The sequence below is a fragment of the Nicotiana tabacum genome, chromosome 10 (genome assembly GCF_000715075.1).
Source record: "Nicotiana tabacum cultivar K326 chromosome 10, ASM71507v2, whole genome shotgun sequence".
Taxonomy (NCBI): domain Eukaryota; kingdom Viridiplantae; phylum Streptophyta; class Magnoliopsida; order Solanales; family Solanaceae; genus Nicotiana; species Nicotiana tabacum.
In genome coordinates, this window is record NC_134089.1 from 53,215,622 (window position 1) to 53,287,710 (window position 72,089).

At 38.3% G+C, this 72,089-nt stretch overlaps 3 protein-coding genes and 1 long non-coding RNA gene across 7 annotated transcripts in view; 3 read left to right on the forward strand and 1 right to left on the reverse strand.

The window, feature by feature from the left end:
- The window catches only part of LOC107820574 (uncharacterized), a 10,363-nt gene extending 715 nt beyond the window's left edge, over positions 1 to 9,648 (forward strand). For 2 of the 4 annotated variants that reach the window (XM_075222852.1, XM_075222854.1), the window contains exons 2-17: positions 610 to 866; positions 2,588 to 2,632; positions 2,780 to 2,842; positions 2,967 to 3,029; positions 3,170 to 3,232; positions 3,592 to 3,654; positions 3,794 to 3,856; positions 4,052 to 4,114; positions 4,320 to 4,382; positions 4,582 to 4,644; positions 4,908 to 4,991; positions 5,169 to 5,231; positions 6,506 to 6,565; positions 7,220 to 7,360; positions 8,710 to 8,805; positions 8,903 to 9,648. In XM_075222852.1, coding sequence (XP_075078953.1) covers positions 660 to 866; positions 2,588 to 2,632; positions 2,780 to 2,842; positions 2,967 to 3,029; positions 3,170 to 3,232; positions 3,592 to 3,654; positions 3,794 to 3,856; positions 4,052 to 4,114; positions 4,320 to 4,382; positions 4,582 to 4,644; positions 4,908 to 4,991; positions 5,169 to 5,231; positions 6,506 to 6,565; positions 7,220 to 7,360; positions 8,710 to 8,805; positions 8,903 to 9,436 — 1,734 coding nt within the window. In that variant the 5' untranslated portion in view covers positions 610 to 659 and the 3' untranslated portion in view covers positions 9,437 to 9,648. Of the gene's footprint in view, positions 517 to 609; positions 867 to 2,587; positions 2,633 to 2,779; positions 2,843 to 2,966; positions 3,030 to 3,169; positions 3,233 to 3,591; positions 3,655 to 3,793; positions 3,857 to 4,051; positions 4,115 to 4,319; positions 4,383 to 4,581; positions 4,645 to 4,907; positions 4,992 to 5,168; positions 5,232 to 6,505; positions 6,566 to 7,219; positions 7,361 to 8,709; positions 8,806 to 8,902 lie in introns of all 4 variants that reach the window. The other 2 variants (XM_075222853.1, XM_016646875.2) reach the window with 2 other exon arrangements.
- Positions 9,649 to 9,873: 225 nt separating this feature from the next.
- Positions 9,874 to 13,901, reverse strand: LOC107820573 (putative inactive receptor kinase At5g58300). The gene is made up of 3 exons (XM_075222851.1): positions 12,981 to 13,901; positions 11,147 to 12,556; positions 9,874 to 10,776 (listed from the first exon to the last, which is right to left on the reverse strand). The coding sequence occupies exons 2-3, from the start codon at positions 12,465 to 12,467 to the stop codon at positions 10,151 to 10,153; spliced, it is 1,947 nt and encodes a 648-aa protein (XP_075078952.1). The 5' UTR covers positions 12,468 to 12,556; positions 12,981 to 13,901; the 3' UTR covers positions 9,874 to 10,150.
- Positions 13,902 to 23,839: 9,938 nt separating this feature from the next.
- LOC107820572 (uncharacterized) lies at positions 23,840 to 25,882 on the forward strand. Its single transcript, XR_001655949.2, has 2 exons — positions 23,840 to 24,309; positions 25,650 to 25,882. It is a non-coding gene; the product is annotated as an uncharacterized LOC107820572 (long non-coding RNA).
- A 30,794-nt stretch (positions 25,883 to 56,676) lies between these two features.
- Positions 56,677 to 57,114, forward strand: LOC142165123 (uncharacterized). Its single transcript, XM_075223746.1, has one exon. The coding sequence runs from the start codon at positions 56,677 to 56,679 to the stop codon at positions 57,112 to 57,114; it is 438 nt and encodes a 145-aa protein (XP_075079847.1).
- The last annotated feature ends 14,975 nt before the right edge of the window (positions 57,115 to 72,089 follow it).

Here is a 72,089-nt window from a genome sequence, read left to right on the forward strand (position 1 = left end):
GTTCTAATTTGTTCTTTACTAATTGATTCTGGAATGTGCAAGTTTCTTCTTTTTGTATCGTTGTTTTTTAACATTTTAAGCCGTGAAGATGCAATGTTCTCCATATTTTTCTGGTGAATTTTATGGTTCATATGGAGGAAATTACGTTTCTGATCTAATTTTTGTGGTTTCTATTAATTTTTTTCTGAAGCTCCGGGTTGATTCTGGACAGTGCTTCACAAGTGTTACAAGGGATAGACTTTATATGCATCTTTTCATTTTACCATGTCGAATTCAAGTTTATTCGTATTCTAAATGTTGCAATTAATATTTTTAGATGTCTTCACGCAAAGTTCTTTTTTATGTGTTTATCGAGGAAATTACATGTTATATTATGGTCGATTTGAAACATGACTTGATTTGAATTGGAGGTTCCAAAGATGCCTTAGCAGCTCTAGTTGTATACTTTATTGATTGATTCTGGGCAATGCTTCACAAGTTCTAACAAGGAAGAGACTTTAAATGCATGTTTATTTTGTATGTCTAATCGGAAGTGTGGTACATGATTAGCTCTCTTCGAGTCTAATTGGAATTGTGGTACATGATTAAATCTCTTTATGGTTTATGTAGGTTGTCGGTTCCGTTTGTATTTGAGTTTTGATTGTTGAACCCCCGCACAAATGGAAGAAGAGAAGAAGAAGAGGAAGAACAAGAAAAAGAAGAATAAACAGACCAAAGGGATTGAAAATAATGCCGTTGGTGCAGAAGAATCAGCTTCCTCCAATCAGAATCATGCTGCTGAAATACGTTGCGCTGAAGCACATACTGATGATACTTCAGGAGCAGATGAGACTCCTAGTAGACATGTTACTAATGGTGCCAAAGTCGTAAGTTTGACTTCTGCAACAAATCATTCGGGTTTATAGGTTTATTTGTTTTCCAAATCTGAGCGGAGTCACGTTTCTAGAACCATATATATGTAGTTTCCATGCCACTTTCTGATGTATTTTTTTTTTTTGGTGAAAAAAAAAAGGAATTCTTTTGTATTTCATGCGTTCATATTTTAACATCATTGGGTGCTCCAAAAATACAGCCAAAAAAAAAAGATTGTCCAATTGATAACTGTCCTTGTGTTAAAAGCTCCAAACTTGTCTCCATGAATTAATCATCAAACGTTGCTTATTAGCTTCTTGCTTCCAGCTAAACTCAGTTTAGAAATTGAACTGCTGCACAACAAAGGTTGTGTTGGTTGTGAAGAAAAAGTGGGAAATAAAACTTTGTGTGTGTGTGTGTGTGAGAGAGAGAGAGAGAGAGAGAGAGAGAGAGACATTGTCCAATTCGTAAAGAATATCTTTTTTGCATCATCATCACCTTATATGGTTGAGATTAAATAAGGGCAGAAAATTGTTGATCTAAAGCCCAAAATGGTGCCTTTCACTTCGTCAGAATCCAACTTAGCTTATAGCCTTATACTCATCTCTAAACCCCATACTAGGTTTCCTTATATTCAAAGTTATGCTAAAATTGCTGCATCATTATTGAGAAAGAATAATAAGAACTTACGTAGTTTTCCTTATGCTTGATCGCTGAGAGAATCGGTATAAAAACTTGAAAGCCCTGTTATTTTATTTTTATTTTTTGATAACCGTAGTGACCAGGCCAGCTTGCGAAAGCCCCGTTAGAGAGCAACATTTTCCTTCTTTCTTTCTTTCTTTAGTTTCCTTTATGGACAAAAATGGAGGTGCAACATTAAATGCCTTTTGTAGAGTGCTTTCTTTTAAACTGTGTAAGCGGGTTTTAATGAAATTTTAACCATAGGTAACAGATTCTTTACATTTCAAAGTTCTATGGAAAGCTGGAAGATCTGGAAATGGAGAGGAGTCCTTGCCCCAGTGAAGGTGAAGTTAATAGGAGAAATTCATGAAGGAAAGGGTGCAAGGAAGAAGAAAATAAGGAGAGAGAAAATGAAAAGAGTGATATTGGAACGTCTTGTGGGAATCAGGAAACGGAAATAAATAAGAGAAGAAAAGAAGAAAAATAAAAGCATAAGGTTTAGAACTAATCCTGCTTGGTGGAGTTTGATAGGAAGTAGAAGTAATTAAAAAATATGTTGAATGCCTTTTTACCTTTCTATTTTAAAGCCATCAAAAATGGTAACTAAACAGGTTCCCTGCTAACTTTTAAGGAGGCAGATGGATTATATGTGCAGAAAAAGTAATTCATGGGGTTAGTAGCAAAAGAGGCTATGATCTAAGGGGCTATAAAACAACAACAAACCCAATTTAATCCCATAAGTGGGGTCGGGGGAGGGTAGTGTATATGTAGACCTTACCCCTACCCTATAAAGGTAGAGAGGCTGTTTCCGATAAAGGTAGAGAGGCTGTTTCCAATTGACCCTCGGCTCAAGGAACTGGGGGGGGGGGGGGCTACAAAGCACTTCACAATTTCCATTTGCTGGCTGCTATCATTGGAGTCCACTTCTGGCTTTTGCTTGCTTGCTTACTTGTTTATTGTTCCTTTGTATTGTTCATTTTTTGTTACTTCCTAAAAGTATTGGGTCTTTGATACTTTCTGATATGTTCTCTTTTTGGTACTCTTGCTGGTACAGTCATCTTTAGCAGAAAATGAGAAACACGGTAGGATGGATACAGAGGTGAGTTAAGGCCTCCTTTTTGGGCAGTGTTTTGAACTGCTTTTAGTTATGGGCTCATTATTTGACGATAATTGTATTCCTATCTCTCTCTATCTTTATATTTATTTAACTCATGACAAGTAATTGTTTTCTCTATTTTATGGACAGCCCACTTCTCAAGAGAAAATTAAACAATTACAGAAAGACAAGGATGCACATATGCAAAAAGAGGTACAAGCTGTAAAATCTCTTACTTGCGTAGTCTTTACCTGAGTTTACATTCATATAAAATCGCCATATATATTTCCTATCTACATTATAATTGAAGCATCTAATGCTTACAGCTGTTTTACAGGTTATTTCTGAGGAGAAACTTAAACAATTAGCAAAGGAAAAAGATGCCAATTTACTGAAGGAGGTAACAAAAACTCTACGTACAAATTTTGCATCATAGAACCTATAACTTTCTAATTCATTTTTAGGCCAAATTTTGGTGCTTAATCAGTTTTAAGATATTCTTTCCTCCTTCTAACATTATGGATTTGCCTTGATCTGCAGTCTAACCTTGAAGAGAGGATTAAACAACTACAAACTGAAAATAAAAATCATATGCATAAAGAGGTATTTTTGAACTGCCCCTGTCCCAAAATGGGCACCCCTTTCCATTCCAGAGGAAAACAATTGATTTTGGACTAAAATTTAAGTGTATCTTTTCGTGACTCAAATATTGGTACAACTGTGTAGTACTTTTTATGTGTTGTTCGAATTATGCATTTACATTTTCAAAATTGAATTATGCTAGTCCACTTAAATTTTGAATACTGGTCAATTGACCCTTGATGAGCGAAAAAGGACCAGGGGAAGAGGAAGTATCATGCAACAAATTGTACAGAGGTTGCAAATCATTGCTGTGTTGCTAATAATCCCTTTTCCCATTTATTCTATCTACTTTGAGTTTTATGCTCTTCTGCAATCTGCAGGCTAGCTTTGAGGAGAAAATCATGCAATCTCAAAAAGAAATTAGCAGTCTCAAGAGGCAAGAGGTAATGGGGAAACATGCATAGATGCATATTGCACTGAAAATAGTTATGCTTTCTGGAATGTATTATCCACCTAAAAGGTCTTTCTTTGTTTGGTCATTGATCCTTCTAGAGCAATCAGTGACTTTTTGGGCTTTTGCAGGCCGGCCAAGAAGAAAAGTTAAGACAACTGCAAATGGAGAAAGATGTCTACCTGCAGAAAGAGGTTCTGAAACTTCTAACATATTCATCTTCTACTTCTGTGGAGGTGTTCAAAGATATATGCACTTAGGTTTAGGGTGACGCTAAAATATTATCTTTTATTATCATTAGGGCTCCTTGATCGTTGCCTTTTTACTCATTAAAGAGTCTTTAAAGTTTCGGTCTACTTGACAAGAAGTTTGCTCTCTGTAATTTTCAGGCCGAGTTCGAGATGAAGAATTCTCAATTACAAAGTGAAAAGAATTCCTGGCTTCAAAAGGAGGTGATAGCTCCATATTACAACGAACATGTCCTTGTTTATTAGAATCAAGTTGTTTTTTTTCCTCTCTCTAAGAATATATATTCATTTTACCTTTACTGGATATAAGAATTGGATTATCATATCCTATTCTCCACTTCTGCCCCCAATTTTGAGGTTTTCTTTTGAGGCATGCAGTAAGTTTCAGTCTATACCTTGTTCGTTGCAGTCAGGCTTTGAGGAAAGAATTTGTCAGTTGGTGAATGAAGTGGAGAAGTTGAATTCAAAGAGGGTAATGATTCCTGAACTTAGTATTATTAGATCTTTATGTGCTTCTGTTGTTTCACTTGATTGTGGGGGTCTTTTCATCCTATTGACTTTTGTGCAAAACTTTTTAACTTTATGTATTGAGGAAATTTAGTTATATTTTCTCCTTGATAATTTGATTGGTTCCAAAAATTTCACGAGAATAACTTTAGCACAAATATCAGGAGAGCTTGGAGGAAAAAGTAGAAGAGATGGAGAAGGAAATAGAAAACAGAGTCCAGAAGGAGGTAATCTCTCTTCTATCTAGTAATTTTGACAGGGATTTGTTCCTAATATCCACTGTGCTGATACTTTCAGTTTTTGTTTTTCTCTTGGTTTTTTCTTCTCTTGGTTTTTGGTTCCATTTGGGGCAAAAAATAACTAAAAGTTGCAAGTTTGGTATTTTGGATTGATTATTGCAGTAAAGGAGATAGAGGATGAAGTTAGGTATTGATTAAAACAGAATCCTTGAGATGGGATAGATTTTAGCCTAATACCATCTTTCTTGCAGGTTCACTTGGAGGAAAAAAACAGTCAATTGGTGGATGAAGTGGAAAATTTGAATTCGATGAGGGTAAAGAATTTAAAAGTCACTGTTAGTAAATTCCTATGCACTTCTATTGTTTCACTTGATAGTGGATGTTTTTCATGCTTTTGACTTCTGTCTCATACCTGTTTACTTTCATGGTGTTTAGCAATATATTTATGTTCTCCTTGATAATTTCCTGGGTTACAAAAACTTTTCGAGAATGACTTATAGCATGAATATCAGGTGAGCTTGGAAGGAAAAGTAAAAGAGATAGAGAAGGAAAGAGAGAACTGGTTCCAAAAGGAGGTAATCTCTTATATCTTAATGCTTTTGTTTTGAGTGGACTTTGTTGCTAGTGTCCGCTGTTCAGAGACCTATATTTATCATTTCAGTTGGGGCCAAGTAATAACTAGCATTTAACAAGTTAGGTATTTCGGGTTGCATTGAATGCAATTATGTTACACAGCTCCATTAAGTTGCTATAAAAATTCTGTGAGTAGCGATATGATATGCTTATTTGATGAGGAGAAAAATGAATATGATTCAAGATGCTTGGCAATTGAGAAGAAACATATTCATAAAAGTATTTGGCTTTAATTAAATGCTCATAGATATAATTATTTAGCAAAAACAAAGTGGACACTGAAGAAATTGTTAAAGAAAAGTGAATAACAATTTGAGTCAGATGGTTTTGGAAATACTTGGTGACAGATAAATGTGGTTTCTACTAAGAAGAATAATAAGTTCTCTTGTTCACGAAGCTGTCTGCTCTGTAGAGGGAATAAAAGACAAAAAATAACATGGAAAGAAGGAATCATGGTAAATCATACTTAGCAAGTGCAATGCACGATGTTCATTCATTTGGGTCTTCCTGTATGATGCCAAAAACTTCTGTATTTTGTCCTAACAGATTTCAAAAAGTCATTTTTGCTACTCAACATGTACTTTTCTTGTTTTCTTCCATCAAGTGGCATTTTCTACTTAATCGTAATTAGTCATGTTCTGTACATATGAACCGAAATGTCAGTAGGAAGTGCTACTAAGATGAAACAGTGAGATATAAAAGCTTTATGGCAGATAATGGCAGTACATTTTTCTGTGGAAAACCTACTGTACTAATCTTTCTGGATACAGGGTTTTCTTTAACAAGACTGTGTAATAAGGTGGTGCATGCGAGTCAATGTGCACTTAGCCAATTGCACATCAATGAGTTAAAGAACAACTATTAATGTCATTTAGTTTACTGGAACGCAGAGCAGCTGCTCAGTTTTTTCTGGGCACGCATATAGAGCTTAGTTGGCTTTAGCACTTCCAGTGGAGTAGAAAATGAGAAAGGAAAATAGTTGACTGGTCTGAGCTACATGGATAAATCTGTTTGATTTTCCTTCGCTAAGCTACTTGTGAATCAATTGTTGCATTCTCCTCCCAATGCAGTAGCCTTTTTTCAAGAATTTACTTATGAACATAAAGAAGAAAAATAACAGGGGACATAACCTAATTGTTAGTTTTATCTTTTAAGTGCTAGTTATTGTGAAATGCTTCAGTAAGTTCAAAGCATACTCTCTTGTTTTTTTTTGCAGAAGTCATTTCGAGAAATAATTTCCAGCCTGAGTGGTGATAATGCCCTTTTAGAGGCACAGGTATGCAGTTCCAGCGACCAGAATATGTGATGATTTTCTTGACTGGATTTCTTTTCCCATCAAACTGTTATAAACCTGCAGATTTGGGTTTAGCATCAATCATACAATGGGTTCTTTGTAAAATAGGGCAACCCAGTGCACAAAGCATCCCTATTCACGCAAGGTCCGGGGAACCACCGCACCAAGGGGATGTGTTGTAGACAGCATACCCTAATGCAAGCATTAGTGGCTGCTTCCCCAGTTCGAACCTGTGATCTATAGGTCACATGAGACAACTTAACCGTTGCTCCAAGGCTCCCCTTCACAATGGATACTTTGTCCATATTGGAATTTTGATTTGAATAGTTTTGGCGTTCCAAATTCCAATGATGGGATGCAACTTTATTGATTGATATGAATTGTGATATTACTTTTCCTGAATTATTAACCTGTGTGTTTTCTTAGACCATATGTATTCTCCTTATACATAAAAGTAATTGGGAGTTGTAGTTGAGCATCTAAAATTTTGATCTAAGCTTTGCTTTTCCAGACGGTATATCCTGAATTTTGTAATGTTGTCCTTATTATGGTTGTTGATGTGTGACATGGTGGAGCGAAATTGATAATCATTGCCTATTATTTCCTAACATGGAAATTAAAATCAAAGCCTGGCAGGTGAAGGAGTTCGAAGGGTTGAGGACCACTATTGTACAAGAAAATCAGGTACTCAAAGAAAATGTACAAATTCTGCAGACACAAGTCTATAACCTTGAGAAGAGTGCTGCAATACCTTATTCACCAACTGGGAGCAAAATGGTTAGTTGTTAATAATCTCTTTCATATAAACCTGGTCCTATTATTTGTTTCCTTTCATTTGTGGTGTACTGCTGGAAGGTGCCAGACCCATAGCACCATTCCTTCTTATTCTTCTTCTGCTCCTCCTCTCTAAAAGCACATTTCATGTTCAACATTCCCTGTGCTCTTTTTGGTGCTTCATGGATCTCCTGTTATATCATATATGTCCTCCATGTATCACTAGAGTTGCACAGAGGTGCCTGCACACTATATTGCTGCATAAGCTAAGATACTTATAATTTTGTGGACATGTTCGGTACTAACCATGGATTGGGCTTTTTTCGTAAAGTTTTTGTAAAAACGAAGAATTTAATTCGATTTTCTCTCCTATTTACTACGGCGACGAAGAATCAGATTATCACTATATTTATTCCTTTTTCTATTTCTTCTTCCAAGTGCTGAACTGCAGGATAACCCCTAGGGGTTGTGGGTTTTTTTCTACCAATTTGGGCTCTCTCCCTTCACCACCCCCATGGGGATGGTCTACAGGGTTTATAACTGCTCCTCTTACTACATGATGCTTACCTGCATATATAACTTGACGTTTCATGGTTGGGTCGATAGTTCACTAAGATAAAGTACGTAGCTAGAGGAATTTTCCTAGATGTCACTCCTATATTTTAAGATTTGAGAGAGTGCATAAATCAGGGAACTCTTCCCTTCAGATTTGCAGAAATCTTAGCCCATGCAGGGATAGAAACTTCATATCAGATTTTTAGAATCTTGATCCTACATGAGTAATATGGAAGTCAAACATGACCGATTTTTACACTGTCCACTTGGATGCCAATTGGTTTGTGGGGAAGACATTAGGACCAATGGGAAAAATCCCTCTTGAGACTATTCAAGGAGTGATAGGAAATAACACTGTTGATTTGGCTGGCCAACCTCATACGGCGTCATGACTCATAAGGAAGATTGAGATTAACATGTTGAATTTTTAAATATTTATTAGTAAAGATCATGATTGAATAAACAATAAACATGAGAATGTAGTTAACTTGACAAGTATTAAGTGACCTACTTGACCATTTTCTATTTGATGATAACTATTAGCATATCCATCATAAACCATTTTTAATGGCACTTAATGTATTTAAGTGATCTTCTCTTTTCATGAAACACATTCAGTATGTACATGCATTCTAATCACATAACATTTCAGTTTGAAAGTTAGGGATGTAACCAAAACAAATTTATATTATGGGTAATGGACAATATATATTAACTATCAATATATCTATGTACTTACAACACATTGTTTCACATCAACATGCTAACATAACCTATTTTGCTTTGTCTTGATGTAGAATACTCTTGAAAATGGGGATCTGAATTCTGAATTAGTAGTTACCCGGGCATTGGTGGACAAATTAGTCAGTGAGAATGCAGAGCTTGTGGAGAAGGTATTAGTAATGAAATTCCGCTTATTATTCTCTTACCTGAAGAGTCTTAGATTATGATATAGTCGTCTGGATTGGTAACCATTATTTTCTTATATAGGTGAACAAGTTAAATGTGGAGCTCGAACAAAGAGGTCCAGCAATGGAGGTATCTTCATCTTTAGGCTCCGATGCAGTTAGCAGGAGCTTTGGGGCAGCTCATGTTGCCAATGAATCAGCCATTGCGTTAGATATGAGGCCTGGAGCCGTTCAGGAGCATGAAGTGGATCATGATACAGAGCCAAAATCTAAACTCAATGAAGCAGTGCTGCAGTCAGGTGAAAGGCTGCAATCTGTAGAAGACGCCATCGACAAAGCTGAGAGGAGAAATCACGAGCATGTGGCTAAGATAGATGGCAGTGTTGTTGTAAATTCATCAGAAATCGAGTCTGATGAAATAGTACAAATCCCATTAGACGAGAATGAAGTTCAGTCAGTAGATTTAGAGGCTGCAAAAGTGAATCAGCATGATGAAGAGGTTCCGCTCACCAATGCACCGTTAATTGGTGCTCCATTCCGTTTGATATCCTTTGTTGCTAGATATGTGAGTGGTGCTGATTTGGTTGATAAGAACTCAGCAACCTCAAACCGATAACCTGTAGCTGTAAGTTTTTACACAGTGAAAAGGAGAAGATGACACCAAGATTAAACATGGTCATGTCTCTGAGCTGAATGAAATTCTTATTATAGTCTTAGGCTGGATACTGCCCCTTTTTCTACCAAGTTTATCCATAGGGCTTATAGTTATAAAAGATTGAAATCTTGATTTTGACCGTTTTAAACACATAGCTGAAAGTTTGAAGGAAATGTGGAACCAAATCTATGCTAGAGAGATGAGAGTTGCAGTTGGCTAATTTAGCCAGATGGATTTTGTATCCATTTATACTTCATTTGGATGTGTTGCACTATCCCTTTAAGCTTCTACTGCATGGGTGGCTTACATCATTAGTGTTAAAATTTGGGTAAAACTGGGGGAATTCCATAAAAGCAAGCATGCCTTTGTGAAATTGGATTCGTATTGCCAATGAAGTAAACAAACAGGCTATAAGTTGAATTGTGAAAAGTATTACAGATTGCCTTAATAGCCCATTGGCTCCTTTCCACTGTTCAAATCATCAAATCAAATGGTAAAATAAGTTTTGGGGTAAACTAAACCTAGACATAAAAGTGAGATTGAATTATTCGTTGATTTTACAGAATCAGTCAGATATGGAGAAATGATGTCTAAAAAGTCGGAATTATACTTGAAAGAAAAAGATAAAATTTGCACTTTTGGTAATAGAATGTAGTATGACAAATGCATGAGTAATCATGGTGTTGGACTAGTTGGGCTCCTAGACTTGTTATCTTCAGATGATGGCCTGTTTCCAGAATCTGATTGCTGAATATCCTCAATCATCTGGACAACTTGGTTCATGTCAGGTCTTGTTTCTGGCACTTTTGCTACACAGGTCATTGCAATCTGCAGCATCTGCACCATCTCGTCTTCGATATTTTGAAACTTGATGAGCTCAGCATCAAACACCTCAGCTGTCCACTCCTCCCTGACAACAGACTGCACCCATCTCGGTAAATCTACCACCTCATCATGACCAGGTGGCTGCACTGGTGCTTTGCCAGTAAGGAGTTCAAGAAGCAGAACGCCAAAGCTGTAAACATCGGATTTCTGAGTACATTTCCTTGTCTCGATCACCTCGGGTGCTCTATATCCTGCACTCCTAGATGGGATTGTAGGAGAGCCCATTAGAGGAGTAAGACCAACATCTGAGATGCATCCACTATTGTCATGGGTGAGAAGTACATTGGATGACCTGATATTGCCATGAATTAATTTCCCACCGGTAACAGAATGGATATGGGCAATGCCACTTGCAGCTCCATGCGCAATCCTTAACCTGGATTCCCAGTCCAGTGTTCTTCCCAACTCTCTGTTGCCTATAATCATAAACAAGGAACAATGAGACGAAAACACTCTCTTGTATAAATAGTTAGATTGATAATTAGGATTAGCGTTCGACAACTTGCAAGTTGCACCTTGCTTCAAAATTTTTGTAGAGCTGTGAATGCATGAAAGCATTATCACATGTCCTATTCTTTGTAACTACAAACTCTTCATGACAAATTGTGCTCATTTCAGGAGAGTTTCTTTACATGGAATCTCTGAATGCTTTTAGAAGGAAATTTGAATAGAGGCTTTTCTGATTTCATGAAAGTTTTAGCTCAGTTGATTTCTGGTCCTAAATACCCGAATGGGTATGACAGCTTAAAGAGTGGGAGGATAAAAGGGAAAGAGAAGGAACTTTACCATGCATTCGAGTGGATAAACTGCCCGCTGGTACATGATCATAGATAAGAAGTTTCTCATCCTTTGAAAAGTAATAAGCACGAAGAGCAACAACATTTCCATGCTGAGCAACGGTGCCAATTATCTCCATCTGTTGTTCAAACTCTCTTTTGCCAACAACAACTTCCTTCAGCCGTTTCACAACGACAGTTGTTCCCTCCTCCAAGATGGCCTTGTAGGTTGTTCCATAACTCCCTTTACCCAAAACCTCAGCTGAGGCTCTCAACAAATCTTCAAGATCGAAATTGAAGGAACAGCCCCCAAAGAAAACCAATTTGTTCTTTTCAGCAGCTTGTACTCCACTACTGAAGTCCTCTGGTTGCTTCGGACTTCCTCCTCCATTAAAGTCTTTTCTTTCCTGAACACCTCTCGTAGTATAATATCGCTTCATACAACACAAGAAAATCAACACAGCTAGACCGAGAATCCCTCCAATACCCCCTGCAACAATGCCAATGATAATCCCTGTGCTTAAGCTCCTCTTGCCTTTTAGCTTTTCAGGAATTGTTGGAGAGGATGGCAGGACACTTGGGGAACGAGATAGTGGAATTGGACTCAAAGGTGGAAGTGAAGGGAATGGAGAGGGTGAAGGTGCAAAAGAAGGGCATCGAGTCAAGGGTGGTCCACATAATAGAGAATTTCCTTGAAATGAAGAAACAGGAAACTTTGCAAGGGATCGTGGAATTGAACCATTGAGTTGGTTGTTGCTCATATTCAATTGCCTAAGCCTTGGCAGGTTTACATTAGGAATGGATCCTGTGAGCGAGTTGTTTTGTAGGTTTAAACCAGTAAGACTTGTCAAATTTTGAACTGTTGTTGGAATTTCTCCTGAGAAGGAGTTGAAAGAGAGATCAACGAAGTTGAGCTGTGGAGATAGAGAGGAAGGAATCTCACCAGAAAGTTGGTTTTGTTGGAGAAATATGAAACGGAGGGAAGGAAGAGAGGTGATGTCTGAAGGAAGATTTCCCTTGAGCCCATTGGAATGAAGGCTGAGGGTTGTTAGTGCATCCAGTCTTCCTATGGTATTGTCTGGAATAGGACCATAGAGTCCAATAGCAGGAAGCCGAAGTGCAACAACACGAGTTCCATCTGAGTTGCAACTGACGCCATGCCACGTGCAAATGGAAGAGTTAGTGTTCCATGTGAACTTTCTAAGATGAGGTACTGCAGAAGCAAAGTCAAGTAGCGCTTGTCTATCTGAGCTTAGGTCAGCAATAACTTTCGGGGAGAGGAGCAAAAATGGAAACAGGGAAAGAGCAAGCAGAGCTAGTAGCTTCATCATTTTAATAATTTGGAATGAATATGATTTCCAATTTGCTCCCTCCCAAGTCAACTCAAGTCTCCATATTGAGTATCATCCATTTGCATCACCTAGCAACGATAGTACCACCGTGAAACAAAGTTAGAAGGAAATTAAATACACGCACACAATACTGTTGCAGTATGAAATGAGCAGCCAATTCTCATGGTCAATCAAGCAAATCAGTAGGGTAAAGGATCTATACTAGTTTCAAAATCTGAATTTCCAACAACTAGTATGAATCCTCACTTGTCCACTCATATCATCATCATAAGCCTATTGTTGATGTATATTCACTTAAATTCACAGTAACGGTTAAGGCCTCCTTTAGAAACAAACATCTTAAAAAGTTAATGGCCTCCCTAATGCACTAAATCGAGGAGATAAGGCGATATTATTATAAGAATAAGATCCCACTTTCTGTTTATGTTAAGTGGAAACATTAATACAGCAAATGCAAAGGAAAGGAGAAAGATAAAGCAAGAGCGAGTATACCTCAATTCTTGAAAAATGGCAAAATCCCATAGGAAATCTGAAGCTGGGGAATTAAGTGCAGTGAATAAAATGGGGGAGCTTAATAACGGTTGAGAATCTTGTGCTTTACAATTCCCCTCTACTCCAACGGCATTTTGTTGAAAGAAAAAGAGTATTATTCTCTCAAGCAAGAAAGAGCCAAACTGTGTTTCTTTGAAAAGAAAAGTCTTTTCAGCTGGTAGGAAAATTAAGAAAAGAAAAGCCTTTTGAGCTTGTTCGTGAAGCAAACGGAATCTCTTTCACAGATCTCGATATTTTCCAACTACTTCTTCCTTTCTTGTTTATCTTGAAATGTACTACTCATTTTCATCCATTTTGTAACTCCAGGGATATTATTATAAGAATAAGATCCCACTTTCTGTTTATGTTAAGTGGAAACATTAATACAGCAAATGCAAAGGAAAGGAGAAAGATAAAGCAAGAGCGAGTATACCTCAATTCTTGAAAAATGGCAAAATCCCATAGGAAATCTGAAGCTGGGGAATTAAGTGCAGTGAATAAAATGGGGGAGCTTAATAACGGTTGAGAATCTTGTGCTTTACAATTCCCCTCTACTCCAACGGCATTTTGTTGAAAGAAAAAGAGTATTATTCTCTCAAGCAAGAAAGAGCCAAACTGTGTTTCTTTGAAAAGAAAAGTCTTTTCAGCTGGTAGGAAAATTAAGAAAAGAAAAGCCTTTTGAGCTTGTTCGTGAAGCAAACGGAATCTCTTTCACAGATCTCGATATTTTCCAACTACTTCTTCCTTTCTTGTTTATCTTGAAATGTACTACTCATTTTCATCCATTTTGTAACTCCAGGGATATTATTATAAGAATAAGATCCCACTTTCTGTTTATGTTAAGTGGAAACATTTTCACTGGAACTTGGTTTTGGTTGCAATATATATTTCATATTAGTGTAATAATTTAAAGAAACAAAAAGGAAAGGAGGTGCTCTTTTTGACCTTAATTTAATATTTGGTCGTTCAATTACATTCACCTAAAATTTCGGCCATTAAAGTTCATAAGACATCACTAAGATGGAGAGGGTCACTAAACATGGTCTAATTTTTCATTCATTGATATTAGTCGTTTTTACGTGACTCAAACTTCTAATTTAGAGAGAAGGGGGGGATTATGCAAATAATATGAAGACCCAAAATCGTATTAATTACTAATGTAGTAGTTAGTCCTCCAATTTTTTTGTATTCTTTGAAGAGAAAGAAAATTAAATACATATTGCAAGTGAAGCAGGCCAAATTAAGGGCAATGGCTAATGTAGAGGAGTGAGTAGTTGAATCATTTATTATTTCTGAAAATTGGTGGGGCCTAGAGCAGGGCCCCACTACTCATAAGGACAAAAGCTTAAGCCGTTGACCATGCAAAGAGTAGTTCAGATTTTCCCAAAAAACAACAATGTTAATGTAGTCTGCTTTTGTCCTTTTTTTCTCACCCAAAATTCCTCAGCTAAAACCGAAACAAACTAACTAAAATAGCGGGTTCGGCAGAAAATAGGTAGAAAAACGTAGAAATGAAACCAGGTAGCTACTCTAAGAGAATGCTATTTAAGAATTAGTTAGTGCGTTATGAATTTTAGTTTTTTAGAACAAAAATATTCTGAATTGCCCTGAAGTTAAGATTTTTAATTTAAAATTTCAGGACAAAACTAATACTGATTAATCTCTAAATAACATCCTTAATAATGAACTATCTGTGCACTTCCCCTAAAAAAACACCAAAAGTCAACTTTAACTTAACAAACAAACAGATTAAGGTTTTCTAGAGAACTTAATTCAAAGTTTCAAATTATGTTGGAACAGTGTAATTGACCTCAAATAATGTACGTACCTAATACATCACCCTTGAATAATAATGCCGACCTCTGTTAATTTACGTAATTAGTTTTTGGACACGTATGTTGCACGTGTATCTCAAATTAATCAATACATAGCTTATTTCCGAAAAATAATATAGTAGCTTATTAACTGCATACAAATTGTAAAATATTTTAAGTTTTAAAATAGAACTTATGTATAGGATACAAAATGGTAATTTGTAGTTATATTTTTATTGTTATTTTATTAAGCACAGAAATATCATTGGTTATATCTTATTTACTAATTTTATTATAAACCATGCTCGAGGGGCCCCGGGGGTATTTCGGATGATCGTCAGACCATGTTTTGGATTTTGAGGAACTGCTCATATCTGGTGTCTGGTTTTCTCCTTCGCGATCGTGAGGAGAAGGACGCGACCGCATAGAGTGTTCTGGGTGGAAGGTGAAATTTGCTTCACTTTCTTGAAGTGGTTACGAGTTCACGAAGCTTTGGATGGTTGTGGTCTTCACGATTGCGAATGCGAGGTTGCGTTCGCATGGTAGAGTGGGTTCTGCTAACATGTCATGAGTAAGCCTATGCGATCACAATGTTTATTCTGCGTTCGCGTAGTTCTAGAGCGTGTGTTCCTTGCATTCGTGACTCTGAGATCGTGTTTGCGTAAGACATTTTGGTGGAACTGAAGTTATTCTTCATGATCGCGAGGGTTTGTCCGCGATCACGAAAGGCAAATCATTGGGCAGACTGTTAAAAACCCATTTCAAGGGTTAGAGTTATTATATCACATTTTGAGGTAGCGAGCTTGGTTTTGGGCGATTTTGGAGAGCATTTTCAAGATTTGGATCGGGGTAAGTATTTTTTACTCGGATTTGTTATTATTTCATGATTCCATCTTTGTTTTTAGCATTTAATTAGTGAATTAAAGTGAAGAAATGGGAGATTTTTGGTAAAACTTTCTAAAGTAAAAATTTAGGATTTGAAGGTCGAATCGAGGTCGGAATTAGATGAAATTAATATGGTTGAACTCGTTATTGAATGGGTATTCAGTATTTATGAGTTTGACCGAGTTCTAAGGTGCGGGACCGGGGTTGACTTTTTGATTTTGATAAAGATCGAAACTTTATTGTTTGAAGTTGTTTCCCACGACATTATTTGTTGATGTTGAGTTGTTTGTGACTAGATTCGAGTCGTTCGGAGGTCGATACACGTGGGAAGGGCTTGTTAGAGTATTGATTTATGCATTTTGAGGTAAGTAACACATCTAAACTTGGATTTGAGGGTATTCAACTTTGAGAACTATGTGCTATTTATTTGAAACTTGATAGGGCTATTCTTGCTGTCTCAGAGCTATATGCTTTATTTGTACACATGTTCTTAGTCATGATGCTATGTTCGTGTATGATCTCTCTGTCTCAGTATTTCTTATATGATTCCTCACATATTATTGATCCATATTATGTGTAACACTATTAAACTGAGCATTTTGAGATGTGTTTATCTGAGACATGAACGATAAATGATTGAGTTTAGGCCATAGAGCCAGTTTGGTATTGACTTAGAGGTGACGCGTACGCCAGGCCTATATTGAGCTAAGTATTATTGTTTTGGTGCGACGCGTGCACCAGGCCTCACTATTTGGGCTAAATGATTATGATTAGCGCTTGGGTAGGATCCGCCTCTCCGGAGTCTGACATACCAGCAGTGGGTGCAGGCACAATGTATTATATGCATGCTTTGATGATGGACAGTTATGTCAGGCACCCGTACAGTGCTAAGTATGAGTATTGATGGATCCACTATGACATTGTTGATTGACATGTATACTTGACATGTAGGTATAGAGGTGTACCTTTCACATGCTAACTGTTAAATAACATGCTTTATCCATGTTGGGCTTTAACTATTATACCTGAAAGCATGTCTAAATTTATAAATTGTGAACAAGCTGAACATGATATCATTGAGCTACTTGTTTTCTACGGTATTTCCTTTATATTCTGAACCGTTACCGGTTATTGATATTGGCTTATGCCTATTGTTCTAAACTCGTTGCTGCTTTCAGCCCAAGGTTAGTATTACTTATTGAGTAAATAAGGTCGGTTGTACTCAAATTACACTCTGCACTTCGTGTGTAGATCCAGGTAAATTCGGTCGAGGTGATTTTCAGACTTGAGTTGTTGCCAGCTTTTGGGAGACTACGAGGTAGCTGCTATGTCGTCCGCAGTCCTTGGAGTTCTCTTTTAGTTATCTCTATCTTTATTGTTCTATTATTTAGACAGTTGTACTAGAGGATTTTGCTTGTATCTTGTTATTCATTAGTACTTGTGTACCCGTTGACACCATATTTTGGGGATGGTTGTCGCAGTTTTATGGTTGTATTCTCAGATATTTCATGTTATTTTCCGTTGTTGAGTTATTGGACCATGTTTGTTCGATTTCATTGTTATTATGTGGATATTGGCTTACCTAACAGGTTGGTGTTAGGTTCCATCACGACTAGTGAGTTTGGGTAGTGACACTATTATTGTTTTGCACAGTATTTATACACCTAACAGTATTTATACACCTGATATACAATATTATACACTTATTATAATATTGTATTATATCGTATAGTATTGTACACAAAAATGGAGTTTCTACTTTTACAAAGTTCAACTCACGAAAAACTTCATCAAATAGCTCAAATCTTCATCAAATAACTTCAAATATTAACCACAGCTTCAAAGTGATATTCCAAACAAATCCTAATTATCAATTGATCAAAATTTCAACAAATCGCAAATTCCATTTGTAACTTTTCAAGCTTTTAAAAATCTCAACAATGGAGTTTTAAATGTTTCACCTTAACAATGGTGAAGCTGCCCAAGCAACTGCATAAGGCAACAGAAGAGCATTGAAATCAAATATTAATTAATCCTCATTTGCTTTTCTTCTGAAACCTCGAAGTTATATATTTCATGCAAAGGTCTACAAGCAGATGATAAAAAAATATGCAACACTCTATAATTAAATTTGTATCTACTTAATCTAATTCAAAAGAAAAGGGAAAGAAAGTGAGAATTTCCAGCGTGAGAAGGTAGAGATAGGACAGAATGAAAAAAATAAAAATGATGACACACATTTAAACAATATTGTAAGTGATATATAAATATTATTTGCACTAAAAACTAATGGCGTGATAGACTTAAATTCTAGCAAGATGAATAAAAAATATACCATGAATATATTCTTTTAGAGCCCTGTTTCAATTGCCCTTCTTTGATAGATATTCAGCCAATGTTGAGAAAGTATTGCTAAGACCTATGAATTTGGAAGAGCCACCGAGAATAAGTGTTGTTGACAGCCAATTTTGACCCTATTTTTTAAAATTAATTTATTTACATTTAATAAATTTCAATAAGTATTTTGGAGGTGTTTTCTAGTAATAAATACCTATTTTTATAAATTAATTAAGTATTAATTTTGAAATTAATCACGTAGTATTAATATTTTGTAATCACAAATATATTCACTATGTTAAGACTATTAGAATAACTTTTATATACATCACATAGGCCTATATAGTTAATGAATTAGTCCTTAATTTCCAGTAAATTAGACTACCATATTAATAATTCGAAATTAGTGTTATAATTTAGAAAAATAAAGTATTTTACAAATAATTGGTTGAAATAATTAGTAGTATATTTGATAATTATAATTTTTACTATATGTTATTAAAAATAATTAAGTTTAATTAAATTTATGTTAAGGGGATTAAAGACTAAAAGGTTGCAATTGTAATTTCCTAATTAATTACAAAGTGACTACCATTTAAATTATTTCCAGTCCAAACGGATTTGACCCAGTCCAAATACCCCATCTCCATTCCAACATGGAAATCTAGGCCACCTTCATTGAGCCAATGAGCTCACGCCACATCACCCTTCCTAATCACTCAAAAACAAATACACATGCATCTGAACCATTAGTCCATCTGATCAACGCCTCACCTTTAATCTCCAATTTTCTTTTGATTTTTAAAATCCGCCCCAGAGATCTCATCTCTGCCGTCAAAATCTTATAATCTCACGGACAATCAAAATCGTCCCGGAAAATACTAAATGACCAAATTATCTGAGCCGTTGATCATCAAATCCAACAGCCTGGATTCCATCTCCCATCAATAACCCTAGAGATGGCCTTTCCATTAACCTGAACTCTAGATTATTTCCCCCTTTGACCTCCACCCTCATTTCCCTTTCCTCTCTCTTTTCTCTCATCTCCACAGCCATCAGTCTCAAAAACCTTGTACAAATTTGTGCAAGGTCACCCGAAATCACTCTAAATCATCTCTTCTGTTTCTCTATCTGTGAATCTCGCTGCTAATTCCCTCTTTCAATCACAAATTTGAAATACCTAAATTTGAAACCCTAAGCTTAAAACACCGCGACATGATTTCTTCTTCGCTCTTTCAAATCGAACTTATAGATTTGTCTGCTTTGTCTCTAGGTTATGAAGCCAGTGATTTCAGTTTCTATTTTTTGTTGATTAAATTCGAAACCCCTAATCTGAAACCCTAGACTCAAAGATGCAACTTCAAATCTCTAAATTTTCTTCGTGTTCTTTTAAATCTGAGCATGCACGAGCACATTTCAGAGCCTCATCATAATTATTCGAAGTCCAGAGGTCAAACACAATTATCTCTAGATATTGGAGTTTTGACCTATGGGTTTTGCCTTACACGGTCAGCCTTCTTCACTCCGGTAAACTTGTTCATTATTTTTCCTCTATCTCCTCAGATTTTCCCCTCGATTTTGCTTGTATCATCTACCATTCATCAATTTCCACTAACAATTTTAAATCCGTGAAGCCCAAGAGTCTTAAATGGCACTATAAATAGGGCCTTTAGTGTTCTTACCAAACACGAATAACCTAATAGAGAAAAACGACCAACAACCATCTAAGAGTAATTCCGAGATTCCCAAATCCTAGGATTTCTTACTGATTTCTCTTTTTTCATTTTTGAGGGATTTCACTGCTTCGAGCTTGAAGCTTTGGTCTTGAGCTATTAAGAGAAATACTTGTTTGGTCTGCTGCCCTAGAGAAGGTCAGTACTCCACTAAATCTTCTCTTTCGATCATCTTATTACAATGTTATGAATATGCTTGTTGTCTTCTATTAACTGTAGTCGTTTTGTGATGTTATTATTAACATAAAATATCATCTCCATGTTCATGATAAGGTGCTGTTGATATGTGATCCTTTGTCATGTTTCTGAATATCTTCAAATTGGTATCGACCAGCCTATTATATGACTTTAATGACTCTCATTTCTGGATCCTAATAGTTTGCATGATTAAGTTCCCAATGCCTTAACTACTTTCATGCTTGTCAAAACTTCAGATTTTCTGTCAATAATTCTATTGTGACCTTTATTGTGATCTTTTTTCTATACCCTATTTTCCTGCATTCTTATGGCCAAGACCACTGTCTGATAATCCTAATTAGGACAAAACCTGAGAGATCATAGTTTGCATCCTTCACCATTTAACTGAAGCATGAAAGTCTAAGTGTTTAAGTGTTCTCCTTCTCTATATCAATGTCTGTTATATCTGAGAATAGCTTCTGAGATGTAATTATGACAATCTTGTATTCATATCCAATTGTTGGTTGTACCTATATGAAACAGTGTTATTGAGGTGAACTCTTATGCACTTCAGTGACCTTTTTGTCTATATTCTATTATATTTCAAGCCGTTTTTCATAAAACAAACACATCTATGACTATTTTTAAGCTTGAGTATAACTGCCCCATATTCAGATGTAAAATCTCAGTTCGTATATCTGAGTTGAGTTTGTTTTGGCATAACACTTTCTTTGTCTTGACCTCCTCATGGCATTGCTGGATTTGTAAAGCTCACCCCGCCTTGGTATAATTATTAAAGTATATGTGCATAGTTGATTTTAAATATTATATGTTCCCCTGTTTAGCTTCATGATCCCATGCTTTTATTTTAAATTGTACTCAATCCTCTCCTTACCGACAATCTGAACTGAATCCGATCTTTAAATCTTATAAGAAGTTCTTTATTGATACTAACTGGATATAATAGTTTGTTTAAGGTTAATATTGTTATGAATGTGATCCTGTTGGGTACCTTAGGATACTATGTTCAAATTTATGAATCTATAGTCATATTAAGAGTTTTGATCATGTTTATGATATCTCTAATAACCTCTGTAAAAGTTGCTAGTTGTAACTGTTTGTCCGAACCTTTACTAATGCTTTTAAAAGTTTCTAAGTAGCATTGTTAATCTATACAAATGTTGATGGTAATACCTAAGCTAATCAACCCATAGTTAGTCTCCCAAGGCAGAAGTATCTATTTCTGGGCTGTTGCATATCTGAGTTTTGTGTTCTTTACCTATTCCTTTGAATATGCTCCCAAGTGTTCAGGTCCTTAGCAGTAAAGCTTTCTGCCCCCCCCCCCCCCCATGTGTATCTGACTTATTTAATATGTGTGTCCTTCATGTGATGTTAGAAATGTAGTCATTTATGTATCCTTATATTATTCTATCAGGAGGGAAAGTATACTTTTATGGTAGGGGATATTATATTATTTAGTTTACATTGAAAGGGTCTCATTGACACTTAAACCCATAGGAAAAAATGAGTCGTTAGTGGTTAGGGGTATTTGGGAGTGAAGTTTAACTCTAGGTTGGGCCGCTCTCCTCGGTACAAGCATTGCCCTGGGCCTTGAGACCCTTAGGAACTTTGAAGTGTCGGGGAATTCAAAGGGGGCATCGACCTTGAGTAGAACTCTCTCCTTATCCCTTAATTCATTGGTACTTTTGCTTATTTAGGGGTTTATTATTTAATGACAACGAAAGATTTTTCAATATAAATTATTTGCCATGTATGACCACCACAATAGCATAATTTTCTCTTAGTATTTGAGTATTAATATTTTATTATATTTTTGCTCCAATCCTTTGTTTATATATTTCCATATGGTTGAATATGCTGAATTTATAGAGCATGTATCTAATGACCTTCTCATTCTTTTGGACATGTGCATTTGCTTGGGCCTGCTGAGTTCTTGAGGAACTCAGGCCAAAACCCAGCCTTGCCGCATTTTTCTGGAAAGTTTGAAGTCAGTTATTGCCATCCTTTTACTGTTGAGCCTTCCTCTTTGAGGCCCAAATACCAGAGTCCAATCCTTTCCCTCCAAACCCTTTTATTATTATTTACTGCTTCGCTAGTTTAGTCCACTGCCTTTTTGTATTTTGTTACATCTTTTGTTATTGTCCTATCTCACGTGTATATAACGCTTATATATTGGATTGCATGCTCTATTTTATACCTTAATGTCATATAAACATAGGCAACCTTAAATAACACAGGATTTAAAAAGGAATTAGTTAGTAACTAATTCTCATTTCGCTAATTACAATTTGTTTATATCATTACTATGTTTTAGCTCACCTTCTTATCTCAAAGATTTTGAAGCCCCAAAAATTAGCAAAAAAGGGCATTTTCACTTTCAAAAAAAGAAAATCAGATCTGACTCGCAAGCTTTCTCTTTAAAAAAAAAGGGAATCAAATTGTTTCAAAATATAAAGTGCTGCCGCCCCAAATGAATTTTCAAAAAGATGGCTTTTCTTCAAGTTTAAAAGATCAAGGTACATTTAGGCTTACTCATGCTTTAAGAACAAGTGTTTAACTTAGTCCTCCTTTTCACATACTTTACAAATATCTTATATCTCTTTTCAAAAGCTCTTTCAAGTGTATATATAATAATGTTATTTTCCCTCTATTAATCTCTATCCTTTTAAACTGCACCCTCCTTTTGTAAGAATTATGTCCTAATAAACGGTAAGCCATATCTTTAGAACACTAATTAGGGCATAGTATAAATAATTGATTCCAAACCTAGTCTAAGTCCTAAGGAGCTATCTCAGGTAGATTTAAAGGGGTGCCTAACAATTTTCCCTTATAAGAACAAGAACTCTTACCCATAATCTCACCGGTTAGCAGACTAAATAAAGAATATGACTTAGTAATTAAATAGGTACCCTAGTATACCTTTAAATATCAGGTGACAACTCTCTTTTATCAACAATAGAGAAACCACAAGTTGAATCTTATTTTGACTATTGCAAAATAGGGTGCAACAACATGGCGACTCTGGTGGGGAATTTCACTTAGGTTCTGATCTTAGCAGACTTAGACTAATTTGGAATCTAGATTTATTTGTACAATTGCTTTAATTGTAGATAATATTTCAATTACGTGCTTGTGAGCACGTGATTTTTGCCATATATATGAATTATTCTCAGAAATTCAAACAAAACAATTTCTTTATTATTTTACAATTTTTGTGAATTTTGTGTTATTTTCTTGTAATTGTTTGCATTTTATTTGTGCATTTTAATTCATATGAAAAATACAAAAATATATTTGCATTTAGGATCTAATTTCATATTTTAGGATTAATTAGGGGTTAATTTGCTTTACAATAAAATATGAAGAAAATAACAAAAATAGTTCATTTTTGCATTTTTAATTGTTTAATTGTGAATTCGTCACGAAATATATTTTAAACAATTGTAGGAGTTAATTAGTTTAACTTTGAAATATATTAGGACTTTATCTTTATTCTTGCATTTCTATAAAATCAGAAAAAATCAAAATACAAAAATACAAAATGAAAACAAAAATAAGTAAAAGGAATAAAAGGAAAAACAATTAAAAAAGGGTGGTCTTAATAAGAGACCAAAATTGGGTTCATTTTAATTTGACCAAACCTCAGGCCAAATAAAAATTCCCACCAGAACCCATTTCCGACCCAGGCCCAAACCCCCTGACCCGGTCCGCCCCCAGCTAAATCAAACGACGCCGTTTTGGGCGTCACTCAATCCTGGCCCTTCATTCTTTTTGATCCAACGGCTCGTGTGCATTCTTGTTAGATAATAAAAATGTCTGAAATGTTAACTAAACCTAAAAAAACATTTTCGTCTTCCTCGTACACTCCCTCTGTAACGCCGCCGTGCCTCCGTCGTCCGCCGCCGGCCGGAAATCGTTGCCGGCGGCGGTGAAGCTCCAATCCCTCCCAAAAATACACCCTCAACTCATCTTCTCCTCCTCTTTCCAAAACCCATATTAGTTTTTCTCGAATCCCAGCCAAAGCCTTCAAATCTTGGATCGAAAAACTCCGGCCACAACACAACTCCGTCCAAACCACCCCAAATTAACACCTCGTGCTCTCCTAGTTCTCCTCTACTAGAATCTCCCACTGGATTCCCTCAAATATCAGTCAAATGGCTCGAATATTAGTTCAAAGTTGGCCGGAAATTCTAATGTCTCTGAAAACTACCCAATTGGTACTACACGGTCTCCTCATTCCCTTCATGAAGAATTCGCTGTCATTGATGTTCAAATTCATGCCCAAGATGGTCATATTTTGAATCAAAGAATTCGAGTCAAGCTGTGAGTCCTCATTTTTTTTATATATCTTCCTGTGTTCCCTGCTTCTTCTTATGATTTAGTCAATGAATAATTCTCCTAAATTGTTGGTTAGTTGTGATTTTTTTTCAATCTTAACACTGGTTTGATTTCTCTTTAGTTAAATTTAATTTTAGTTTGATTGTGTTTTGTTCTGTTGGTTTAAGGGTTGTTAAATGTTGATTCGAATTTGCTTAAGTCTATTTTGGTCAACTGTTTAAGTTTAGTTCCCATTGATTAAGCCTTAGGCAACGTTTTAGGTTTTGGTTTAGTTTTGATTTCAGTCAGTAAAATGGTTTCATGATTAATTACTTTTGCTCCATTTTAGTTTGGTTTGATCTTGTTTTGTCAATTTTCTGGTTGGCTTGATCTCGAAGGATTTGTGCAAGTAATTGAACTCAGTTAGGGTCAGCACTTTAGTTCTACATTGGTGATTAATGGGTTAGGATAATACAACTTTAGGAGTTTTTGTTTAGACTTAGTTGATTTTCTTTTCTGGAATCCCTTTTAGTATTTAATCTTAGTTGCTAATTGAAGTAAAGAGGATGGGTCAATTTGGTTAACTTTCAGCTTAGATAAAGGGTAGTTTAGACATTTAGGATTGGGTAGCACATGGTAGTAGAAACTAGAAACTTCTAGGGTCTTCCAAAATAGGACTTTAATGTAATTTCAGTAATTGTGTTGTATTAACTTGTGGCACAAGTCAAGAACTAAGGGACTAGGGTGAAATTACATAAGGGACTCAAAGGAAAATAAGGAGCTGTTTGTTTGCCTATAAATAGGGTCACATTTGCCTTGTGAAAGGGTCGGCTCTTCACCCAAAATTTCCCCCAAAAGCCTTCTCTACAGATCTGAGCCTATAGTTGAATTTCAAATTAGTAAAAGTTCAAAAAACTTCCTTTTAGATCTTAGATTTCTATTAAAAATCAGAAAACAAATGTGAAACAAAAAAAAATGGTTTCATTATTTTTTCCTGGGTTATTTTCCAATTTCAGTTTTTTTATTCCACTAGTTAATTCATTTAGGATGATAAGTAGCATGGATTTCTCTGGTTCTGTCCTGTACCTGAGTGTTTAGGACATCTGAAGGTGTTTGAAACTATTTCGAGTGATTGCTGGTTATTTCTCGATTGTTGAAGAAGTGTTGTAGTTTCTGGGCAAATTGCAATTGCATTTGGGTGTAGTAACTTGTGGTTGATTGCCTGGGTGTTATTTGGTATCCAACTCTTCGTGGCTATTGAATTAAGTTACTGGTGATTGATTTCTACTCGTGGCTGTTATTGCTGCTGATCGTCTTCCTCTTCTTATTGTATTTCACATCTCCAGGTACTCACCATGAAACTCAGTACTATGTAGATCACTTGCTGGAAAATGAAATGAAAACTGGAGCTTCGGCTATAGATATGTCGTTTGTGAATCTCATTATATTTTAATAGTTTTATGTGATTTGGTTGTTGTACGATACAATCAATTTGAATGTATAACTGAACTGGTAGAACTGTGTTATTTAGATTGCTGGACTGTTGATTTGTAGTTACTTAGATTTAGCTTGTTTAGCTTAGCAATTTTCTGTTTAAAAATTCAAAATCATAAACAGTTCAAGTTTGCGGTGAAGCTGGAACTGGTGTGTTGTCACGTTGAGTTCTATTCTAATGCTGAACATGCGTCCTAAATAATTTCGTAATGCAGTAGCTTTGACAATTATGAGTCAGTAGTCGGAGTTAATAGTTCACTTTAGTCTTAGTTATTTTCTCATCAGTTGGGTCATAAATTGGTTTAAAAGCATAACAAATTAGGAGGTATAACATTTGTCTTGTAACTGCAAGCGTGAGTAAATTTATTAGTACGTTTGTTCATTTTTAAAATCAGGACGACATAATTACTCTCTTGAACGATTTGAGGGTCAGTATCCAATTGATTTAGGTAAGTGCATATTAATTTACTTTTATCAGAAGAGTGGAGCCCGTTCACGAGAGTTTGGGGTAAAGTTAGTGAGCAGACATTTAAACAATTCGTTGGATTGCCACTTCAGGGATTCGACCAGCTGCTCCCTAGACGGTTCGATTTGGCTTGATTGATTTGGGCTAACTTCAGGCCCAATGTCCATGGTTGTGGGAAATTTCGGCCGGTGTAACACTTTCAAATGCTAGTTTATTAATACTAATAATTGATTAGGACCTTTTCTTGATTAATAGAGACAAATAAAAAATAGAAAATTCTAATAGCTCTAGAGTCTGCCTTTTTAAAATAAAATGAGACGAGCCTCGCTGAACAAAACACATAAATTGCGGGGCCCTCAATAATTAGTTATAATGAAATACTTAGAATTCGAGATGGGCCGTTTAGCGAATTTCACGGCCTTCCCTAAAGATGATAGCGCGTTAGACACTTTGGATGCGTTTTTAATAATTCACCTTCCTAAACTCGGGTGCGCATTTATGTGACCCAAATTCGAATCTCAACGAAGTCGAAATATGTCAACAACCACGGGTGCATTTATGTGACGTGGTTCGAGACGTATTTTCACGACGTTGCAATTCTCGTTAAAATAATAATAATAAAAGTGGTTTAAAATTAAAAAGCACATAAGCTAGAACATGTTTTGAAATCAGATAAAATCAAATACAACAGTTGAGCGACCGTGCTAGAACCACGGAACCCGGGAATGCCTAACACCTTCTCCCGGGTTAACAGAATTCCTTATCCGGATTTTTGGTTCGCGGACTGTTAACAGAGTCATATTTTTCCTCGGTTCGGGGTATAACCGGTGACTTGGGACACCATTAATTTCCCAAGTGGCGACTCTGAATAATTAATAACTAAATCTCGTTCTGATTGTCCTTTAATTGGAAAAACTCCTTTATGCCCTTGCGGGCGTAGGTGAAAAAGGAGGTGTGACAGTGCTTACCTGCTTTATTTGCTCTTCATATTTATTATCATGCTTATTGTTGCTACATTCTTGTCTGTTAGTGCTTTACATATACTGTCATCACAGTTCTTCCTATCGAGTCTTGGCCATATACTTTCACACATAATGGCATGCGAGGGTTGTCTTTTACACTCATCCGAACCTTCTTTTCAAACTCTCTAGTTTCAGAGAATGGCTTTGTCAGGTCAACTGACATAATTTCTCGCAGCCTTCAGTCCAACTCAAAAGTAGGAAAAACTCTACTCTAGCAAAAATAGGTCATACTGCATAAACCTTAGGTGAGTCGATCCTTGGCATCGACACACAATTAGGAAACCCACCCTAACGTCAACGGTTCATGCACCTAATGACATTATTTTTGTGGAAAGACAAACAAACTTAACAAGACACTTAAAGATCCGAAGCAAACACTTACCAAACACATTTTCTTTACCCACCTCAGAATTGGAAATCAACCGAAACATCCCTAAGATTAACATGGTAATGGAAGCGCCATATAAATTGAAGCAGCAGTGGAAGAATATTCGCCGGGAACACGAAGATAACGTTCGGACGCACCTGGGGGCACTAACCACTTTGCTGAACATCCGAGCAGATAGGGTGCTAACTCGACTGTTGATAGAATTTTGGGACCCGGATAAAGTGGTATTCAAATTTGTCGACCTTGAGTTAGTACCGAAACTGGAGGACGTCACGAGTTTCACGAAGCTGCCATTCAATAGAAGGAAGCTGATATTGCCTATTACTATGCCCGATTATCGGTTCTTGGATGTTTTAGGCCTGGCCACTAGTAGGAGTCTTAGAAGTATCGAGGACAGATGGGTAAGCCTCGACCAACTGTTCGACAGATTTGGGCACTGTGAAAGCTACAAGTGGTATTCGGGAGAATTTCAATGTGACCAAGAGACGTGGGAGAGTCTCAGGCCTATCACCTTCTCAATGGCACTATTGGGACTATTGGTCTTCCCGTAGAGACGGGGTTGGATCAATATCAACCTATTACCTATGGTTCTGGCGGCCTTCCGTGGCAATCTTCAAGCCACTTTGGTGCCGATGATGGTAGCTGAGATACTGAGGGCTTTGTTTGCATGTGCATGAGGGTATGATTTTAAGTGTTGCAAGTTGCTGCTTCAGATCTGGGCTACTGAACATTTGTTCCAGCGAGAGGCCACCATCGACTACTTTGTGGGTGTCAGCAACATGATCCACAACCACAACAAAAGAATGAGACATTGAGTCTCCCCACATGGGCAAGAAGAGTGGAGGGAAATGCTGACGAACCTGAATAGGGAATGGATCAACTGGAAGCTATCATGGTTAGGTGGAAGAGCAATCTTGAGGACTCTTTAGAAATACTTCATTGAGTTGATCGGACTTGAAGGTGTTCAACAATACTCACCCCTTCAGGTCCTCAAACAGTTCGGGATGATCCAAGATGTGCCTCTATGGACAAGAACAACATTATATGTGGATGAGTACAAGGACAGATTCCAATTCCCAAGATAAGAAGGCTCCAAGAAGAGTGGAAAAACCTGGTTACAATGCCGATGGGTCAAAACTCGTAGTGCACTCCTGAGTATTACGTCTGGATCAACGAGGAAGATGAGCTGGCTTGGCCAAGCATAGAGGGTATAACCTGGTTGGAGGACAGAGTGGCTGCTTTGCAAAGATACCATGAGATCCTACCACATTACCTTGTGACTACTTCGATGCACCGTCAAGAGGTCCCAAGATCCATTGATCATATATTTCCACTTGTTGAAGAAGATAACCGGGTAATGTAGTGCATCTAAATAGAGTCCAGCACAGAGCCAGAAAAAGATCCGGAGAAAGAGTCAGAGTTCACCAATGACGAGGAGGAGTTTGACTAAGACCCGGAGGAGGATCCGGAAGAAGAGCCAGCAGAAGTGGAGGAGATGGGAAATGACTCAGGGAATGGTTATTAGAGTTGGTTGATTTCCCCATCTTTCCCACTTTGTACACTTAACCCCAGTTTTTTCTTTTACTTTCTATAAGGGAAGTTGTCCAAGCCTATGCAGTTATATGAAACAGGGATGTAATCTTTGTTCCCATTTATATCAGTCCAAATTATCAATGATAACAAAATTTCTTTGGATCTAAATGTGTCAAGTCTAAATGTTTGTCAAATATCTGCGAGGCCTACCTTCGGCAATGAGAGGTCCCCACGAATTCTAGGAAACGTGTTAGCCTTAATGGATAAATTAATTGCTCTGTGTGATTTCCTGCTTGTATAAATGAAGAAACTGAATCTTGTTCCTTTTTTCTTTTCTTTCTTCTTATTTCTCTTTTGCTTTATTATTATCCTCGAAAAGAAAAGAAATTTAGTTTGTGTCGACCAAAACTGGAGGAACCACCATACAATCTAAGGTCAAAAGGAAAGATGTTAGCCGCAGAAAACCCAACTAAACATGCTCTGGTCATAGCCGACAGCCCGTGGCGATCGGGGGAAAATGACGACACCAGGAATGATGAACATGTGGCCAGGATGGCCTAGTAAATGGAGTCTCTAAGGGAGGAAGTGCAACGTATCATGGAACTAGTGCACCTGGTCATGACAACTCTTCCTCAACCACCTCGATTCCCTTCTTTGAATTCAATCCTTGATCACTTTCCTTCCACATCGTGCCAAAACAACAACACCCTAACTTCAGTTCCTACCACTCAAGTCATACCCCTAGAAACCCCCCTCCTCCAAAACCCACTAAATCCCCCTATCCACACTCCCTACATACCACGATACATTTAGACACCACAAAACCCGCCTACCACCACCATTGTAACTCACACCCTTCCTCGTGAAGAAGTCACTTTTACTACTAACCAGCACATACCTGTGGCACATGCCGCTACCCATGAGCGGTATTTCCCCCCTATATATTCCATTTATGAATCTACCTTTACAACGCCTGTCACGATCAGGGTACCTAATGAGATTGACCAATATGCCAAAATAGAGAGGGAAGCCAGCCCGTAAGGAAGAAGAGTCAATATATAAGTAGTTGAAAATCTTGAGAAAGCAAATGAAGAGCCTCCAAGTTGCCCGAGGAAGTGAAAGTTTGGACTATGAGGATTTGTGTATTCATCCGGGTGTGGATATGCCAGCAAGGTATAAACCCCCAAAGTTCGATATCTTCAATGGGATGGGTAATGCCCACGCACATTTGAGGGCATATTGTGATAAGTTAGTCGGAGTGGGGAGGAATGAGAATCTAAGGATGAAGTTATTTATAAGAAGTTAGACGGGAGAAGCAGTCACCTGGTATACTCGACAGGATCCGCGAAATTGGAGAAATTGGCAAGATATGGTGGAGGACTTCATAAATCATTTTCGATTCAATACAGAGATCACTCTCGATCGGTTCGCACTGGGAAACCTGCAGAAAAAACCATCCGAGCTATTCCAAGAATATGCACATCGGTGGAGGTTAGAGGTCGCCAAGGCACAATGTCACGACCCCGGTTCGCCCTCCGTGAACCATCGTGATGACACCTAGTCTCTACGACTAGGTAAGCCTAAAATGCGGAAGATAAACCAAATTTGTGGAAGAAAATAATTTAAAACAGAAATAGAGTAATAAAACAGCATTTAAAAGTGTTGCTCGACATACACAATATTAACTCTTAAAACCAATACATTTTCCCAAAACCCGAAAACCCCTGAATCACAAGCTAAGAGATACATAAGAAGCTCTAACTCTAGAAATGTCTAACCAAAAGGGGAGTACTGAAGGGCTATACTACTACAGAAAGATAGAAAGTGACTCATCACTCTGCCGACGCGGCAGATATACCTTGAAGTCTCTACAGAAGCACCTCGCCTCAAGGATAATAAGACAGAGTGAAAGTACCTGGATCTGCACATGAAAAATATGTGCAGAAGGGGCATGAGTACACCACAACGGTACTCAGTAAGTGCCAAGTCTAACCTCGGTCGGGTTGTGACGAGGAAGGTCAGGGACCTACTGAGATAAAATAAAGAATATAAGACATGACAGTATAAGATAAGCAGTACAGTCGAAAACTAACGATAAGAATTTAATACAGGAAAACAAGGAATTCAAAAACTGAAACAGAGGCAAACAATCACAAGGACATAACCGGGGATCTCTCAGTATCCTGAGGATATCTTAGTACCCTCAATATATGTCAGGGATCACTTGGTAACCCGAGGATCTCTCGGTATCCTCAATATATGCTAGGGATCTCTTGGTATCCCGAGAATCTCTCGGTATCCTCAATATATGCTAGGGATCTCTTGGTATCCCGAGGATCTCTCAGTATCCTCAATATATGCTAGGGATCTCTTGGTATCCCGAGGATCTCTTGGTATCCTCAATGTATGATAGGGATCTCTTGGTATCCCGAGGATCTCTCGGTATCCTCAATATATGTTAGGGATCTCTTGGTATCCCGAGGATCTCTTGGTATCCTCAGTATACGTGCTGGGGATCTCTCGGTATCTTGCACGATCTCTTGGTATCCTCAATGTATGATAGGGATATCTTGGTATCCCAAGGATCTCTTGGTATCCTCAATGTACATGCTGGGGATCTTTCGGTATCTCGTACTTCAGCTCAAATCGTAAATGCGTACAAGGGATCTCCCAGGATGTCGTCTCGTTGTACCAAAGTAAAACACACAACAATGGCACAAGGAATACTCAAATAAACACAACTTCATAACAAGGTAACATAGACAATTCTAACCTAGCATGCTTCACGTAATACAAATAAGGCAGTTAAAGCAAATAAAGCTATTAAGTCAATTAGACATGTTTCTCTAACTAACAACAGGTTTAAAAGTGCAAGTAGAATAAATAGTAAGGGAAAACACAATTAAAGTTACTTTATGAAAACTTGATTTTCAACAATTAGCACAAGTACGCACTCGTCACCTCACGTACAAGGCATTTCAATTACCACAATACCAATCCTAAGGGGAAAGTCCCCCACGCAAGGTTAGACAAGCCACTTACCTCAAACCGACTCAAAATCACCCGAGACCACGTTCTTGCCACGAGTATTCGACTCCAAATGGCCCAAATCTATTCAATTCAATTTCATAATGTAAATAACACTTAAAGTAACTGATTCTACAATTAAATTCTAAGCTAATACGCAAAATCAGGTAAAATGACCAAAACGCCCCTCGGGCCCACGTCTCGGAATCGGGTAAAATTTGTATTTTTAGAATCCTCATGCTCTCACAAGTTCATGAATACCAAAATTATCCAAATCTAAGGTCAAATTTCCAATCAAAAGTTGAATTCTAAGTCTAAGAACTTTCTTCCAACTTTTCCCCAATTTTCATCTCCAATCCGAAATTAAATGATGAAACTAACTATAGATTGATGGAATATAACTAGAAAGGGTTAGACAATCATTATCCAATGATCTCCTCTTCAATTTCCTCTCAAAATCGCCTTTTCCCGAACTCCAAATCGAATTTCCATTTTTTGAAACTAAAGCCTCAAAATTTCATATTTTTGCCAGCTGTTTTCGCATCTACGGTCAAGGGACCGCATTTGCGATCCCGCTTTTGCGGACCAAAGGTCGCATCTGCAACTTCTCACTTAAGGAGGACTTTCCGCACCTTCGACTACATTACCATAGATGCGGTGCCGCTTCTGTGGCTACCTGACCGCATCTGCGGACTCTGGCCCCTTCCTCACTTCCACTTCTGAGATTGTTGAGCCGCTTATACGGCGCCGCACCTACGGGAACCATCCGAAATTAGCAGAACCAGCGGCTGAAGCGGCAACTCTAACTCTAAAATCTTTCCGACAACCATCCGAAATCACCCCGAGGCCCCCGGAACCTCAACCAAACCTGCCAACCAATCCTAAAAATCATTTAAACTTGTTCCAACCTAAGGTACACTCAAAACAACATGAAAACACCTATTATTTATCGGATTAAAGCCTAAGAATTCCAAAAACTCTAAAAATACTCTTTCGATCAAAAAGTCTATCAAACCTCATCTGAATGACCTGAAATTTTGCACACACATCACATTCAACACTATGGAGCTACTGGAAGTTCCAAAATTCCATTCCGACCCTCAGATCAAAATCTCACTATCGAACCGGAAACTTCAAAAATTCAACTTTCGGCATTTCAACCCTAAATTAGCTACGGACCTCCAAAATACAATCCGAACGTGCCCCTAAGCCCGAAATCACCCAACAGAGCTAACATAACCATCAGATTTCCATTCCAAGACCGTCTTCACACTGTTTTGACTAAGGTAAACTTTCCAACACTTAAGCTCTAATTTAGGGACTAAGTGTCCCAAAACTCTCCGAAACTCAAAACCGAACATCCTGGCAAATCGAAATAGCAAAAATAAATTTGGGGAAAGCAGTTAATAGGGGATCAGAGCATTAATTCTTAAGACGGCCGTCCGGGTCATCACATCCTCCTACACTTAAACATTCGTTCGTCCTCGAACGAGCATAGAGACATACCTAAAGTAGTGAAAAGATGAGGGTAATGGCTGCGCATATCCTGCTCGGTCTCCCAGGTCGCCTCCTCGACCGGCTGGCCCCATCACTAAACCTTCACGGATGTAATGTTCTTTGACCTCAGCTTTCTAACCTGCCTGTCCAATATTGCCACTGGCTCCTCAACATAGGATAGATCCTTGTCCAACTGGACTGAACTGAAATCCAACACGTGAGACGGATCACCGTAATACCTCCGGAGCATCGAAACATGGAATATCGGATGAACTCCAGCCAAGCTGGGAGGTAAAGAAAGCTCATAAGCAACCTCCCCAACACGCCTCAATATCTCAAAAGGGCCAATAAATCTCGGACTCAACTTTCCTTTCTTCCCGAATCTCATGACGCCTTTCATAGGTGAAACCCGAAGCAGGACCCGCTCTCCAACCATATAAGAAACATCACGAACCTTTCGGTCCGCGTAACTCTTCTGTCTAGACTGGGTTGTGCGGAGTCTATCCTGAATTACCTTAACCTTCTCCAAAGCATTCTGAACTAAGGTCTGTGCCCAATAATCTAGCCTCACCCGGCTCAAACCAACCCACCGAGGATCTACACCGTCTCCCATATAAAGCCTCATACGGTGCCATCTGAATGCTGGACTGATAGTTGTTGTTATAAGCAAACTCCGCCAATGGCAAGAACTGATCCCAAGACCCTCCAAACTCAATCACACACGCACGGAGCATATCCTCAAGAATCTGAATAGTGCGCTCGAACTGTCCGTCCATCTGAAGGTGAAATGTTGTACTCAACTCCACTCGAGTACCCAACTCATGCTGAACGACCCTCCAGAACCGTGATGTGAACTGAGTACCTCTATCCGAAATGATGGACACTGGAATACCATGCAGAAGAACAATCTCCCGGATATAAATCTCCGCTAACCGCTCCGAGGAATAAGTAGTACACACAGGAATAAAGTGAGCGGACTTGGTCAGATGATCCATAATCACCCAAATAGCATCGAACTTTCTCAATGTCTATGGGAGCCCAACTACAAAGTCCATGGTGATCTTCTCCCACTTCCACTCCGGAATCTCTATATGCTGAAGCACCCCCCAGTCTTGGTGCTCATACTTCACCTGCTGACTGTTGAGACACCGAGCTACGAATCCAACCATATATTTCTTCATCCGCCTCCACCAATAGTGTTGTCTCAAATCCTGATACATCTTTGCGGCACCCACATGAATGGAATACCGCGAGCTATGGGCCTCCTCCAGAATCAACTCCCGAAGCCCATCAACATTGGGTACACAAATCCGACCCTGCATCCTCAATACCCCATCATCACCAATAGTCATATCTCTAGCATCACCGTGCTGAACCTTGTCCTTGAGGACAAGCAAATGAGGGTCATCATACTGTCTCTCCCTGATACGATCAAATAAGGAAGACCGAGAAACCACGCAAGCAAGAACCCGATTGGGCTCCAAAAGGTCCAATCTCACAAACTGGCTAGTTAAGGCCTGAATATCCACCGCCATAGGCCTCCGATGCTGGTAAATAAGCCAAACTCCCCAAAACTCTCTGCCCGGTGACTCAAAGCATCGGCCACCACATTGGCCTTGCCCGGGTGATACAAAATAGTGATGTCATAATCCTTCAGCAACTCCAACCACCTCTTCTGGCACAAATTTATATCCTTTTGCTTGAACAAATGCTGCAAGCTCCGATGGTCAGTATAAATCTCACAGGGAACCCTGTATAAATAATGGCGCCAAATCTTAAGGGCGTGAATAATGGCAGCTAACTCAAGGTCATGAACAGGGTAGTTCTTCTCATGTATCTTTAACTGTCTGGACGCGTAGGCAATCACCCTACCGTCCTGCATCAACACCACTCTGAGGCCAACCCATGAGGCATCACAATAGACCGTATAAGACCCCAAGCCTGTAGGCAATATCAAAACTGGGGTTGTAGTCAAAACTGTCTTGAGCTTTTGAAAGCTCGCTTCACACTCCTCCGTCCACTGGAACGGAGCACCCTTCTGGGTCAACCTGGTCATAGGGGCTGCAATCAATGAAAATCCCTCCACAAAACGATGGTAGTAGCCTGCCAAGCCAAGGAAACTATGGATCTCGGTAGCTGAGGATGGTCTGGGCCTACTCTGCATGACCTCTATCTTCTTCGGATCCACCTGAATACCCTCACTCGATACCACGTGGCCTAAGAATGCCACTGAATCCAACCAAAACTCACATTTCGAGAACTTAGCATATAACTTCTTCTCTCTCAGAGTCTGAAGCACATTCCTGAGGTGATGCTCATGATCTTCCCGACTCCGAGAATACACCAGAATATCATCAGTAAAGACAATGACGAATGAGTCAAGATACGGTCGGAACACACTGTGCATAAATGCATAAAGGCTGCCGGGGCATTGGTCAACCCAAATGGCATAACAAGGAACTTGAAATGACCATACCGAGTCCTGAATGCAGTCTTCAGGATATCTAGCTCCTGAATCTTCAACTGATGGTAACCTGAGAACAAATCAATCTTAGAAAACACCCGTGCGCCATGAAACTGGTCAAATAAATCATCAATACGAGGTAAAGGATAATGGTTCTTCACTGTAACCTTGTTCAACTGGTAATAATCAATACACATACGCATAGAACCATCCTTTTTCTTCACAAACAAGATAGGATCACCCCAATGTGATACACTAGGTCGAATTAAACCCTTATCAAGCAATTCCTGTAACTGATCCTTCAACTCCTTCAACTCAGGAGGAGCCATACAATACGGAGGAATAGAAATGGGCTGAGTGCCCGGCAACAGATCAATGCCAAAATCAATATCTCTATCAGGCGGCATGCCCAAAAGGTCAGCTGGAAACACATCGAGAAGATCCCGTACTACTGGAACTGAATCAATTGAAGGGGTATCAATATTGACTTCTCTCACATAAGCTAAATACGCATCACACCCCTTCTCAACCATACAATGAGTTTTAAGAATAGAAATAACTCTATTGGGAGTGTGATCTAAAGTACCCCTCCGCTCAACATGCGGTACACCTGGCATAGCCAGCATCACATTTTTGGAGAGACAATCAAGAATAACATAATGGGGCGAACCACTCCATGCCCAAGATAATGTCAAAATCTACCATGCTGAGCAACAATAAATTGGCTCTGGTCTAAAAACCACTAAGAGCAACCAAACACGACCGATAAATGCGGTCCACAATAAGAGAATCCCCCATAGGAGTAGAAACATAAATAGGGGAACTCAAAGAATCCCGAGGTACACCCAAATGTGGAGCAAAATAAGAAGACACATAAGGATAGGCGGAGACTAGATCGAATAAAACTGATGCATCTCTATGACAAACCAAGACAATACCTGTGATGACAGAATCGGAGGTGACAACCTCGGTACGAGCAGGATATCTGGCCTGGCCTTACCCTCTAGCTAGCTGGGCAGGTGGGGTAGCAACTGGTGCGGTGATCATAGCCTGAGAACTCTACGGAGCGTGCTGTGACTGAGAAGTCTGTGGAGGTGCACTCCTCCCAAGTCTAGGGAAATCCATCACCACATGGCGTGTGTCACCATACTCAAAACAAGCTCTGGGAGGACGTGGCAGTGGAAATTGTGCGGTACGGGTAATCCAAGACCGCTGAACACCTGAAACACTGTGTGAAATCTAAGACGCAAACTGAGCTAGCCGACCCACAAAACCTCTACCATGTCGTACTCTTCCTCCAAAATAAGGACCAGTGGGTCTCCCCAGTCTACGAGGTCTACTCACTCCTCTATACTCTCCCTCCTGACCTCGTCTGCTCTCGCTCTCCTGGACTCACCTGTCCTCTACTCGGCGAGAGGTCCTCACCACCCGCTGAACTGGGACCACAGGCTATGTCGCTATGACACTTGGAACCTGACCAATGGGAACTTGCTGCTCTAGAGCAGGGGTGGCAGAAGTCTGTGTCCCTCCCTCGATCTGTGAAGTAGTTGGTACAACCTAAATCAACCCCGCTTGAACTAACATACCAAACATGCTCAGGAACTATGCTAATGTCTTCTGAAGTGCTGGAGCAGTAGTAGCAGTAGGCTTATCCGGTGCCTGGGATCTTGCTGGAACTGCTGGTGGCAGCTTGCGCGGGTGTCCTCGGCCTCGACCTCTACCTCGGCCTCGGCCTCTACCTCGGCCTCGGCCTCTGACTGATGCGGTAGGTGGCACGGGTGCCTGATCATCTCGGGTAGCACATGTCCTCACCATTAGTGAGAGAATGGAATACAGCAGTTTAGGATTGTGATGTCAAAAATCTCGCACGATAGGGAAATCAAATGAAGTGGAATTTTCCTAATGGTTACATAGCCTCTCATAGATAAGTGCAGACATCTCTGTACCGATCAGCGAGACTCTAATAAACCGGCTTGTGAGTCATGACTCCTAGGAACCTAGAGCTCTGATACCAACTTGTCACGACCCCAGTTCGCCTTCCATAAACCATCGTGACGACACCTAGTCTCTACGACTAGGTAAGCCTAAAATGCGGAAGATAAACCAAATTTGCGAAAGAAAACAATTTAAAATAGAAATAGAGTAATAAAACAACATTTAAAAGTGTCGCTCGGCATACACAATATTAACTCTTAAAACCAATACATTTTCCCAAAACCCGGAAACCCATGAATCACAAGCTAAGAGATACATAAGAAGCTCTAACTCCAGAAATGTCTAACCAAAAGCGGAGTACAGAAGGGCTATACTACTACAGAAAGATAGAAAGGGACTCCTCGGTCTGCGGATGCGGCAGATATACCTCGAAGTCTCTACAAAAGCACCTCGCCTCAAGGATGACAAGACAAAGTGAAAGTACCTGGATCTGCACATGGAAAAACATGTGCAGAAGGGGCATGAGTACACCACAGCGGTACTCAGTAAGTGCCAAGCCTAACCTCGGTCGGGTAATGACGAGGAAGGTCAGGGCCCTACTGAGATAAAATAAAGAATATAAGACATGACAGTATAAGATAAGCAGTACAGTCGAAAACTAACGATAAGAATTTAATACAGGAAAACAAGGAATTCAATAACTGAAATAGAGGCAAACAATCACAAGGACATAACCGGGGATCTCTCAGTATCCCGAGGATCTCTTAGTACCCGCAATATATGTCAGAGATCTCTTGGTATCCCGAGGATCTCTCGATATCCTCAATATATGCTAGGGATCTCTTGGTATCCTGAGGATCTCTCGGTATCCTCAATATATGCCAGAGATCTCTTGGTATCCTCAATGTATGATAGGGATCTCTTGGTATCCCGAGGATCTCTTGGTATCCTCAATGTACGTGCTGGAGATCTTTCGATATCCCGCACTTTAGCTCAAATCGTAAATGCATACAAGGGATCTCCTAGGATGTCGTCCCGTAGTCCCAAAGTAAAACACACAACAATGGCACAAGGAATACTCAAATAAACACAACTTCATAACAAGGTAACACAGACAATTCTAACCTAGCATGCTTCACGTAATACAAATAAGGTAGTTAAAGCAAATAAAGCAATTAAGTCAATTAGACATGTTTCTCTAACTAACAACAGGTTTAAAAGTGCAAGTAGAATAAATAGAAAGGGAAAACACAATTAAAGTTACTTAATGAAAACCGAATTTTCAACAATGAGCACAAGTACACACTCGACACGTCACGTACAAGGTATTTCAATTACCACAATATCAATCCTAAGGGAAAGTCCCACACGCAAGGCTAGACAAGCCACTTATCTCGACCGGCTCAAATCACCTGAGACCACGTTCTTGCCACAAGTATTCGACTCCAAATGGCCCAAATCTATTCAATTCAATTTCATAATATAAATAACACTTCAAGTAACTGATTCTACAATTAAATTCTAAGTTAATATGCGAAATTAGGTAAAATGAACAAAACGCCCTTGGGCCCGTGTTTCGAAATCGGGTAAAATTTGTATTTTCAGAATCCTCACTCTCTCACGAGTTCATGCATACCAAAATTATCCAAATCTAAGGTCAAATTCCCAATCAAAAGTTAAATTCTTAGTCTAAGAACTTTCTTCCAACTTTTCCCCAATTTTCATCTCCAATCCGAAATTAAATGATGAAACTAACTATAGATTGATGGAATATAACTAGAAAGGGTTAAAGAATCGTTACTCAATGATATCCTCTTTAATTTTCTCTCAAAATCGCCCTCTCCCGAGCTCCAATTCGAATTTCCAACTTTTGAAACTAAATTCTCGAAATTTCATATTGCTGCCCAGCTGTTTCCGCATATGTGGTCCCACTTTTACGGACCAAAGGTCGCATCTGCAACTTCTCACTTAAGGAGGACTTTCCGCACATGCGACTACATTACCGCAAATATGGTGCCGCTTCTACGGTTACCTGACCGCATTTGCGGACTCTGGCCCCTTCCTCACTTCCGCTTCTGTGACTGATGAGCCGCTTCTGCAGTGCCGCACCTGCGGGACCCAAACCGCAGGTGCGGTTATGACAGAACCAGCAGCTAAAGCTACAACTCTAACTCCAAAATCCTTCTGACATCCATCTGAAATCATCCCAAGGCCCCCGGAACCTCAACCAATCCTAAAACATCATTCAAACTTGTTCCAATGCTCAAAACAATGTCAAAACACCTATTTTTCATCGGATTCAAGCCTAAGAATTCCAAAAACTCTAAAAATACGCTTTCGATCAAAACATTTATCAAACCTCGTCCGAATGACCTGAAATTTTGCACACACATCACATTCAACACTACGGAGCTACTCCAACTTCCGAAATTCCATTCCGACCCTAGGATTAAAATCTCACTATCGAATCGGAAACTTCAAAATTCAACTTTAGTGATTTCAACCCTAAATTAGCTACGGACCTCCAAAATACAATCCGAACACGCACCTAAGCCTGAAATCACCCAACGGAGCTAACAGAACCATCGAATTTCCATTCTGAGGCCGTCTTCACACTATTCTGACTACGGTCAACTTTCCAACACTTAAGCTCTCATTTAGGGACTAAGTGTCCCAAAAATCTTTGAAACTCAAAACCGAACATTCCGGCAAATCAAAATAGTAGAAATAAACTTGGGGAAAGCAGTTAATAGGGGATCAGGGCATTAATTCTTAAGACGACCGGTCGGGTCGTCACATACAACCTCCGCTGGACGACAGTGAATTTACCAAGTATTTCATCAAAGCTTAGGAAGGGATATACTTTGAAAAGATGATGGGAAAGATGGGTCAAAAATTCTGCGAGCTCGTTGAGATGGGAGATTTCTTAAAAGAGGGCATAAAATCCGGTACACAACCATGGCAGCACTACAAATGGCTAGCAAGGCCATCCAATCTAGGTCAATCGGTAGCGGAAAGAAGAAGAAAGAGGAGGTCTCAATAGTCGTCCCTTACTATCAACCCAACCCACACCACAGAAACACTTCCTATTCCCCAAAAAATCATTCACCACCACCCACTTACATTCTAGTTTATAATACCCATCTACATTCTAGTTTATAATACCCATCTATATTACCATCCTCAACCATAATACAACCCTCCTCTAGCCAACAACAACCATAACCCACAACGACCATATGCTCCATTCCAAACCACTACTCACCAAAATCGATCCGCTTATGCACCACAGCCTTGTCCCAACTTGGAAGAGAGGGGTCCTAAAATTATACCCCGATTGCTGAGCCTCTCACCCAATTGTTCGAGAAATTGAGAAGAGCAGGACCAATACATCCAATTGAAGAAAGGGTTCCTGAGTACCCCTCCAAGTACTTTGATGCAACAAAAAGGTGTGTGTACCATTCTAGTGTACCTGGGCATGATGCTGAAGATTGTTTTAAGCTGAAAAATGAGATTGAAACACTGATCAAGAGCGGAGCCATCCAATGCACTCTGGCACAACCCAATGTGAATCGCAATTTGCTGCCAAACCACATAAACCAGGGAGTTAAAATGATCACAATGGATGAAGAGTATGACCTAAAGGAAATAATTGTCACTATAGGAAATGCAAAAGCCGCTAGGATCCCTCCTTAAAGGGATCCAATAATTACAGTACAAGTGAGACCTATAGTGACTATTCAGACCTATCAGCGACTACCTACCGTTGCTACAAGAGGCGAAGAAAGTTAGGAATACAAAATCGTCCCATGGACGTACCAGCAAAAAGGGAAGGCCAAAATGACAGCTCTGCCGCAGCCCATGGAATGACTAGGTCCGAGAGATGCTACGTTCCTAAAGATGTCAATTAAGAAACCTTGAGAATAGGGAAAATTCAAAGAAGGAACATAGTAGACCCAGAAGCCGCCGAGTTCTGGAAGAGAATGTCGACCAAAGAGTATCCTAGAGAGGAGCGATAGAAGAAAACCCCAACAGAGATATCAATCATGGATCTGTTAATGAGTTCCGACAGTCATAAGGATGACTTATTGAAAGTACAAAGTAGGGTAAGCGTACCAAATAACACCATCTGTTAGGCGCTGGCCACAACAATTGGGAAAATGGTGGAAGCAAATATGATCATTTTTAGAATAGGCAAACTTCCTGTCGAGGGCGCAAGTCACAACAAGGCCCTTCATATCACTATCAAATGTGGGGAAAAAGTGGTGTCTCGATTTTGGCTGATAGAGGGTCGGGAGTCAACATTTATCCACTCTCCACCCTACAGGAGTTAAGAATCCATTTGAGGGAAGTCAAGGAAAGCCATGTGAGAGTGAGGGCCTTTAATGATTTGCAAAAGGATGTTATTGGAGAAATTTATTTGGCCTTGCTGATTGGGCCGATCGATTTTCCCATATTGTTTCAAGTAATGGACATCTCCTCTTCCTAAAACTTGTTGTTGGGAAGGCCCGGAATACATATGGCAGGGGCAGTCCCATCCACTTTACACAATGCATGAAATTTGAGCGGGGATGTCAGGAGAACGTGGTCCACAGCGAGTGGGGTCACTCCGCTTATTTGGAGCATGATGTTCCATTCACTGAAGGGCTAGATGGAGTTGCTTTCCATGTAGTGGAAATCATGTAGACTACCAAAATGGAGGATACTGAATAAAACCTGGGAATGCAGTCACCATATATATCCAAGATGGCTATGAGGGAGATGATGAAATATGGATACATGCCAGAAGCAGGTCTGGGGGCCAAGTCGGACGGAATCACATAGCCAATTGAACCTAACAAGCAGAAAGGAAGGGCTGGCATAGGATATCAACCTCCGGAGGGGAAAGCTCATACCATTAGCTCAGGGAAAAACATTTTTGTGCCAGAGCATGTTTCAAGTCTGGGTCAAAGTTCGGTACCAGAAGATGATATCAATGACGATATGGGAAAGATGTTCGTGAATATGATTGAAGAGTGTTGTGAAGGGACTGACATCAAAGGCACCGATTGTCAAGGATGCTGAACCAAGGAAAGAGCTGCGGAATTGGACCATCAGTCCATCTCTGGTTCGCTGAGAGTTTTGGTAGTATGGAATTGTAAAAGTTTTCTTTAGAAAAGCACACGGTCAATTGAGGCATGCACCGTGTTTGTACTTTTTTGTCATTTGCCTCTTTTGAATGCTAAAGACGTTCCTTTTTTGATGAAATAAAAAGAATCATTTTCTCAAATATTGCAACCTTATTTACCACTTTATTTATACTTAGCTTTTCATTTAAGTAATCAAAATTCTAAAAACTCGCATTCTGTGTTTATTATATGTAACGAAATCGTCGAGCGCAACGACCCAGATTATGAGGAGTATGATGAGAGTATGATGCCAGATAGTCTCATGCAGGAGATCGAACAACTAGAGAGTCAGAAAAAGCCTAACCTCGAAGAAACGGAAGTGGTCAATCTTGGAAGTGAAGAAGATGTAAAAGAAACCAAAATCAACATTCATCTATAAGCCAAGTAGAAGGAAAAATTGGTTGAGCTCCTCAGACAATACATCGATGTGTTCGCATGGTCATATGAAGACATACCAGAATTAATGTTACGCCTGCAATATTACGTCGATATTATGTCTCGCAGTGTTATATTACAATGATGTTACATCCTGCAGTATTATATTACGATGATGTTACGTCTTGTAGTATTATATTACGATGATGTTACGCTTCGCAGTATTAAATTACGACAATGTTGTGCCCTGTAGTATTGTACGTTGAATTTATCATAAGGTAATTAACATCAGTCCAAGGAAAAGATTATTTGGATATTATAAGGATTATCCTATTTCAAACAAGTGATGAGTAAATTTCTGAAGGTGAGAGGGAAGCAAGTCAAAGAAAATGCATTTTCGTCCAAGTTTGACATTTTGGGATAATATACGGCCCGAGCTAAAATACCCGGTATTTATGGACTAGTACCATACAAAGTATCTCATGGCCGTGATAGTAAGGTATATAAGGTATGTTAAAAGTGGGTGGTATTTTAAGCGATTTATGATAATTCTTAATTATATGGGTAATTGGTTAGTTATTGGTTAATGGGATATTAACAAGTTAATCAAGTGATTAGGGAATAATAAATTCAAATATTTGGATTAGTGTTACTTCTCCAAACGTGGCAGCAAAGAGCTAACCAAACAAATGACTAAGGCTCATTTGGGATTAGGTGGCAAACTAAGGTAAAAGTTTTACACATTCATTCTCAAGACATTAGCCATTCTGATAAGTTTCAAGGCATTAGACATTAGACATTAACATTCATTCTCAAGACATTAGGTGGAAAACTAATGGCAAAACTAACGTTGGCCATTACTGTGAAGTTTTCAATTCTTTCGTCTTCAAACACTTAAGTCAAATTCTAAATCCTTCATTAAGCAATGTGATTCCTACAAGTATCAACAATTCCAGCAATAATTATTTAAACATTATCAACATAAAATTTTACGATTCTAAAGGAGTACGGTACAATCTTTTCCAAGAATATTATACGGATTTTCCTACTCCAGGTATGTTAAGGCTATCCCTTCTTTCTTTTTGGCATGATCAAAATAATACAAATGAAACGAGCAAAATACGCAACTTTCATAAATGGCTCTATTCATAGAAATACTAGGGGTGTATATTCTCGATTCCCCATGTGAATTATTATTATATCTTCTGTTCATGGGTCTCAGAAAAATACGTATTTGATAAAGTTTATCCGAAAGGTATATTGATTTTTATGGCAATCTGAGAAAATCTTATTAACGAATTTATTATGCATCTCATGCATTTATACATGTACATTGACCATGACTAGATGACGTTATATACACGTATGTATGTAAATATATGTGTATGGGATATGGGAAAAGGTTACGACGTTATATACGCACCACCACCTGATCAGCTGGTATACGTTGATGATTTTGCCCACAGTGGCCGAGATGATATGATGGGATGCCCTCAGAGGCTGATGATGTTATGAAACATGTACCTATGCACGACATGACATTCATATGCATATGCATGACACTAAGTATTTCATGATTTACAACATTTTCCAGACTTACAGGTTGAGTCATTTACTCTATATTTCTTCCATGTCTGTTATGTACTTATTTATGTGCCTTACAAACTCGGTACATTATTCGTACTGACGTCCTTTTTGCCTAGGGACGCTGCATTTCATGCCCGCAGGTCTTAATAGACAGGTCAAGAGCCCTCCAAGTAGGCTATCAGCTCAGTGGAAGATGTTGGTGCGCTTCATTTGCTTCGGAGTTACTTGTTTGATTAGTATGATTTAGACGTGTATTTTTTGGTATGGCGAGACACTACCTCGACCTTTATGAAAATTATGTATTCTTAGAGGCTTGTAGACAGATGTCATGTACGTAAAAGATTGTATGACCTTGTCGGCCTATGTTTAGTATACGAGTGGTTATTTTGGTCTCATAGGCTCATATGTCTTATGTATAAGTTGGTATCACATCTGGTATTCTACTTATCTCACGGCAGCCTCTCGACTCAGTTATCTATGATAGCATGACATGAAAATAATGTTATGTTGGTACTCGGTTGAGTAAGGTATCGGGTGCCCGTCGCGGCCCATCGGTTTGGGTCATGACAGAAGTGGTATCAGAGCAGTTCTGTCCTAGGAGTCTACAAGCCGTGTCTAGTAGAGTCTTGTTTATTGATGTGTGGCTGTAATTCATGGCTTTTTCACATTCTATGCTTTGCATTTTACATACTTTAATGATAAATTACACTTTATTTGTGCGTAATGGAGTCTATTTTATGTGTAGGTGCATCGAAAATAAAGTAGAGATAAAGGAATTCTTAAACGTCGAAAGTGCGCTCGAGAACAGTGAAAAGGAGAAGCTGGGCAAAAGCCAACTCAATCAGGCCTTATCCAGGTGAAGCCAGCTTAAAGCCAGGCCTAACCAGACTTATCCAGGTGAGGCCAGCTTAAATCCAGGCCTAGGCTAGCGTTATCCAGGTGATGCCAGCTTAAAGCCAGGTCTAGGCTGGCATTATCCAGGCGAGGCCAACCTAAAGCCAGGTCCAATCCGAGTTTTGAAGGCTTATTTCGTCTCCTGATCTGACTAGGACTTGGCCCACACGTTTCGGTCTTTTCCTACACATATAAATAGACCTAAAAATGCCACTTTTGGAGGAGAGAGACTTTGGAGAGAGACCGAGAGGGAGATCGAGTTTGGACACACTTTAGACCTAGGGAGAGCACGGAGCCGTCGTGGAGACCGGAGATTCGACCTATGGAGGCAAGAACACACTAGGATCAAGGCGGAGAATTCTTCTACGTGTTTTCACTTCCTTCTTCCTAGTTTCATTATTGGTTATGAATTCTAGTATTGTAGTTTTGCATACCATTATGAATAGCTAATTTGTTATCTAGGGTTTTGATGGAACCTATTGAAGGATGATTTTCTTGTTACGTTAATATAGATTTGCCATAGTATTTTCTCTATTTGTTCAACTATATTATTATTGTGGTTGGTTGAAGAGCTCTCAATCGACTGTGCATATTTAGTGTGTAGTACTCGGGAGAGAGTGCATATTTAGGTAGTTTTTAAACAACATCACTCCTAACGTATATGAGGGATCAATACGAAGGGTTTAAAGTTGGGATTAGGTATAACGAAACCTTGGGTGCTATACGAGTGAGCCGTACTTAATGTCAGCTAGCGTAATTCGGGATAATATGTCTAGTAAATTGTGGTAATTACTCGAGAGAGAGTTACAATAGTTAAAGCGCTCATGATCGGTAGAGAATACTTAGGCGAATTTATAGAAAACGTAGCGGGAAGGATTCCGACAATAGGGGAAATCATAACTCTAGACCTCCTTAATCTCGTCTCCAATCCTTATCCTTGTTAATTGATAGTTTTACTGATTTTTAGTATTGGTTAGTTAATTAGATAAAAATAAACATTATAATCCTTATAAGTTAGGAATTGTTCAAGCTTGTCTTCTTGGTGATATTGAACAGTTGTCTCTAAGCCTTAGTTCTCTGTGGGATTCGACTCTGGACTTGTAAACCGGATTATATTTGCAACGACCGCTTAGTTCTTTTTATAAGGCATAGTTGGGCGTGATCAAATTTTGGCGCCGTTGCCGGGGAACTAACGGTGTAGTTGTAGGTGTACATATTGCTAGGTTTCAAGTTTGAACTTTTATTTTATTTTTAGTATTTGATTTTTTATTTTATTTTTTATTTTAGTTTTATTTGTTTATTTGAGAAACATGACATCATGGAATTATGAGAATTTTGATGTTGGTAATTCTACTTTTAATCCTCCTTATGCATATTGTGAAGGAAAACACCCATGGCAAAATTATCAAAATATTCCCGAGAGCGAGTTTTGTGCACCAACTCAATCTTATGTATGGAATGTGTGTGATATGTGTGGTGGTCATGATGGTCACTTTCATGGTTGTGCTTATATTTCTTATCTTCCCCCAACCCCTTACTTTGATGGTTCTTCTTTTTCTGGTGAAGTTAATAGGAACAAAGAACCCAGGGAAGTTGACCTAAACAAGATCGAAGATATGTTAAAGTGCCTTTTGGAACAAATAAAAGATAGCTGCAGATAGAAAGGCAAGAGGAAACTATTCACAACTTGAAAGTTCAAGTGAGTCAACTGGTTGAAGATTTTAATGCTCAACAAGACAATATTTTGAATAGTATCCAAGACGAGCGTGAATTAGATACAGAAATTGAGGTGCTAGTGGAGAAGACCGGAGTAGAACGCCAACAATCAATCGAACTAGATTTTGAGGATGCTGATGTTGTAGAAGAGATAATATAGTCAACCAAGGATATTGAGGATACATATTTAGTTGACTCTATTGTCATTAGTGTTGAGAATGTAGACAGTACCAATATTCATGTAGTTGAGTGCATTGGTCCACACTCCAAGAATTTTTCCACATTGTGTTTGGATGATGATATGAAAATAGAGTCGTCCAAGCCACTTGAGGAGTCAAGGAATGAGGAATAAGGTGCCTATCATTCTGGAATTCTTTATGCCAAAAAGTTAGGAATACACATCTCATCCAAAGGCCAAGAAGTGCAGAATACTACATTGTTTTATGGGGCCAGTCAGATTCGTTCCACCACCTCAGGAGCATGATCATAGAGCAGAATCAAAACTTGGGATCCAATTCATAAGTTCAAAGTGGAGGCAAAAAGTGATGCGCGTCGTGCCGCGACGTTAAATCAAGAGCTTGTTATGAGGCAACCCAGCTTTACTGCTTTCTTTTACTTTTTTTTTTAATTGTGGGTGTGTCATTCACCACACTTATAAGCAGGAGACTACATGGTATTTAGGACTGTCACTCTTTCTTCTTACTCTAGATCGTGTGGTAGAGCTCAGTTGTAAGAACTCCAGTTCCTAAACTCTCTATCTTATTTATAGTACGACGATACCTACATCTAGAAATACGGTTGGTAAAAAATATGGCTATGGAAGAGTTGAGTCAGAGGAACTCGACTTTAAATCATGCTTATGATAAGTAAATATGAGGTCTTCAGCAGACCATGTGTATACTAAAATGTGTAAGCTTCTTGATAAGAATACCTAAGGCAAGAATGCCTATCTACTCTTATGATAAAAAGGAATATGTAGGGAGACACAAGTTTCAGTAAGTAAAAGAAGCAAGGTGAAGAAGGGTACGAGGCACCCAGTTAATGAAGATTATCACTATTACAGTTTCGGTAGAAAAATATAAGCATTATGAGTTACCCTCAACAGTAACAGAGGTATGTATAATTGGCCATACCCATCTCAGTTATACCCTATTAGGGGTTAACAAGTGTAGATTAAGGAGAGGACGGGATATCAGGATCCGACTGGGGTTAGAATAACCCAAAATAGTGAATTGATTATTTGCGTTAGTTGACATTTCCGAAGGATATTGCAAATGTGCTAATAGATCTCCTTGTGAGACACCCAGATGGCACCCTCTAAAATAGTACAACTAGATATGAGTACTATAAAGATAGATACTGGAAGCCTTGAAGGGATAAATATTACCTTAGTATGGCTCGCGTCCCTAGTAGAGCAAGAACATTAAGCAACCCGAAGAGCCACTAGATGGAGCAAAGGGGAGCTAAAATCAAAAGAATGTCTTGTTCGAGTTTTCAGAATAAAGTGATAGACATAAATGTTAGCGAGAAATAAGAAAAGAGTTAATGAAGCATTACGAGTAAGATATGATACATAGACGACAACGGTGGATCAAAAGATGACAATATTACAGAATCTATAGTCAAGTGAAGGAAGAGACAAGGGGTGATAGACCTTAGGACAACAAAAGAGTATATTCCATACATTCATGTCCTCATTTCGAGAAATAAGTTTGCAACTCTAACGCGATTACCAAAAGGAAAAGTTAGACACCAGAGTAATAGAACAAGTATGGATTGGTGAACAAGATAAACTAAACATGAAGTAGGGACTGAGTGATTGATAACAGTCGGCATCATGAGAATTTCAGATTTTGCTCCAGCGATAATAGAATGGACAACAAAAAAGATTCATGAGAAATTCAGAGAATGGTCATTCAGGAAGGCGCTTCCCTAAAGCAAGCAATGTGAGCAAAGTTCAGCTTAAGGGATAATATGTGCGAGTTATACAAAGTGTCACTCTCGTGAGTAAGGAATTTTGTTATCCTTGGTATAGAAGGATTACCGCAAGGTGAGTAAGGGTCATCGATGATGTGAAAGGATGTCAAAGATGAAGAGGTAAAACATCTGTAGGTAGGTCATCATAGCTCCAACTCTTAGGGGGGGGGGAATATGGAATGATGTGGCATTAAGCCAGAATTAAGTGGTTCTAGTAATTATGGAATGGTAAAGGAAGAATGCAAAATAAATAAAAAAAAGGGATGAGATTGCCATTATCCAAAGCCTACATATATGTTACGACTCCAGAACATTATGCAAACATGACGTCGAGGAGAGGAAGTAAGGGTTCCTGCCCGAAATGTTATTGATATATAAGGAGCCAGTACAAGAGGTAAGTTAAAACAAAGAAAATAACCCAAGAAAGGTTACACGGAACATTAATATGAGAATGGGCCAACGAGCAGTTGGTAGTTTATTAAGGAAGAGCCTAGTTATGGCTAAACAGGAGGTTACAGACGAGTCAGCAGATCGTGCAAGATAAACGTAGTAATACCCAATATAATGAATTCAGCCTCACAGTAATGTCGTTGTAATACTTAAGAAATATTCAGATAGGAGTTGGGATTGTTAAAGGTACCATATGAGTATTACAGGAATAAAAGAGAGTACCACTGGGAAGACAATCAAAATGTCAGCTCAGAAGCAACCCCACAAGCACAATGGCGTGGAGATAAGTAACTACGGATAAGTATAGGCACGGAAGGACATCAGAAGGTCTGTCGAGTATACAATATAATAAGCTCACATCCTTACAAGAGTCAGAGGATCCTCCCTAAGTACTATAATGAAAGACTAAGCTAAGTAAAATAAGGAAGAAGGATTCAATCTAAACTCAGTGACCTAAAGAGGAAATGGTTTTATAACAACAGTCTCACAACAACATTGTAAGCACTCCAAAGGAAAGTGGCACCTACTGTGGTTAATGAACGGAAAGTAAAATTAAAAATAATATTCGAGATCATATGAGTTGCACGAAGACTCTGGCATATGTGGGCACTAAGATAAGCTAAGTATGGACACACCAAGGGGGCAGAAAGACAAGGAAAAGTAATAGCTTACGTTAAAGAAAGCTAAGAAGGAACGAAAAGAATTATTCGATCAATGATCCGGAGTTACTTACGTTATGAACGCACTTAAAATTTTGGAGTATTACCCATGCAACATATATGTTGACAATTATACAACCATAGAAGACTCCGATATAAGTTAAAAGAAGGAATTGAGTCCAGGTCATAGACAAAGGGCTGAAATTTGTATCATGGATATTCCATAACGCCCATGAAAGGCCAAAGTAATAACTAATATCAGGAGCCGCAGATCGGAATATAGCTTAGGCCTACATAAAGACTGATCAAAAGGAGGAGGAAACTAAAGAGCTACATCAACGAAGTAAATCGGGAATATGACTATTGGACCCAAAAAATTATAGATCCCGTAATTGAGAACATTGTAGTATTACCTCTTAGATATCAGAGGTACACGAGAGATAGTACAGTAGCCATATTCTATAATAACTCTACGATAAAGCCAGTTAAAAAAGTAACAGACTCATGAGAAGTCAGTACGAAGCTCCCACCGGATTATAGTATTATAATAGAGCTTCAAATGGTGGATATGATTTATACCTATGTGAGAGGGAGGTTATGAAAGAAAGGTAGAAGAATATAAGGTGATATTTTAAAATAAGTAAGGTAAAAGTGAATAACATATGAAATACTCAAATATAGAAGGATGAGAGTGGTCCATACTTCAGGTAAAAGACTAGAAGCACTAGGATTCAGTATCCAGAGATGATAGCAGCGTCATCAGTAGCATACCTTCCAGCATATGGTTTCTAAGTACCGAAAGGTTTAATTAGAGAGTAAAAGAAGAGTTAGAGACGATGCGATGTCTCTCTTTATGTTCAAGAAAATCCTAAGGGAATCGATCGCAAGCTAAAGTATGATAGAACGACAAGGTTTTAGAAAGACAAGAGTAAGGATAAGAAGGCAAGTGAGAAGGTGATGAAAATGGAAAAGTCCTCGGGATTAAGCCCGTGAAAACAAAGGAGCTGATGGCTCCTCTAAGTTAGAAAAAGCTCAATTTAGCCTGAATGAACTCAAAGGAGTCTAAGACTAGTAGCATTTAGAAGAGATGGGATGCTTCCCTATTAGCAGAATGAGGATGTAACTATGATAGATGAAGGATGACGTTTGGGCCTTCGATTAAGTAATGATTTCATGAATTGTACAAGATTAAAATACCTACATAAGGTAAATCACATTGGGATGCTATGAAATACGATTATGGAAGTAAAGTATCGTATCGCCCCCAGGTGGATCAAGACAATCACTTCAAATGTTCCCTGATGAGATGTGAGCCCTAGCGGTAGTGTTACATAAGAGATCAATTTATCAGTTATAGATGATACATCAACATTAAGGTGAATCGACAATGGATGGACAAAAGTCACAAAGTATGAGGTGAGATTAGGCCGTCATTCTTCAGATGAATAGTAATAATGAAGCATTAAAGGACACAAATTTATACATATAGGCTAAGCAATGAGAGTAACCTGGAGTTGGTCGCAGACCACAGTAACGATAAATCGAAGTATGAGTTATGGTATAGTATGACCAACCTAGATGCAGTAAAGTCAAACAAATGGATAAACGAATCTATGAAATAAGGTATAAAAATATTCATAAGTTCATCAAAGTACCGAGCGAAGAACTTCAGTACACTTATAGATGTCTAGAGAGGCATCCTATTAAGCCTTGTAAATGTTTACAAAGTAAGGCCTAGAGATTGGCTAAAAGCTGGAAGAAAAAGACAGAGAGTCGCATAGGCGCACTTACAAGGTTAATATCGTAGAGGCTGCATGATAGAAGGTAGAAACAGTTACGAGATTGGAAGGAATTCGATCACAAGTCATGGCGTGGGAAAAAGGCCTAAAAGGGGGAATGCCATGGCCTTTGGATTTATTCACAGAACAACTGCCTAAATGGCAAGGAGAGTATTAAGGTATTCACAAGAGCTATAAGTTATGAAAATGATAAGAGCATCGGCCAACATTCGAGGACGAATGTTCCAAAGGGGGGAATCATGTTATGCCCCGCAATATTACGTCGATATTACGTGCCACAATATTATATTACAATGATGTTACATCCTGCATTATTACATTACGATGTTACACCTTGCAGTATTACATTACGATAATGTTACGCTTTGCAGTATTAAATTACGACGATGTAGTATTGTACGTTGAATTTATTGTAAGGCAATTGACATCAGTCCAAGGAAAAGATTATTTGGAGATTATAAGGATTATGCTATTTCAAACAAGTGATGAGTAAATTCGTGAAGGTGAGAGGGAAGCAAGTCAAAGAAAATGAATTTTCGTCCAAGTTTGGCATTTTGGGATAAAATACGGCCCGAGCTAAAATATTCAGTATTTATGGACTAATACCATACAAGGTACCATATAGCCGTGATAGTAAGGTATATAAGGTATGCTAAAAGTGGATGGTATTTTAAGTGATTTGAGATAATTCTTAATTATGTGAGTAATTGGTTAATTATTGACTAATGGGAGATTAACAAGTTAATCAAGTGATTAATGAATAATAAATTCAAATATTTGGATAAGTGTTACATCTCCAAACGTGGCAGCAAAGAGCTAACAAAACAAATGACTAAGGGTCATTTAGGATTAGGTGGCAAACTAAGGTAAAAGTTTTACACATTCATTCTCAAGACATTAGCCATTCTGATAAGTTTCAAGATATTAACATTCATTCTCAAGACATTAGGTGGAAAACTAATGGCAAAACTAATGTTGGCCATTACTGTGAAGTTTTCAATTCTTTCATCTTCAAACACTTAAGTCAGATTCTAAATCCTTCATTACGCAATGTGATTCCTACAAGTATCAATAATTCCAGCAAGAATTATTTAAACATTATCAACATAAAATTTTGTTGTTCTAAAGGAGTACGGTGTAATCTTTTCCAAGAATATTATATGGATTTTCCCTACTCCAAGTATGTTAAGGCTATCCCTTCTTTTTTTTTAGCATGATCCAAATAATACAAAATGTTAAGGCTATCCCTTCTTTCTTTTTGGCATGATCCAAATAATACAAATAAAATGAGCAAAATAGGCAACTTTCATAAATGAATCTATTCATAGAAATATAGTTCATGAAGAAACGAGCAAATGCATAATTTCCATAAATGACTATTCATAGAAATATTATGAGTGTCTATATTCTTGATTCCCCATGTGAATTATTATTATATCTTCTGTTCATGGGTCTCAGAAAAATACGTATTTGATAAAGTTTATCCGAAAGGTATATTGATTTTTATGGCAATCCGAGAAAATCTTATTAACGAATTTCTTATGCATCTCATGCATTTATACATGTACATTGACCCATGACCAGATGGCGTTATATACGCATATATATATGTATATTATATTTGTATGGGATATGAGAAAAGGTTACGGTGTTAAATACGCACCACCACCTGATCAGCTGGTATACGTTGATGATTTTGCCCACAGTAGCCGAGATGATATGATGGGATGCCCTCAGAGGCTGATGATGTTATGAAATATGTACCTATGCACGACATGACATTCATACGTATATGCATGACACTACAAGTATTTCATGATTTACAACATTTTCCATACTTATAGGTTGAGTCATTTACTTTATATTTCTTCCATGTCTGTTATGTGCTTATTTATGTGCCTTACATACTCGGTACATTATTCGTACTGACGTTCTTTTTGCCTGGGGACGCTGCATTTCATGCCCGCAGGTCCTAATAGACAAGTCGAGAGCCCTCCAAGTAGGCTATCAGCTCAGCGGAAGATGTTGATGCGCTCCATTTGCTTCGGAGTTGCTTGTTTGGTTAGTATGATTTAAACGTGTATTGTTTGGTATGGCGAGACTCTGCCCTGACCTTTATGAAAATTATGTATTCTTAGAGGCTTGTAGACAGATGTCATGTACGTAAAATATTGTATGGCCTTGTCTGCCTATGTTCAGTATACGAGTGGTTATTTTGGTCTTATAGGCCCGTATGTCTTATGTATAAGTTGGTATCACATCATGTATTCTACTTATCTCATGGCATCTTTCTGGATCATTTATCTATGATATTATGACATGAAAAGATACATTATGTTAGTACTCGGTTGAGTAAGGTACCGGGTGCCCGTCGCAGCCCATCGGTTTGGGTCGCGATAATTAAGTGCCGACATTGTCTCGTATCGACTGCCCACCAATCCTACCAGATCGCCAGTCAAGCAGAAATCTAGAAAATTCAAACTGATTTAAGTTTGAGGATAAAGGAAAAAGTGACCAAGCATATAGAAGCGAATGTGGTAAGGATCACCAACTATCCCAAGTTGGTTGGCAAATATCGTCCCAGTAACCAAGAAAGATGGAAAGATCAGAATATGTGTGGATTACCGAGATCTCAATAAAGCTAGTCCAAAGGACAATTTCCCTCTGACAAATATCCACATCCTTATTGATAATTGTGCGAAGCATGAACTGTAGTCGTTTTGTGGATTGTTTCATTGGGTACCACCAAATCTTAATGCATGGTAAAGATGCAGAGAAGACGGCCTCCACTAAACCTTGGAGAGTTTACTACTATAGAGTCATGCGATCTCAAGAACGTTGGTTCCACCTACATAAGGGCAATGATGACCCTTTTTCATGACATGATTCATAAAGAGATTCAAGTATATATGGATGACGTCATCATAAAGTCTCAAAAGAGTTCATAGCACTAGGATGATTTGAGGAAATTTTGCGAACGCCTGCGAAGGTACAGTTTGAAGTTGAACCTGACAAAGTGTACGTTTGGAGTCGCTGCTGGAAAACTATTAGACTTTATTGTAAGCAGGAAAGGTATAGAACTAGACACATCCAAAATCAAGGCCATTCATGAATTTCCACCACCAAATAGCAAGAAATATGTGATTAGTTTCCTGGGGAGATTGAATTACATCAGTCGCTTCATAGCCTAGTCCATAGTAATCTATGAACCCATTTTCAAGTTGCTGAAGAAGGATGCTGCCACAAAATGGATAGAAGAGTGCCAGAAAGCCTTCAACAGAATTAAGGAGTATTTATCAAATCCACCAGTGCTGGTTCCGCCGAACTAGGGAAGCCATTGTTACTATATTTGTCAGTCTTGGATAACGCCTTTAGCTATGTGTTTTGAAAGCATGACGAAATTGGGAGAACGGAGTAGGCCATATACTATTTAAGTAAGAAGTTCACACCATACGAGGCCAAGTATACTCTGATAGAATGCGCTTGTTATGATCTAACTTGGATTACCCTGAAACTAAGGCATTACATGTCAGCATACACCATGCATCTGATATCGCGGCTCGACCCACTCAAGTACGTCTTCCAAAAGCCGATGCCTACCGGAAATCTAGCTAAATGGAAAATTCTCCTCAGCGAATTTGACATTGTGTACATAACTCAGAATGCTATCAAAGGGAAAGTTTTACCCGACCACCTCACAGAAAATCTAGTGGATGGGTATTATGAGCCACTTGCCACGTATTTTTCTCATGAAGAAGTGTTATTTGCTGGAGAAGATATTGCAAAATTGTACCCGGGATGGAGAATGTTTTTCGATGGAGCAACAAACTTTAAAGGAGTCAGAATTAGGGTTGTCCCGATTTTAGAATCTAGACAGCACTATCCAGCATAAGCAAAGATAAGATTCCCTTGTACCAATAATATGGCTGAATACGAAGCGTGCAACCTTGGGATTAGAATGGCAGCCGACATGAACGTCAAAAAACTTTCTGTAATAAGGGATTCCGATCTATTGATACATCAAGTCCAAGGGGAATGGTCCACCAAGAATGTCAAGATACTTATGTACCAGCACTGCGTGAAGGAGCTATGCAAGAAGTTTACAAAGATTGAGTTCATGCATGTCCCCAAGATTTGGAATGAGTTCGTCGACGCCCTTGCAACCCTATCATCTATGATTCAGCATCCAGACAAAAACTACATCGACCCTATCGAGGTAGAGATCAGGGACCAACATGTCTATTGCTTCCATGTAGATGAAGAACCATATGGTAAACCATGGCATCACGACATCAGGAAATTCCTTGTAACCATAGGATACTCGGAGAATGCTACTAATGTCCAAAAGCGAGCCCTTTAGAAGGCTGGCAAACCACTTTTTCCTCAACGGAGAAATCCTGTACAGGAGGATCCCAGACTTAGGTTTGTTGAGATATGTAGATGTTGCTAAAGCAACTAGGATATTGGAAGAAATACATGCAAGAACATGCAGACCTCACATGAACGGGTTCACACTAGCCAAGAAAATATTGAGGGTTGGATACTTTTGGATGACTATGGAAAGCAACAATATCTGCTACGTGCGAAAGTGTCATCAGTGCCAGATTCACGGGGATTTCATCCGGGTTCCGCTAAATGAGTTAAACGTAATGGCTTCACTCTGGCCGTTTACCGCTTGGGGCATGGACATGATTGGACCTATAGAGCCCGTCGCATCAAATGGACATCGCTTCATCTTGGTAGCTATCGACTATTTCACCAAATGGGTTGAGGCATCTACTTACAAGGCCGTCATAAAAAAGTTAGTGGCAGATTTTGTTCGGAACAACATCGTCTGCATATTTGAAATACCGGAGTCTATCGCTACTGGCAATGCTGCTAACCTCAATAGTTGCCTCGTGACAGAAATCTGTGAGGAGTTCAAAATCATCCACCGTAATTCCACAGCCTATAGACCACAAATGAATGGGGCAGGTGAGGCAGCCAATAAGAATATCAAGAAAATTCTATGAAAGATAGTGGACAACCACAGGCAATGGCACGAGAAACTATCTTTCGCCCTACTAGGTTATCGGACCACCATAAGAACATCCACTAGGGCAACACTGTACATGTTGGTATACGACACTAAAGTTATGATACCCGTAGAGGTCAAAATACCATCTTTAAGATTTAGTCAAGATGCAAAATTGGACGACTCAGAGTGGATACGGGTCAGACAGGAGCAACTCATGATCATCGACGATAAAAGAATGGATGCAGTATGCCATGGTCAGCTATACTAGAACGGGATGACCAGTGCATTTAACAAAAGAGTGAAATCTCACCCGTTCACACCAGGGCAGTTGGTATTGAAGAAAATCTTTCCCCACCATAAAGAAGCCAAAGGAAAGTTTGCACCAAACTGGCAAGGTCCTTACGTGGTTCACCGAGCACTATCAGGTGGAGCTTTAATCTTGGCAGAAATGGATGGAAGAGTCAACACGAAACCCATCAACTCAAATGCAATCAAGAGATACTATGTTTGAAGAGGAATACAGTTAGGTTTTGATGTAACAGAATTACGTTCAACCTGACTTCCCACGGAGGGATACATATGCAACCCACATAGGGTTCGGTTTCTCTCCCCTCTTTCTCTTTTTGTAATAGAAAAACCAAATATCACTTTTTGTATATGGCGCAGGAACTACGCTGACTTGATTTCCTTAAAAAGGAATACGTAGGCAATCCTTATCGGATTTAGTCATCTTTTGCAATTGAAATACGTTCTAGCCTGATTATATTTGGATACGTAGACAGTCTGAGTTAGACTCGGCCACATTCATTCTTAATCACATTATTTTGCATATGTTGTAATCGAACTACGCTTTGACCTGATTCCATTTGGATACGTAGGCTACCTGAGTCAGTCTCAGTCATCTTTATCATATTTTGTCATAATCCACAAACTACATTCAGACCTTATTGGATACGTAGGCAACCTGAAAGGGTTCGGTCATAACCTTAGGGAAGCCTGGTAATCCATTAGTTCAAATTAGGACGCAGTAGCAAAAGCAAGTAGTTACATTATCAAGAAGCATCACGAGAGGTCGACATCAATAGGACAAAGTTTTCAAGAGGATATGCTCACATATGAAGAACCTTTCGTAACATATCATAATCTGGAACGACGGCATCTGCCTTAAAAAACAAAGTATATTCAAAATGTTTTCTAAAACAAAAAATATACACAGTAATTTGTTCCATCTAACAAACTTCACGGTGCAATCATGTCAAAGACTGGGGCAAACCAACACTGTGGTCGACACAAACCAACTTCCCCGTATCAGAATTTTTCTTTGTGTGTAGGATCAAAAGGGAGCAAGGAAGCACTAAGACCACACCGGGGCAAATGAAGAATCCGCCACTTGTCTAAGATTATCTCTTTTTCTCCTTTACTTGAATTTTTTTGGTACAGCTAAAGCGGTCTAAATCCTTTGCAGTTACCTCGGAATTAGGATGCTGATACGAAAAAACCTATACATAGCAAATTGCCTGCTCAAACAATCAGAGCACCTTGTACAAAACGGATCGTCAGCTTCACCAATTGAAGTCTTGTATATAGCAAACAACATACTCAACTAATCGAAGCACTCTGTACAAATGAGTCATCGGCTTCACCAATTGAAGTCTTGTATATAGCAAACCGTCAGCTCAATCAATCGGAGCGCACTGTACAAATCAAACGTCGGCTTTGCCAATCGGAGCCTTGTATATAGCAAACTGTAAAATTTGCCAACAAACAATCCGCATCATTTCTCCATCGCAACGGATTCCAGAATAGATACTTGCAAACCTTGTCATCGACGTTCTGCCAATCGATGGTCGCAGCTTAGCTTCGCAGTCAAGAGTATTTCTTGGGCATGCTTTTATTTCCTTTCTTATTATTTTGAATGTTTTGACGTTTTGCTCATGCAACCTCTTGCATGATTACGGTCTTAATCAATCACTCCCAAGCAGAGATTACTTTACATTTCAATGCAAGCTCTCCCAACAAGCGGAGACGCACTTCACAAATTAAGCTCTCCCAGCAAACGGAGACATTTCTCAGTGCAAAGCTCTCCCAACAAGCGGATACACACTCTACAAATCAAGCTCTCCCAACAAGCGGAGGCAATTTCAAATGCTCCGACGGCTGCGGAATGGTACACAGCCCGGCTAACAAAACGAGTCAAGATCAAGTATCCAATCATCCTGATCCTAAATAACGGCTCGCCGACAGCCATGCATCATTATTCTCGCATCATTTACATCGCATCTTAGTATATTCTACATTGCAATATGTTGGTATGCGTGTATTTTATTTGTTTTGCAGGAAAAAACACCGCAACGTGGAACTTTTCTATGTAGTAGACCAAACTACAATGCTATGAGGGACAAGAAACCCATTAGCGGGCCAAGGATCCAAGTTCGAGCATGAAACGACCAATGAAACTCAAAATTTTCCAATCCTTCAAATCAAGCCGCAAAATTCAAGATATCATGAGTGCTCAATCCTCCGTCTTGTCGTATCGTCATAATACGATACTGGGGCAGTTCTTGCGAGTGCCACTTCCTCAGAAATCTTTACACCAGAACTACATGAGGCATGATGCTCATTAAGCCTGAGGTATGTAAGCAATTCAAAGCCAGAATTCGGCCCCAAAATCTTCCTAAAATCTTCCTTAATCCAATCATGCAACTCATAATCTTCATGCCACTCCTGCAATACATGTCTAAAGTCAAGAAAAAATTGGTTTTGATTCAATTTCTTTGCCCGAAAACTCTTTCATCGTCTTCGGTCAAAGAAGGGCAGTTGTTGACGGCCAATTTTGACCCTCCTTTTTAAAATTAATTTATTTACACTTAATAATTTTCAATAAGTATTTTGGAAGTGTTTTTTAGTAATACATATCTATTTTTACAAATTAATTAAGTATTAGTTTTGAAATTAATCACGTAGTATAAATATTAAGTAATCACAAATATATTTACTATGTTAAGACTACTAGAATAACTTTTATATACATCACATAGGCCTATATAGTTAATGAATTAGTCCTTAATTTCCAGTAAATTAGACTAGCATGTTAATAATTCGAAATTAGTGTTACAATTTAGAAAAATAAAGTATTTTACAAATAATTAATTGAAATAATTAGTAGTATATTTGATAATTATAATTTTTACTATAATTTATTGAAAATAATTAAGTTTAATTAAATTTATGTTAAAGGGATTAAAGACTAAAAGGCTGCAATTGTAATTCCCTAATTAATTACAAAGTGGCTACCATTTAAATTATTTCTAGCCCAAATGCCAAGCCTAAACGGATCTGACCCAGGCCAAATACCCCATCTCCATTCCAACGTGGCAATCCAAGCCACCTTCATTAAGCCAATGAGCTCATGCCACGCCACCCTCCCTTATCACTCACAAAACAAACACACATGCATCTGAATCGTTGGTCCATCTGATCAACGGCTCACCTTTAATCTCCAATTTCCTTTTGATTTTTAAAACCCGCCCCAGAGATCTCATCTCCGCCGTCCAAATCTTATAATCTAATGGACACCAAAAATCCTCCCCAAAAATCCAAAATGACCAAATTATTAGGGCCGTTGATCATCAGATCCAACGGCCTAGATTCCATCTCCCATCCTTAACCCTAATGTTATGACTCGACCGGTCGTTTTTAGTATTTACACTTAGCTCGGTAATTTCGGGGCACGAGTAGCTCCATATGATGTATTAGGACTTGTAAGAAAAATTTGAGTTCATTTCGAGTTGATTTTATATGTTTCGGCGCAAGTTTTTGGAAGTCGAAAGTTCATTAAGTTTGATTTGACATGCATTTCGTCGTTTCGATGTTGTTATGCATGATTTGAGGCTTGAGTAGGTCCATGTTATGTTATAGGACTTGTTTTTATGTTCGTACGGGGTCTTGAGGGGCTTGGGTGAGTTTTGGATAGATTTGGGCTATGTTGCGCTTATTTTTCTTATGTTTTGACGTCGTTTCTTCAAGCATAAATGGTACTACATTAAACAAATGAGCTCCGATTTCTTTTTTGATTGAAGCATTAGATCCATATCATAATTACATAGCCATAGAAAAATAATCATTGAATTTGGACATCGTATAAGGATTTTATGGTCATTTTACTAAGAATTTGGTTGCCAGATTTTTCAGATTAATTACGCAAATTGCCACTGATTTCGTATTTAAATATCTGCACCATTTTTAAATATTGAAACTAACATATCTCCTTCATTATAAAGTCAAATGGAGTGATTCAAAATCCTAACTTGATTGAAATTTCACAAGGAATGCATTGGAGGCATCAAAAGCGAGTTTCAGAATCATTTGGCACACAAAACGAGGCAGAATAGCTGGGCAAAAATACTTAATATCGAAGATTTGTTCATTTGGTCATATTTAAGTTAGGTAGCTCGGATTTGGATAATTTTTCAAGGTGATTTTCACCATATGGATTGGGGTATGTGTTCTCTACTCGGTTTTGGTTATATTTTATGAATCCATCTTCGTTTTTGGCATTTGATTGATGATTTCAAAGTGAAATTTGGGGGTTTGTCTAAAATTTCATAAAGTGAATTTTTGAGTTTTGAATATCGATTCAGATTCGGATTTGAGTGAAACTAGTATGATTGGACTTGTAATTGAATGAGTTGTTGGATTTTGTGACTTTTGTCGGGTTTCGAGGCACGAGCTCGGGTTTGACGTTTGGTCGATTTTGGGATTTTGATTAAAGGTTTGACCTCTATCGATTGGGTTTGTTTCATTTGGAAGTATTTGATGTATTTGAGTTGCTTTTGGCTAGTTTTGAGCCGTTCGGAAGTCGGTACGCACGGGATGGCTTTTTTGGAGCATCGTTTGGCTTGCTGGGTTTTGGATTTGGCTTGTTTGAGGTAATTAACACTTCTAAACTTGGTGCTGAGGGTATGAAACCCCGAATTACGTGTTATATGTTTGGTATTGAGGTGACACACATGCTAGGTGACGGGCGTGTGGGCGTGCAATGTGTAAATTGTGACTCCGTTATTCCTGTGTTAGCGTGTAGGCGTGCAACGTGTAAATTGTGACTCCGTTATTCCTATTGTACTGTGTAGTTACTTGATCTTATCTATAACTATGAAATCTCTACGTACTAGAGCTATTGAGCTGTGATCCATGTTAGAAACCATGTCTAGCTTTCATTTTATTTTATTTGGGACCCATTGAGGTCATATCGCTGTTGAATTACTTGTTTAATTTGCAATTCATACTCAGTTATGTTTATTCATTTCATATCATATCTTAACACACATCATATCATCATTTTGGGCTAGCTTCATGGCATTGTGAGCCCGAGAGACTGGAGAGATTGATGACTGAGTGAGGCCGAGGGTTTGATTGTGAGGATATTAATACTATGGCACGTGAGTTATCCGTGCAGAACGTGAGCTGTCCGTGCGGATTCAGATATTGATACTATAGCATGTGAGTTGTCCATGCAGCACGTGAGTTGTCTGTGCAGATCGAGATATTGATACTATTTCACATGAGTCCGTGCAGCACGTGAGTTGTCCATGCAGATCCAGATATTGATACTATGGCACGTGAGTTGTCCGTGCAACATGTGAGTTGTCGGTGCGGATCCAGATATTGATACTATAGCACGTGAGTTGTCCGTGTAGCTCGTGATTTGTCCGTGCAGATTATAGCGCTTGGACTGAAGGAGTCCCTCCGGAGTCTATACACCCCCAGTGAGCGCAATTGCTAGTAGTTGTTATGTTTGGGTTGTTGTTCAGTACTGAGTGACTCATTATGTCGAGTGATTGAGCATGATGAGTAGAAAGGGTGAGATAACGAGATTGAGTACTCTGAGAATGTGAGTACATGAGTTCATCACCGAGATACATTGCATTTGACGCGTATTGAGATACCTGCATAGAGATGCATTTCTTTCTGTTACTCCGATTTTGGTGACATTCATGATTTAATCTGCATATTAACATGTAGGCATAGAGATGTATCTTCCTCGTGCCATCTGGAATAAAAATATCTTATTTAGTGTTGAAGGGTTTTTGGAAAAAATTACAGTTTTCAAACTTACTCATATTGTTGGAAATTTTGGAAAAAGATTTGGGGTTTCACTGATATACTTGAAAAGCAGGCCTATTTTTCTGGAACTGTGAACGAGCTGAGCATTTTATCTCTGAGTCACTTATTTTATTACTTTTATTATGTTATTATGAACTGTTGTTGGCTATTGGTGTTGGACTCTGACCTTTGTTACAGCTCATCACTACTTTCAACCTAAGGTTAGGTTTGTTACTTATTGAGTACATGGGGTCGGTTATACTCATACTACACTTCTATACCTTGCGTGCAGATGTTGGATGTTGATGTTGCTGTGATCGACGGGAGCTGGAATTGAAGATGTACATGTGTTCCGGTAGTAGATGCCTCTTGTTCATGATAGCCTTAGATTCATAAAAATATGTTTATGTACATTTCGATCAGATGATGTATTTATTTCATACCAGCTTTGTAAATTCTAATCTTAGAAGCTCATGATTTGTACTACCAGTCCTTGAGGAATGTATAAGATTCAGATATTTTCTTTCACTTAATTGTCTTATTAAATTTCATTGGAATCGGATAGTTGTCAATTGGATTACCTAGCGGGTTAGGTTAGGTGCCATCACAACTAGTTGGATTTTGGGTCGTGACACGAATGGCCCGATCCTATACCCTGAACTCTAAATTATTTCCCCCTTTAACTGCCGCCCTCATTTCTCTTTCCTCTCTCTTTTCTATCTCTTTTCTATCATCTCCATCAGCTATCAGTCTTCAAAATCTTGCACAAATTTGTGCAAGGTCACTCGAAATCACTCTGAATCTTCTCTTCTGTCTCTTTATCTGTGAATCCCGCTGCTAATTCCCTCTTTCAGTCACAAATTTGAAACACCTAAATTTGAACCCTAAGCTTAAAACATCGTTGGCCTGATTTCTTCTTTATTCTTTCAAATCCAACTTACATATTCGTCTGATTTTCCCCTAGGTTATGAAGCCAGTGATTTCAGTTTCCATTTTTATTGATTAAATTCGAAACCCCTAATCTAAAACCCTAGACTCAAAGATGCAACTTTAAATTTCAAAAGTTCCTGTTAAATCGGAGTATGCATGAGAACATTTCAGAGCCTCATCATGATTATTCGAAGAACAGAGGTCAAATGTGATCACCTTTGGACATTGGAGTTTTGACCGATGAGTTTTGTCTTCAACGGTCAACCTTCTTCACTCAGGTAAACTTGTTCATCATTTTTCTCTGTCTCCTTAGATTTTCCCCTCAATTTTTCATGAATCATCTACCATTCGTCACTTTCTACTCATAATTTGAATCTGTGAAGCCCTAGAGTATTAAATGGCATTATAAATAGGGCCTTTAATATTCTCACCAAGCATGAACAACTTAACAGAGAAAAATGACCAACAACCATCTAAGAGTAATTTTGAGATTCCCAAAACATAGGATTTCTTACTTATTTCTCGTTTTTTGTTTCTAAGAGATTTCACTACTTCGAGCTTGAAGCTATGGGTCTTAAGCAATTAAGAGAAATCCTTGTTTGGTCTGCTGCCCTAGAGAAGGCCAGTACTCCACCAACCCTTCTCTTTCGATCATCTTATTAGAATGTTATGAATATGTTTGTTGTCTTCTGTTAATTGTAGTCATTTTGTGATGTTATCATTACATAAAATGTTATCTCCATGTTCATGATAAGGTGTTGTTGATCTCTGATCCTTTGTAATATTTATGAACATCTTCAAATTAATTTCGACTAGCCTGTTATATGACTTTAATGACACTTATTTCTGAATCCTAATAGTTTGCATGATTAAGTTCCCTAATGTGCCTTAACGACTTTCATGCTTGTCTAAACTTCAGATTTTCTGTCAATAGTTCTATTGTGATCTTTATCTCTATACACTATTTTCCTGCATTCTTATGGTCGAGATCACATCTGATAATCCTAATTAGGACAAAACCTGAGATTTCATAGTTTGCATCATTCACCATTTAACTGAAGCACGAAATTCTAAGTGTTTAAGCGTTCTCCTTCTCTATGTTAATGTCTGTTAGCTCTGAGAATAGCTTCTGAGTTGTCATTATGATAATCTTGTATTCATATCTAGTTGTTGATTGTGCCTATATGAAATAGTGTTACTGAGCTGAACTCTTATGAACTTTAGTGACCTTTTTTGTATATTCTGTCATTTTTCAAGCTATTTTTCATAAAACAAATAGAGTTATGACTATTTTTAAGCTTGAGTATAACTGTCTCATGTTTAGATGTAAAATCTCAGTCTGTATGTCTGAGTTGAGTTTGTTTTGGCATAACACTTTCTTTATCTTGATCTCATCATGGCATTGCTGACTTTATAAAGCTCACCCTACCTTTGTAAGATCATTAAAGTATCTATGCATAGTTGATTTTAAATGTTGTATGTTCCCTTGTTTGGCTTCATGATCCCATGCTTTTGTTTTAAATTGTACTCAGTCCTCTCCTTACTGTCAATCTGAACTGAATCTGATCTTTAAATCTTATGAGAAGTTCTTTATTTATACTGCCTGAACATAATAGTTTGTTTAAGGTTAATATTGTTATGAATGTGATCCTCTTGGGCACCTTAGGAATTCCATGTTCAAATATGTGAATCTGTAGTCATATTAAGAGTTTTGATCATGTTTCTAATATCTCTAATAACCTCTATAAAAGTTGTTAGTTTTAACTGTTTATCCCAACCTTTCCTAATGCTTTTAAAAGGTTCCAAGTAGCATTGTTAATATACACATGTGTTGATGGTAAGACCTAAGCTAATCAACTCATGGTTAGTCTGCCAAGGCAGAAGTATCTATTTCTGGGTTGTTGCATATCTGAGTTGTGTATTCTTTACCTATTCCTTTGAATGTGATTCCAAGTGTTCAGGTCCTTAGCAGTAAATCTTAGTGTTCTGTACCCCCTCCCCCATGTGTATTCGACTTATTTAATATGTGTATCCTTTATGTGATGTTAGAAATGTAGTTGTAGAATGAAGTTGTTTTACTATTCTTATATTATTCTGTCAAGAGGGAAAGTATACTTTTGTGGAATGGGATATTATAGTATTTAGTTTACATTGAAAGGGTCTCATTGGCAATTAAACCCATAGGAAAAAATGAGTCGTTAGTGGTTGGGGGTATTTGGAAGTGGAGTTTAACTCTAGGTTGGGCCGCTCTCGCCGGCACAAGCATTGACCTGAGCCTGAGACCCTTGAGAACTTTGAAGTGCCGGGGGATTCAAAGGAGGCATCGACCTTGAGTAGAAATCTCTCCTTTGCCCTTAATTCATTGACACTTTTGGTTCTTTAGGGGTTTAGTATTTAATGACAACGAAAGGTTTTTCAATGCAAATTAGTTGCCATGTATAACCACCACATTAGCATAATTTTCTCTTAGTATTTGAGTATTAATATTTTATTATATTTTTTCTCCAATCATTTGTTTATATATTTCTACATGGTTGAATATGCTAAATGTATAGAGCATGTATCTAATGACCTTCTCCTTCTTTTGGACATGTACATTTGTTTGGGTCTGTTGAGTTTTTGAGGAACTCAGGCCCAAACCCATCCTTGTTGCATTTTTTGAAAAGTTTGAAGTCAGTTGTTGTCGTCCTTTTACTGCTAGGCGTACCTCTTTGAGGCCCAATTCTAAAGTCCAATTCTCTTCTTTAACTTCTTTATTATTGTTTACTGCTTTGCTAGTTTAGTCCATTGCCTTGTTGCATTTTTATTACATCTTTTGTGATTATTCAATATTACATGTATACAACACTTATATATTGGATTGAATGCTCCATTTTATACCTTAATGTCATATAGAATATAGGTAAGTCCTAAAAAAATATAGGATTTAAAAAGGAATTAGTTAGTAACTAATCCCCATTTCGCTAATTACAATTTGTTTATATCATTACTATCTTTTGCCTCAAAGATTTTGAAGTCCCATAATATAGCAAAAAACGGAAGCCTCACTTTCAAGAAAGAAAAATCAGATCTGACTCGCAAGCTTTCTCTTAAAAAAAAGGGAATCAAATTGTTTCAAAATATGAAGTGTTGCCGTCCCAAATGAATTTTCAAAAAGATGGCTTTTCTTCAAGTTTAAAAGAGCAAGGTATATTTAGTTATGCTTTAAGAACAAGTGTTTAATTAGTTCCTCCTTTTCACATACTTTACAAACACTTTATATCTCTTTTCAAAAGCTCTCTCAAGTGTACATAAAATAAGCGTTATTTTTCCTCTATTAATTCCTATCCTTTTAAACTACACCCTTCTTTTGAAGAATTATGCCGTAATAAATGGCAAGCCGCATCTTTAGAACGCTAGTTAAGACATAGTATAAATAATTGATTTCAAACCTAGTCTAAGTCCTAAGCTATCTCAGGTAGATTTTAAGGAGTGCCTAACACCTTCCTCTTAGAAGAACAAGAACCCTTATCTATAATCTCACCGGCTAGCAGACTAATAATAAGAACATGACATAGTAATTAAATAGGTACCCCAGTATACCTTTAAATATTAGGTGGTGACTCTCCTTTATCAACAACAGAGAAACCACAAGTTGAATCTTGTTTTGACTAGTACAAAATAGGGTGCAATACGTGTTAACTCGCACAAAGTTTTAGAGTTCAAAGTTATTCCTCAAAGGTAAGATTAAATATGGATGGTGAAGACGATGAGAAGGGACAACATGATGAAGACAGTTAAATAGAAAAAATTGAAGCGACCAAGCTATCATTTGAAAAGCCTACCAAATGCACAAATAACACCAATTAGAAGGCAAAAATAAAATAAATAAAATAATAATATTTGGCCTTAACTCACCGAGATCAAGCTTCCAAATTGCATAAAGGGAAAACTTATTAGCATCATAAGTTTTGCTTTTTATAACACTGTGGAGCAAATCAAACAATCCAAGCAAAAAAAATATCCAAACCAGCAAAAAGGAAACTGTCGAAAATGCAATGCAAAATTAATTGGAATGACTCCCAGAAAAGTAGTCTATAAATCCACAATTTATGTCATGACCCAACTCCCACCGGAATTACGACAACGCCTAACACTACTTGATAAAAAGCTAATAGTCATATAATAACAACGAATTTGGTAGATCAAGGTTTAATGAACTCAACAACAGAAATATTATGAAATAGCTGAGAAAGCAACAACAACACTACTACAACATTCACAATGACCTGGTGTTAACGGGCACTTGAGCACTACTGAATATCAAAATATAAAGCCAAATCCTCAATACAACTACCTATACAATAGAATAAAACCAAAGGAAATAAATGAAAGAGAACTTCAAGGTCTGCGGACGTAATAGCAGCTACCTCATAGTCTCTCAAGTAATGGTACCAACACAGCTCTAGCTATCACCACATCTGGAAGTACCTGGATCTGCACACGAAGTGCAGAATGTAGTATGAGTACAACCGACCCTATTTACTCAATAAGTAACAAACCTAACCTTGGGCTGAAAGCAGTGACAATCTCAAATGAAATAGTCAGAGACCAATATCAATAACAACACAAGATGTAACGATAGCAGTAACACTAAATAGCTCAAAGGAATTATCATATTCAGCTAGTTCACATTACAAGAATTTAGACATTCTTTTCTAAGTGTAATAATTTACAGCCCAACCCAGATAAGAATAATTTTATTTACTAGCTAGCATGAGAAAAATACATCTATATGCCTACATGTCAAATATGCATGTCAAGTTCATGATTTCACAGTGATATCCTCAAGTAATCTCACTCTCAGCACACTTAAAGTGCCTGACTCAAATGCCTACCTTATAACACACACACACACACACACAAAAACGGATTTCTGATATCAATGCCCCTCACCAAAGCACATGTATATATTATTGTGTCTGTGCTCATTGCTGGCATGTCAGACTCTGGAGGGGCGGATCCTGCCCAAGCACTAATCAAAAACCAATATGGCATGCTGCGGCGTGCAACCCGATAATAATATATATAAATCCAATATGGCATGTTGCGGCGTGCAACCCGATCCAAATATTACTCTCAACACGGCTCCAAGGCCCACCTCAGTCATCAACCTCTCAAGTCTCAAAGACTCACAATCTCATAGCACCCAGCCCAAACAGTAAAACATATGGAAAACAACAACATATGATGTAATAATGAATAATGTATAGAGACTGAGATTATAGGCAAATGAAGAATCATGATTGAGTGTATAATTATAGTTAAGTCAAATAGCTCAAAACAACAGAAATAGCCTCATTAGGTCTCAACCAAATAAATACACAGTCTAAACATGATTTCTAATATGAATTACAGGTAAGATAATCGAACAAGTAGGAAAAATATAGATAAAATAAGGTATGATAGAACAATAGTCTAAAAGTCAACCCTGATCATGATTACTCCGGTGCACTCCCACAGTTACCCAACATATCACAAATAACATAGTTCTCAAGGATAATTATCCTCAAATCCAAGTTTAGATATGTTACTTACCTCAAAATGCGCAAATCAATACTCCAAAAATCCCTTGCCATGCGAATCGGCCTCCGAGCGACTCGAATATAGCCAAAGCAATTTAATATCATCAATTAAAAGCCATAAAAAATAATTATAAATGATAAGTCTAAGGTCTTGAATTAAATATGCAAAGTCAACCCCAAAAAGTAACCTCTGGGCTCGCACCCGAAAACTCAACAAAATTCACAAATTCTAAATATACATTCAATTATGAGTCCAAACGTACTATTTTCATCAAATTCCATTCACAAATTGGCCCCCAAATCACCAAATCTCACCCTCCAATATCATAGCCTAAATTCACAAATTTCACTTCAAATTCACATAAACTAGGTGTAATAATCAATGGGTAATCAATATCTATCATCCTAATTGAATAATCTTTACATACATCTTCAATTGCAACAAAAAGTCTCCCAAAATCGCCTTAGCCGAGTTCCAAAACTCCCAAAATGAGAAAAACAATGAAACCCTCAATTATAAAATTTGCCCAGCGATCCCGCATCTGCGACCCAAAAATCGCACCTGCCATACCCTTTTTACGGTCAAAACCACGCTTCTGCGAACTCAACTTAAATCCCCGACCTACCGCTTTTGTGGTCAGGTACCCGCATCTATGAATTCGCTCCTGCAGTAATTTCACATCTGCGGTCTCTGATCCTCCAGCCACATTCCGCTTATATGGTCCATCCATCGTAGAAGCGACTCCGCTTCTGCGGAAAAATGCATGCATCTGCGGGCCTCCCCTAGCTAGACCAACCTCGCACCTACTTCCAAGGCCGTACCTACGGCTCCGCATCTGCGGATACCCATCCTCTTCTGCAGACCTAGCCTTTCTCGCTTCTGCGTTCAATAGGCCACTTCTGCGACCTCGCACATACGGCCAAATCCCTCGCAGGTACAATTGCACTAGAACTCTCAAATCTATTATTTCTCAAAGTCTAAAAATGATCCGGCAATCATCTGAAATGTACTCGAAGCCCGTGGAACCCCATCCAAACTTAACAACAAGTCCTAAAATACAATAGGAACTTAGTCGAATCCTCAAATCACATCAAACAACACCAAAATCATGAATCGCACCCCAATTCAAGCCTAATAAAACTAATGAACTTCCAACTTCTAAAACTCATGTCAAACCATATCATATCAACTCCGAATGATCTCATTTTTGTACACTAGTCCCAAATGACACAACGGACCTATTCTAACTCCCGAAATTAAAATGTGAACCCGATATCAATAAAGTCAACTCTCTGTCAAACCTTTCAACTTTCCAAACTTTCAACTTCTCAGCTTTCGCCAAAAAAATAAAATCAACCTATGGACTTCCAAATCAACATCCGGACATACGCCTAAGTCCAAAATTACCATACGAACCTATTGGATTCATCAAAATACCATTCCAGAGTCATCCACACAAAAGTCAAACTCCAGTCAACTCTTTCAACTTAACCTTCCAACCTTGGGATTAAGTGTCCCAATTCACTCCGGAACCTCCCCGAAACCAAATCAACCACTCCGACAAGTCACATAACGATAAATGAACATAGAGGAGGCAATAAATAGGGAAATGTGGCTACAATACACAAAACGATCAACCGGGTCATTACAATTTAATTTAAACTACCTTGTCTTTATCTCTTCCCTTTTTATCGATTTAACATTTGCCCCTTCATTCCCCC

Bases quoted from the DNA above. Each gene is read 5' to 3' on its own strand.
- LOC107820573 (XM_075222851.1), bottom strand. From the start codon at position 12,467: ATGATGAAGCTACTAGCTCTGCTTGCTCTTTCCCTGTTTCCATTTTTG. The intron at 10,777-11,146 runs GTAAAGTTCCTT...TTATGATTATAG, and splicing joins TTTATCCACTCGAATGCATG to GCAACAGAGAGTTGGGAAGA.
- LOC142165123 (XM_075223746.1), top strand. From the start codon at position 56,677: ATGGCTGAATACGAAGCGTGCAACCTTGGGATTAGAATGGCAGCCGAC.